This window comes from Rhea pennata, chromosome 3 (assembly GCF_028389875.1).
Source record: "Rhea pennata isolate bPtePen1 chromosome 3, bPtePen1.pri, whole genome shotgun sequence".
NCBI lineage: Eukaryota > Metazoa > Chordata > Aves > Rheiformes > Rheidae > Rhea > Rhea pennata.
Window position 1 is genome coordinate 14540445 of NC_084665.1, and position 72089 is coordinate 14612533.

Below are 72089 nucleotides of genomic sequence, written 5' to 3' on the forward strand. Positions count from 1 at the left end.
GAGGTGTTCTTCGCGCCAGCCCCGAGGAGGAGGAAGGAGCGGAGGAGGAGGAGGAGCGGTTCGGTGCGCGGGCCCGGTGGAGGTGGAGGGGCCTTTTGTTGCACCGTGCGAGAAAGGAGAGGAGACGCTTGTAACTGCTGGCAAGAGAAGGAGGAGAAGGAGAACGGTTTGGCCACGGCGATGCAAGGCACGTGTTTCACGCAGAGTCCTGTCGGAGACGGAAGAGCCGTTTGTGGCCTGGTTGCAGAGGAGGCGGACTTGGATGAACTGTGTTTGTTGCGGAGGTGGAGAAGGAGGATTTGGAGGAGCTATTTGGCACACGGACTTGGCGGTGGAGGAGGATCCAATGAATGTGCTGTTGCGGAGGAGGAGGAGGAGGAGGAGAAGGAGGAGGAGGAGGTGTTCTTCGCGCCAGCACGGAGGAGGAGGAAGGAGCGGAGGAGGAAGAGGAGCGGTTCGGCGCGCGGGCCCGGTGGAGGTGGAGGGGCCTTTTGTTGCACCGTGCGAGAAAGGAGAGGAGACGCTTGTAACTGCTGGCAAGAGAAGGAGGAGAAGGAGAACGGTTTGGCCACGGCGATGCAAGGCACGTGTTTCACGCAGAGTCCTGTCGGAGACGGAAGAGCCGTTTGTGGCCTGGCTGCAGAGGAGGCGGACTTGGATGAACTGTGTTTGTTGCGGAGGTGGAGAAGGAGGATTTGGAGGAGCTATTTGGCACATTGACTTGGCGGTGGAGGAGGATCCAATGAATGTGCTGTTGCGGAGGAGGAGGAGGAGAAGGAGGAGGAGGTGTTCTTCGCGCCAGCCCGGAGGAGATGGAAGGAGCGGAGGAGGAAGAGGAGCGGTTCGGCGCGCAAGCCCGGTGGAGGTGGACGCGCCTTTTGTTGCACCATGCGAGAAAGGGAGAGGAGACGCTTGTAACTGCTGGCAAGAGAAGGAGGAGAAGGAGAACGGTTTGGCCACGGCGATGCAAGGCACGTGTTTCACGCAGAGTCCTGTCGGAGACGGAAGAGCCGTTTGTGGCCTGGTTGCAGAGGAGGCGGACTTGGATGAACTGTGTGTGTTGCGGAGGTGGAGAAGGAGGATTTGGAGGAGCTATTTGGCGCACGGACTTGGCGGTGGAGGAGGATCCAATGAATGTGCTGTTGCGGAGGAGGAGGAGGAGAAGGAGGAGGAGGTGTTCTTCGCGCCAGCCCGGAGGAGGAGGAAGGAGCGGAGGAGGAGGAGGAGGAGCGGTTTGGCGCGCGGGCCCGGTGGAGGTGGAGGGGCCTTTTGTTGCACCGTGCGAGAAAGGGAGAGGAGACGCTTGTAACTGCTGGCAAGAGAAGGAGGAGAAGGAGAACGGTTTGGCCACGGCGATGCAAGGCACGTGTTTCACGCAGAGTCTTCTCGGAGACGGAAGAGCCATTTGTGGCCTGGCTGCAGAGGAGGCGGACTTGGAGGAACTGTGTTTTTTGCGGAGGTGGAGAAGGAGGATTTGGAGGAGCTATTTGGCACACGGACTTGGCGGTGGAGGAGGATCCAATGAATGTGCTGTTGCGGAGGAGGAGGAGGAGGAGGAGAAGGAGGAGGAGGTGTTCTTCGCGCCAGCCCGGAGGAGGAGGAAGGAGCGGAGGAGGAAGAGGAGCGGTTCGGCGCGCGGGCCCGGTGGAGGTGGAGGGGCCTTTTGTTGCACCGTGCGAGAAAGGAGAGGAGACGCTTGTAACTGCTGGCAAGAGAAGGAGGAGAAGGAGAACGGTTTGGCCACGACAATGCGAAGGAGGTGTTTCACGCAGAGTCTTGTCGGAGACGGAAGAGCCGTTTGTGGCCTGGTTGCAGAGGACGAGGACTTTGACGAACTGTGTGTGTTGCGGAGGTGGAGAAGGAGGATTTGGAGGAGGTATTTGGCGCACGGACTTGGCGGTGGAGGAGGATCCAATGAATGTGCTGTTGCGGAGGAGGAGGAGGAGAAGGAGGAGGAGGTGTTCTTTGTGCCAGCCCGGAGGAGGAGGAGGAGCGGTTCGGCGCGCGGGCCCGGTGGAGGTGGAGGGGCCTTTTGTTGCACCGTGCGAGAAAGAGAGGAGACGCTTGTAACTGCTGGCAAGAGAAGGAGGAGAAGGAGAACGGTTTGGCCACGACAATGCAAAGGAGGTGTTTCACGCAGAGTCCTGTCGGAGACGGAAGAGCCGTCTGTGGCCTGGCTGCAGAGGAGGCGGACTTGGATGAACTGTGTGTGTTGCGGAGGTGGAGAAGGAGGATTTGGAGGAGCTATTTGGCGCACGGACTTGGCAGTGGAGGAGGATCCAATGAATGTGCTGTTGCGGAGGAGGAGGAGGAGAAGGAGGAGGAGGTGTTCTTCGAGCCAGCCCGGAGAAGGAGGAAGGAGCGGAGGAGGAGGAGGAGGAGCGGTTCGGTGCGCGGGCCCGGTGGAGGTGGAGGGGCCTTTTGTTGCACCGTGCGAGAAAGGAGAGGAGACGCTTGTAACTGCTGGCAAGAGAAGGAGGAGAAGGAGAACGGTTTGGCCACGGCGATGCAAGGCACGTGTTTCACGCAGAGTCCTGTCGGAGACGGAAGAGCCGTTTGTGGCCTGGCTGCAGAGGACGAGGACTTGGATGAACTGTGTTTGTTGCGGAGGTGGACGAAGGAGGATTTGGAGGAGCTATTTGGCGCATGGACTTGGCGGTGGAGTAGGATCCAATGAATGTGCTGTTGCGGAGGAGGAGGAGGAGAAGGAGAAGGAGGAGGAGGTGTTCTTCGCGCCAGCCCGGAGTAGGAGGAAGGAGCGGAGGAGGAGGAGGAGCGGTTCGGTGCGTAGGCCCGGTGGAGGGGCCTTTTGTTGCACCGTGCGAGAAAGGGAGAGGAGACGTTTGTAACTGCTGGCAAGAGAAGGAGGAGAAGGAGAACGGTTTGGCCACGGCGATGCAAGGCAGGTGTTTCACGCAGAGTCCTGTCGGAGACGGAAGAGCCGTTTGTGGCCTGGCTGCAGAGGAGGCGGACTTGGATGACCTGTGTGTGTTGCGGAGGTGGACAAGGAGGATTTGGAGGAGCTATTTGGCACACGGACTTGGCGGTGGAGGAGGATCCAATGAATGTGCTGTTGCGGAGGAGGAGGAGGAGGAGGAGAAGGAGGAGGAGGTGTTCTTCGCGCCAGCCCGGAGGAGGAGGAAGGAGCGGAGGAGGAGGAGGAGCGGTTCGGTGCATCGGCCCGGTGGAGGTGGAGGGGCCTTTTGTTGCACCGTGCGAGAAAGAGAGGAGACGCTTGTAACTACTGGCAAGAGAAGGAGGAGAAGGAGAACGGTTTGGCCACAGCCATGCAAGGCACGTGTTTCACGCAGAGTCCTGTCGGAGACGGAAGAGCCGTTTGTGGCCTGGCTGCAGAGGAGGAGGACTTGGATGAACTGTGTTTGTTGCGGAGGTGGAGAAGGAGGATTTGGAGGAGCTATTTGGCACACGGACTTGGCGGTGGAGGAGGATCCAATGAATGTGCTGTTGTAGAGGAGGAGGAGGAGGAGGAGAAGGAGGAGGAGGTGTTCTTCGCGCCAGCCCGGAGGAGGAGGAAGGAGCGGAGGAGGAAGGAGCGGTTCGGCACGCAGACCCGGTGGAGGTGGAGGGGCCTTTTGTTGCACCGTGCGAGAAAGAGAAGAGACGCTTGTAACTTCTGGCAAGAGAAGGAGGAGAAGGAGAACGGTTTGGCCGCAGCCATGCAAGGCACGTGTTTCACGCAGAGTCCTGTCGGAGACGGAAGAGCCGTTTGTGGCCTGGCTGCAGAGGAGGAGGACAAGGAGGATTTGGAGGAGCTATTTGGCACATGGACTTGGCGGTGGAGGAGGATCCAATGAATGTGCTGTTGCGGAGGAGGAGGAGGAGGAGGAGAAGGAGGAGGAGGTGTTCTTCGCGCCAGCCCGGAGTAGGAGGAAGGAGCGGAGGAGGAGGAGGAGCGGTTCGGTGCGTCGGCCCGGTGGAGGTGGAGGGGCCTTTTGTTGCACCGTGCGAGAAAGGGAGAGGAGACGTTTGTAACTGATGGCAAGAGAAGGAGGAGAAGGAGAATGGTTTGGCCACGGCGATGCAAGGCACGTGTTTCATGCAGAGTCCTGTTGGAGACGGAAGAGCCGTTTGTGGCCTGGCTGCAGAGGAGGCGGACTTGGATGAACTGTGTTTGTTGCGGAGGTGGAGAAGGAGGATTTGGAGGAGCTATTTGGCACACGGACTTGGCGGTGGAGGAGGATCCAATGAATGTGCTGTTGCGGAGGAGGAGGAGGAGGAGGAGAAGGAGGAGGAGGTGTTCTTCGCGCCAGCCCGGAGGAGGAGGAAGGAGCAGAGGAGGAGGAGGAGCGGTTCAGCGCGCGGGCCCGTGGAGGTGGAGGGGCCTTTTGTTGCACCGTGCGAGAAAGGGAGAGGAGACGCTTGTAATTATTGACATTGGAATAAGGAGAAGGTGAATGCCTTTGCTAGGGTAATTCAGAGGATATATTTTACATGTTTTTTCAGTAGAGGATGAGTACATAGATGTCTTCACTTCTGTGCTTCCGAAGTGAAGAGGAAGAATTGTTATTGTAGATGTGGTTTAGAGAGTAGTTTGCGAAGGATTGGAAAGATGATTCAGTATAGTAATTTTTCTGCAGAGGAATTGGAGTAGAGTGAAGAAGTTTTTTACTAAGATTTTTGAATGATGTCTTGCTTTATCTTAGAAGGAATTTTAATTTTTTTGTTGATGAGATTCCCTTCTTTACTTTTGGGAAATACCCCAAATATTTTTCCTGAAATACATCTTTTTATTTTGCAGTAATCTTCCCAGTGACTTTCTGGGAAGGTTCACTTTTTTATTGCAAAATTCTTCCCATTTTTTTATAGGATTTTCCCGTTTTGCTTTTTATGAGTTCCTTCTTTTGCTCTTTGGGAAATTTATTTTCTATAAAAATGTGTCTTTGATTTCAAGGATGTTTCCCTTTTGCTTTCTAATTAGTGTTCCCTATCCTAGCCTCTCTCAGCTTTCGAGAAAATTCCCTTATGGCTCTCTAGGCAATCAGTGTATTGCTTTCAAGGAGATTTCTATCTTTTTTTTTGTGGGGGGGGGGGGTGAAATTCCCTCACCACTTTTGATGAAATTCTATTTTTTTTTCTTACAAAATTTCTTCTATTCTTCCTTTAAATTTCACCTTTGCCTTCTATAAGGTTTCCTAGGAAGCAAGGAGCATATGTCCTTGAAGGGAGGGGGACTATTTCCCAGAAAGCAAAGTGGAATTTCTTGGAAGGCAAAGGAGAAATTTCCGTGAAAGCTATAAGGTAATATCCTTGGGAACAATGTTGAATTTCATTGAAAGCATTTCCTAGAAAGAAATAGGCAAGTTTTCTAGAAAGCAAGGAAAAAATTCTCACAACTCAGGGAGTGAATTTACTAGAAACTGGTGAAATATTTCTTAGATTTTAATGGAGAAATTTCATAGTGATTAAGGGAGAAATTTCCTAGAAAACCAAGTCTGAATTTCTTAGAAAGCTTGGAGATAGAAATTTCTCAAAAGTAAAAAGGAGCATTTCCTAGACAGAATGGGTGTGGAACATTAGTGGAAATTCTTGGGTGAAAAAAGGAGGAGAATTACCTGAAAAACAGGGGGAAAGTTTTATTGAAAGCAAAGGTGCAACTGCCTAGAATGCAAGGGGAAAGTTCTTATAAAGGAAAGGGGGAATTTACTAGAAAGCAAAAGGGAAATTTCCCAGAAAACAAGGCATAAATTTATTAGAAAATCAAGTAGAGAATTTCCTGAAAAGCAAAGGCAGAATTTTCTCATAAGCAAAAGGGGGAATTTCTTCAAAAGTAAGGGAGGCATTTCCTCTAAAGCAAAAGGAGTATTTTCCTAGGAAGCGTGGAAAAAAAGCCTCAAAAGCAATACTCTGATTTATCAGAAAGCAAGGTGGAAATTTTCTCTAAAGCAAGGGGATGAATTTCATTGTAAGTATGCTAGACAAAGAAGGGTATTTCCTAGAAAGTAAAGTAGAAATTTCTTGAAAGTAAAGGAGAAGGTTTCTAGAAAAGAGTGGTGAAATTTCAGAGAGAGTAAAGGGGAAATTTTCCTCAAAGGAAGGGAGGAATTTGTCAAAAGCAAAATGGAAAATTCCCTAGAAAACAATAGAGGTATTCCATAGAGAGACAGGGAGAAATCTCCATGAGAGCAAGGGTGAAATTTCCTAGAAAGCATGGGACTGGTTCAGTGGAATTTCCATGAAAGCAAACAGGAGGCTTCCTAGCAAGCAAGGGGAGAAATAACGTAGAGAGCGGATGGGAATTTCCTCAAAGGCAATGGGAAAACTTTCTCAAAAGCAAGGTGAGAATTTCCTAGAAAGCAACAGTGAAATTTCCTCAGAAGGAAAAGGGAAATTTCCTAGAAAGCAAGGGCAGAAATTCACTCAAAGTAAGACAAGGAATTTCTTCAAAAGCAATCTTCTGATATCCTAGAAAGCAGTGGATTAAATTCCTGGAAAATAAGAGCAAACCTCTTAGAATGAAAGGGGTAAGTTACCTCAAAAGCACCAGTGATATTTCCTCTGCTGTTGTTGGTGGTTAAGAAATGGACAAAAATCCTGGGAAGAAAGACAGAAATTTCCAAAAAAGCAAGGAGGAAATTCCCTCAAAAGCAATGAGGAATATTCCTTAAAACAAAGGAAGGCCTCTTCAGAAAGCAAAGGCGTAATTTTTTAGGAAGCATGAGAAGAATTTCCTCAAAATCGAAATGGGAGAATTTCCTTGAAAGCAAAAGTGAGAAAATAAAAGGGGAAAATTTTGAAAGCAAAGGGAAAAAGATCTTTGAAAAACGGGAGGGGAATTTCCTAGAAAGCAAAACTGGGAAATTCCTGGAAAGCAAGGCAGATGTTTAATTGAAAGCAAAGGGAGAATTTATTTGGGGGGGAAATGGAAGAATTTCCTATAAAACATGGTGAAATATCTTGGAAAATCATTGGGGAGTTTCCTAAAAGCAAGGGGAGAATTTACTTAAAAGCTAAGGAGGCATGTCAACAAGTGCAAAAAAGGGAAATTTCCTTGAAAGCAATACTTTGATTTTCTAGAACGTTCTGGATAAAATTCATGGAAAAATGTAGGTGGAATTTCTTAGAAAGAAGTGGTGGTGGAGGGTATGCTTCCCTGCAAATCAGGAGGACAGTTTTCCCTGAAAGCAAAAGTGACATTTCCTTGAAAGGAAAAGGAAGGATTTTCTTGAAAGCCGGGGAAAATTTCCTCAAAAGCCATAGTGGTATTTACTTGATAGAAAGAGGTTCTTTTTACAAAGCAATTGGGCAAAATTTCTGTGAAGCCTGGGGAAAATTTCCAAGAAAGTCTGGGGAAATATTCGCAATAATAAGGAAAATTCATTGAAAAAAAGTAGGGGAATTTTCTAGAAAGGAATGCTCAGAAATTTGCTGTGCTGCTTCCTAGAATTTTCCCCCATTTCTTTCTAGGAATTTTCTCCTATTGTTCTCTAGGAATTCCCACATACAGCTTTCCAGAAAATTTCCTAGATTCCTTACTAAGCAATTCATTTCAATTGTTTTCCAGGAATCCTTCTTTCTTTCTAGGAAATGTCGACACACCATTGTTTTCTCTGAAGCATTTTCCATTTTGGAATTTCCTTTTTGAGATCCTTTACTTTGTGGATTTTCTCTCCATCACTGCCTTGTAATTTCTTACACTGTATTTGAGTTTTTTTTTTTTTTTTTTTTTTTTTTTGTCCCCTAAGCACTTTCTAGGAATTAGCACTGATTTTTACAAAATCCTCAGCCCTCCACCTTTCCTGGCATTCTCCTCTACTTGCTACGAATTCTGCAATGGAGAAGCTTCCCCTGAGGTTCTCCCACTTCCTTTTGGGGAGTCCTCTCTGGCTACCTGGGCATTTCATATAGCTTTGTTGGTATTGTCCCTGTGCTGCCTGGGGATGTTGGGATCTGGAGCCTTGCTAGGAAGATGCTGGGACTTTCCAGGAATGCTGACTGAGCTTTCTATCTGCATCTTCCCTACGAGAAGGAAAGCTTTGGTGCTTGGAAGTGTTTTATGTGTCTCCAGCCTGTAAATTACTTGCAGGTATTCCACATGGAGGCAGCAAAGCATCGTGGAGGCGAGGCGAGACCTCTGTGCCTATGTGTAGCATCTCTACCATGGATGTAAATTCTGTCTAGAGATGGCAGGGCTTCTGTGAGGTGAGGCAAGCTTTTTTTCCCTCTGCCTGTAGGCCCCTTCTGTGTAGATACTGCACATCAAAAGAGAAAGGCCTGGGGTGGGGGTGTTGAAGTGAGGAAAGGCTTTTCTGCCTGCTTGTGAAATATTCAATCTCCTGCATATTTCACACAGTCAGGAAATCCTTGGCTAGTGTGGCAACATCTGTAGGGATTTCTTTCTTTGTATGCAGAGTTTTTGTTCTGTATATATATTCTGCATCCAGAGAGAAAAGCTGCAGCCAGGTGAGGTGAGATGCAGTGGATATTCTCCATGCTGTGCAGTGTATAGCATGTTCGTACGTGTTCTGCATAATGCAGTTAATATGTGTTATTCAGACAGAAAAGCTTCCACCAATTTAAGTGATGTGAGTCTTTTTTTTTGTCTATATAAGAAACATATACTGTATATATATATTGTGTATACACACTGAGAAGCTTCAGTGAGATGTGGCAGTTCTTCTGTGTCTGTATGGAGAACACATACTGTTTGCAAATACCATTATATAGACATGGAAAGCTAGGTCAATCGAGAAGAAGATTTTTTTTATATATGTACATGGAATATATATGTAATTGGCATATATTCTATCTATGTTTTCTGCATACAGATGGAGCAGCCACAACCATGTGGCACTAAGTGAGGCTTCTTTGCCTGGAAATAATCTGTCTGCAATCTTCTATGAACATACAGAAAAGCCTAGCCAGAAAAGGCCAGGAGAGGCAAGGCAAGGCTAGGCTTCTCCATATACATAATATACATATGATACATATACCATATGTAGACAGTATACTGATAGCATATATTCTATATACAGATACCTCTGTGAGGTGAGGCAGTCTTTTCTTGTGCCTTGCTAATTACTGTGATTTCCTCTTGTGAGATGACAGAGCACTCAAAATGACTTCCAGGTGATTAGAATTTTAGAGCAACCTTTCCCCTTGATTTTGGTTTGGAATTTTATTGTTTGAGGGAGAGGGTTTTCTAGCTCAGCCTGAGGGGGATGCATAATTCCAGATCATTTGGTTGTATTTCACTAAGAAGAGTCTGGGGAGGACAGGTGCAGGGAGTATCAGGACACTAACAATAGGCAATATTACTAGCTAATCCACAATAACTAATATGAGTTTCAAAAGATAATTATGAGTGTGTAGTGTCAGGAGAAACCCTGAGCTATCAGAATAATTTACAAGGTTAAGCATCTGGATGATGTAATACTGCAACTCCGGCCATTGAGATTTTTTTGACAGATGGAGAAACAAATGGATTTTGCACTTTTCTGTCTTCAAAAATGTAAATTTAAAGAATGATTTCAGTATTTGTTTTGTCTAAGAGAGCAAGGCTTTGTGACCCTCTCCAACACATATTCTTTAAGAGCAGCTGTCAAGGGGATTTGAGCAAATTCATGGATTTGAATAATCTTTAGCAATTTATTTATTTATTTTTTTTTGCTATTTTTATCTCAGGAGTGGGATAATTCATGTTAGTCATTTGGGTAGAAAAGTTATAGCTAGGGGAAAAATATAAAAAATAATTCAGAGTGCTGCTATTGAGTTCCCATGTTTACTGTTTTATTAACTGGGCTTTCTGCTCAGTTTATATTCACAAATAGACAAATTATTTACAAAAAACATTTACTGCAAAAGTAGGTGTACCACATATGTTAAACCAGGAAGTATTTGTCATCACAATAGAAATGCTTTGATTTTAATACACAAATCCATGAAATTTTATATGTAGCTTAAATGAGAATATATTACTGCTACTGTCACCTGTTTTATCATGATTATCCATCAAGAAACACTCACCCTAGAGTTACACAACATGAGAATAATAAAAGTAGCATTCAAGGAGGCGATGCAGAAATCATCTTTGTTGCCTTGTATTTAAACATTTGGTAAGCTAGCCAACTCAACTAGTGACAGACTTGCTGAAACCTAGTATCAGTCTCCATTTCCTGAAGAAGGTCATCATCTTAAGATCTCTAGATTATTTTGGTCCTGCTTGTACTTTATTCCGAATGCATACACAGATAGCATAAGAAGTCCAGGCTTGGTACAAAAGGGTGAATTTTTCCCACTGACTGACCATTACCTTAAATGGTTACCACTAAAAAAACATGGGACAAGTCCTATGATGAAGTGCTCAGTGACACAAGATGGCAGAAGCTGGCCACAGGGTGCCACAATAAAATCAAAGACACCAAAGAAGTTTTTCTTAAGAACAGAATAAACAGAGAGGATTGTTGGCATCACTGCTAGGACTAACAATTGGCTGTTCCATCTTTGTGATATACTTTAATGCATTCACGGACTTTTTTCTCCCTAAAACTTAAATTGCTCTAAACCAAATATCTACATTTCCATTTCACAGATGGACAAACTGAGGCACAGCATCAGTCTGACTTATGGGATTATACAGCAGTCCGGTAGAAGAGATCTGGTGGAAATCCATAATGTGCTGCTTATCTAGGGCTCTAACCGTAGGTAGGAATTTCCATAGAACAGGGAGAAATTTCTGAGGCAGCATTTACTTATTTCCTCTTCCCCACACCCCTCTAAAATATGTGAAATTAGAACTGTATACACCTTATTTCAGTTTTATGCAGTCTACCTCTTCTGTGACCGGCATTGCACTTGTTCTGAGGTCTAGATCTGTGCTAGATTTGTTTCCATTATACGTTGATTTCCACCTGAGAAACATGATCTTCTTGAAATATTTCATTGTGTTATTTTTTACAGTTACAAAACACATTGTGTTTATCATGCTGTTACTCATAGCAATGCATTCAACTATGTAAAAAGCTGTAAGATAATGCTTCTCTTTCACAAAGATTGTGGGGAAAAAGTCACGGACAATTGTGAAACCATAGAAAGGTGCCCAACAGAGAACATAGGCAGTTAGGATGCACATAAGTACCATAACAGTTTTTCTTCTGCATCGAAGCCTCTTTCTGATCTGTTCTGTCTGAAATCCTGGTACAGTTTTAAACCAAAGCTCTCGAGAGATCCTGGCATAACATAATGTCATCGTAATCACAGGTGCAACAAATTCAATGCCAAAGATGAAGAGGAAGTAGGATTTGTAATACATCTGCTGATCAACTGGCCAAATTTGGCCACAGAAAATTTTCTCCTGGTTTTTTACTGTAAATAATACAGTTTCAGTAGCAAAGTATGCAGATGGGATAGCTACAAGTATGGAGACGATCCAGACCAAGGCGATTAAGAAGGTTGCTGTTTGATAATTCATGCGTGGTTTTAGTGGGTGGACAATGGCTAGGTACCTAGAAGAGAGAAATCCATTCAAAATTAAGTATGAAAACAATATGAATCAGAGTACGCTTCAGAATACAATTAGGCAGAATTAGGATTAAGTAGGAGGAAATTGTTGTGATCCTTAAAGGGTGCGCCTAACAAATTGATTTATGAGAGAGAGTTAAGAACAATGTAGTCCAAAGAAGCAGCCTGCAGGTGAGTTCATAAATCTAGACAGAAGCTCCAGAGTGAGTGGTTGAAGTGCCTATTAAGATACTGTGTACTCTGCAATTTGAAAATCTGAATGTATTTTAGGGTGCCTGAAGATGGTTTTAAGAACTCAGTTTTAAACTCCTGCCTGTTAAAAGAACAAACCCCAAATTTAAAAAGTGTAATTTTGTATCACATTTTTTTTTCTTTTTAGCACAGATCAAATATTTGGGAGGGATAGACTGAGTGGAAGAGGAGAAAGAGAATATTTCTAATATTGACAAATATGTTTGCAGTAGCTAGCACAATAGGTGATGGTGTGATACCCAGGACATACTGTGACAGAGCATCTAGAAATAGTGGACATCACATATTCAGTGAGAGTTTAAAATACACTGTAATATGCACCTAGTTAGGTGCAGGTAGAAGAAGACAAACATGTAGGAGGAGGAGAATTTATTTTCCTTAGGCAGAGAAATATTTGAATATGTTGCTTTTACCTAGCAGTTGAATGGACATAACAGTGTTTCCATTATCTTCTTTGTTATTCCATGAGCTGAAAAGAGCTGAAGCAGAGATTAATAATTGCTTACAGCTGAGCGTTTTCAAATCAACCAACACAGGACTACATATTAATTTTTTACTCATGCAAATTTATGTTTGGCCTGCTTGATGTGACAATTGCTGATTTATCTTATATATGCTATATAAAGTAATATGCTACCCCTGTATTTCTTGAGCAGAATGTTCACACATGTTGTTAGTGACTATAAAGCTGCAATATATGCACTGCAGCATTGCAAAGTCAATCAATTGCTCTTGATTCAGTCAAAAGAAGGACCATGGCCAAATGGCATTCAGTCTGGGTGGTTTACTTGTTTCTTTCTGAAGCTGTAGATGTGAGAAGAGTTTATATTTAAGCACAGTCTGCCCCAGAAAGATTAGGGTATTTCTGCTAAGAGTAGATTTTGATCAGAAATACTCCAGAGTTCTCAGTACTACTGTGTTTGACACAAAGGGTTGCTTCAAATAGTGGCCTTTTCATGCATTCAGAGGCTTTCTGTCTGTCCATATTCTATAGGTAACATATATAGAATATACTCACATTCTAATATAAAATGGAAAGTCAGGGGAGCTTTTAATAAGCCAAGTCTTGGAATCACAAAAACTGTTCATCGTTCTTAGAAATGCAGGCTAGATGTCAAAGGACAGTAGAATTTTGCAGCCTCACCGTGGAGCTGATAAATGAATGCTTTTTAGATTGTGTCCTATGAAAACAAGATTCTAAGATCATGTATGTGTATGCATTCGTAAGTATTCCAATCATCTTGTTACAGCATATGATTTTCTGGGGTCAGTCTCTACAGTAGAGTCAGGAGGAAGCTTCTGTGGTGGATTTCCTGACTGTCCTTGCTTACTACACTTTGGTTGTTGTTGGGGAGCAGTTTTGGAGTGTATTAACTGAATTCAGATGGAACCAGCCTGAAAGATGTGCTCCAAGAGGGTATCTGAAACACACCAATTGCTATGAACATTCAGTCAATGGTATTGGGCCCCCCAAATGTTTACAGTGAGGTCTGCAGCATGAACTCTTGCTCTATAGATCTTCTCATCTCACCATAGGTTATTTACTAGTGTAGATGTGGCCTTAAATATTCAAAATTCCTAAATGTTTAATGTAAACAGCCAGGCAGATGAAAGAGAGCCGTACCTGACAAAAATGTAATAATATGGGCTCTACCCACGTAAGAGCCCTTTTACAAGATCTAAACATGGGAAAAGTTTCATTAGGAGCTCATTCCTTTTTAGAGATGAAAGTCAACTACCCAAACAACACAACTCAATTGGAAGTGCAACTGGTTGTCACCAGTGAAGCCAAAGCACTCTCTCATCCATCTTGTCAGCTGTGACTGAAGAGTGCTTGGAAGACAAAGGTGTTGGTGCAGATGTGGCAGTTCCTGCTGCTGCGGCGTGCTTATGTAGCTGCTGAGCACTAGGAGTATCTCCAAGCACATACTAAGCAATTCAGACTGCTCAGATTTGCACTTATGCACCAAGAGGCACAGTCAGGACAAAGAGAGATCATCGAGCCACTCTTTACCTTAGTTATGCTTGTTCATTGTGTGTCTAGGACAACGGGCTGAGGAAAAGACCCGAGGAAATGTGGCAGTCCCACACACTCTACAGATGTTCTTTTGTTGAGTGGATCTGCCTATGGCTGCTTAAGCTAGTTTGAGGGTTGCATTGCCTAAGGGGCGTGATGGAAAACGTGCAACCTCGTGTAGATTATATGTTTGTCTGACCTACTCTGGGAATGGAGTAATGTGCTTCCAGGACTTTTTTGCAAGAATACAGTGCAGCACAGGTATGATGGCCTGCACACTCTGGTGATCAAGGCTTATTGTGCACTAGTAATTTTGTTACACAACCATACCTTAAAAGTACCTGTACCTTGCACACACAACAACATGTTTATACATGTTCTCCAATGAGCAGAGTCCATGTGTGTTGCTGTTGAACTACTGCAAATTGCAGAATCCCTGTGTGTTGCTGTTGAACTATTGCAAATTTTATTTTTCGGTTTATTACAGGAATCTTAATTGTTCCAGGTAAAAAGGGGGGGGGGGGGGAAACCCTCCCTTCACACACCTCCAAAAAATAAACAAAAACCCCACCTCTTAAAGATAAGAAATAAACCTGAAGAGAGCTTAAACAATAACAGTCTTCTATCATTAATCATTTCCAGGGTCATTTTTAGAGATGCATGGTGAGATAAACTAGAAAATCCCTGATTTCCTAGCAAGCATACAGACTCAATGATTAATGTTACTTCAGTAATCTGGGATGCAGTAGAAGAGCTTTCCAAAAACACTTTTGAAGTTGAAAAAATAAGTAATAGAAAGTGATAATACATGCATTATTGTGTTTAGAAGCTAAGGATGACTATTCAGAAGCTGTTCAAAGATTGTTTTTTGGAGATGGGTTAAGGATTTGTTTTACAGGAGCTGATTGCCCTTTCCGCCTTACCAGACAAAACATCTCTGAATTTCCCTAGAATTTTTTCACAAACTTCTGCTGTGCTCAATAAAAGCTGAAACAACCCTGCACACCTGTATCTCTAGAATGATTAGCAGGGCTAAACTGTCTCTGAGCTGTCTTTTGGATCAGTTTCCAAAAAACTAAGCAACAATAGAGTGTAGCATAAAAAGACTTAGGAGAAAAATAGCTGAGTCTGTTAAAAACCCAAGAAACCTGGACAGCCAATTTCAAAAGCTCTGGCCATCTCCAGTCATAGCCCCCTGCTTACCTGTCGACAGCTATAGCCAAGAGAGCATTGGTAGAAACATACAGGGAGACAGTCCGTAGGTAATTGACTGAGGCACAGAGGACATGGCCATGCTCCCAGGACAGCTGTCGCACCACGTAGTAGTCCATCTCAAAGGGGCAGCAGACAATGGCCACAATGAAGTCAGAGATTGCCAGGTTGGCGATTAACAGGTTGGTGAGGTTTCGTAGCTTCTTGTAGCGGGCGAGAGCAGCAATGAAAATAAAGTTGCCAATGCCACAGACCAGCATGATGCCAATGAGAGCTACACCAATCACAATCTTGGCTGCAAAGAAGGTGCGTGTTTTGGTCATGTCATCTTCATTGTCCAGTGGCAGATCATAATCACTGTAGTTGAAATTGAAAGGGATGGTGAAGTTCCTGAAGGAGGTGAAATCCCCCTTGTGGAGATCATAGATTGAAGCAAAGTTGAGGTTGACAGTAGTATTTGGGTTACGTTCATCTTGCCCCATGGTGATGTCTGACTTTTGACACAGGTATCTTGGCCGGCCTTTGCTTTTGTGTTAATATTACCCAAGGACAGCAGAGCAGGCTGGTAGTAGGCAAAAAAGCTCATCAAAAGTTTGTTTTCTGAGCAATGAGTCACCTTGTCTTTGTTCTGATGAGATTGCAGAATATCAGCCTCATTTAACTTCTTCTAAGGAAATGAAAAGAGGAAAAGAATTCCTGAGAGGAAAATACAGCAAAAATATTATGCTCGAAGGAAAGCAATATCTACATTATTCTTTCACCTGTCCCCAACTCTATTGCCACATACCTGACTGTGAACAGTAGGAAGAAGTGTGCTGTAAAACAATGCTTTGATTATCATGAAATCCCTTGAGTTCTACTTGCGTAATACACTGGTAGCTATACCTGGTAGTTTTATTTACCCAAACTGAAGTTTTACTACAGAGTAAAATGACAATGTGGAAGGAGTATAAAATCTAGGTTAAACATCTCCCAGCCTTCAAGCCCACCATGCTGTCATCCTTGTGCAAGATGGAGAAGCTAAAAGGACATGACATCTCACTTTGCTGAGAAATATCTGATGTGCCTTTTGGACAATGTTTTTGCTTTACTCTAGATGTCTCAGACAGAGTGATGTCACAGCCAAAAAAAAGAAAAAAGAAAAAAAGAAAAAACCTAAACAAACAAAAGGAGAACTGAAGCACTGGCTTCTAAATACATTTTGAAATTAAGATTTCCCAAGAACTCCAAAAATAGCAAAGCCAGCACTTTCCTTTTTGGCAACCCTTAATTGAATACGGGGACCAAATTTTCAGCCAACATAATCTATATTGCCTCTCCCAAACCTGTGAAGTCCTGCCAGTTTGCTTGTGCAGGATTTTGTTGCACAGAACTGCTTGTAGAGCTTTTTTTTGTGAGGGCAAATCTGATCTTCACAGTGAAGGTACTTCCACAAGCAGGTTCTTGAGATTTTTAGAAGATGAGGAGGAGCAGGTTCCCCCCTTAGTGCTGCCAGTTGTATCAAACATGTTAAATACAGACGTTTTCCACACTGAGAAGACAAGTTTAATCCATTCACCCAATTTTCTCTCTATTCCATATCAAAACGCTGACAGCACTGTCTTCTTGCATCCCTCTACTCCACACCAGGAATTCACACACCCTCAGGTACTTCGAGCTACAGACTCCCAGTTGTCAGGACAGCCCTGACCCATCTCCGGAGGGAATGTGGGGGAGTTACTGCTTCATTGCATTAAAGCAGTAGGTCTTCATAATGTCAAATGCCATCAAGCAATGACCATCATAGCTACAAAGGACAATCTGCAGAACACAGCAGTCACCTCCTTTCCTTCCCTGGAACCACCCACAGCCCTGGTGTACCAAATCTGAATAAATTTCCAAGAGAAACTCTCCTGTACAACTTCTGTTTCCATATTGCTTTTCAAGCACAGAGTTAACAGGATGACAGAATAACAGAAAGACAAGCCTGAAACTAAATAACAGTTCAAACAATTCACTGCTTTTTAAGGCATTTCCACAACTGCCTGGAAATGTGAATGTTCATGTAAGGAAGAAACCAAACAAATATTTCGATGCAAAATCTGTATGTTGGAACCACACTCTTCCCAAAGCAAGGAACAATCTCTTTTTCAGGCTTCCCTGCAAAATAGCAGATCTCCAAAATAAATAAAGGCAGTACGCCCATCCACAGACTGACATAACACCATCAGATAGCTGTACCTGCAGTTGCTCTCGTCTTCTTTTAGGTCTCTGGCACTCTGGGGTTAGCCTCCAGGTTTCCTTCCTGCAAATGTGCTGCTGTCATTGGAGCACAGAAAGGATCACTAAAAAAGCAGTAGCCAAAGGACTTAGCTTAGCTCTTTTCTCTCCCTGCGGGTCAGAGGGGATAACAGTTCTGCTGCCTGTGTGCATGCATCTAAAGCCTTTTCAAAGTGGGAGGCACCTTGAAGCTTGCCCATGCATTTCTAATTTTAAAGAGGCAGTGCAATACAGAGACAAAACAGCACAGCCCCCCTTTTTCCTGCTTTAACCCCCCACAAATGCACTGAATCCATGGAGCGGCTTTGTTGCTCTGAGGTGCAGAAGGTGTAAAACCCTGGTCTGTGCTTGCTCTTTGAATTTTATCACTACTGGGCAGTAGTTATTTATACCCGATGTGAAATAAAAGCCTCACGGTGGAGAGGAGGGGGAGGAAGGAGGAACTACTTCAATCTCTCCCCAGCTATTGTCCTTAAGACTACTTCTGTGGCAGACAATACAGATGTTAGCTGGGAGCTCTGGGGACACAGAACAGCTCCTGTGCAAGGAGGGTTGAACTGCCCTCCATTGCCATGGAGTTATGGATAGCCATAGCTAAGAAAACCTCCGATGGCTTCCCTTGCACTCTAAGAGAATAACTCAGAGCAGAGACGTATCGGAGACTCTTTAACGACTCTCTGTTTATGTAGTGCTGCCTTCTTGTTGCTCTTGAAGGGCCCACATCCCAGTGAACAGGTCTCTCGTGAAAGGGAGATGTGTCAGCAAACATGCTTCCCAGTTCTCAAGGAGAGGAAACACACAGCAGATATCATTTCATCTTCCATAGTTTTAGTAATATGTACATTAGTCAACCTTTTTCATGTTGTTGGGCATGTGACTGGGACATGTGAGCCCCAGTGAACTAGACTGTAGGAAGCCATAGAAAGTCATGGAGAATATAGTAGGTTTGTGCAGCGTCTAAAATACACAATCTATGATACACACCCTGAAGACTCAGTTTTTGTGAGCTAGCGCGTTATTAGTGGGAAGGAGACAAAGAAAGAAATGAGTTACTGCAGTGTTAGGCACCCAAACTAGAAATACATCTGGGATAAAAGAGCCTCTAGTGTGATGGTTCTTCCAGAAAACCTGTGCAAATCTAGAGAGCCCCAGCTACCTTGAACCAGCAGACAGAGTTAAGAATTTCAGGTCAAATACTTCATTTGGCTTTATTTTTAACATTCAGTGTAGCAGGTGAAAAGCCACTAAGAGATTTTGATAACCTGAAGAGATGCAACCAAACGAACCATGAAGAAATTAAATATAGTCCACTTGTTGAATTTGGCCACAAAAAGTATCAGCATCTGAGAAAATATAGGGAGAGACAAAGTGTGCAAATTACAGTGTGCATCAAAACCAAATCTAAATAATCCCTAAAATAGGCCACATAAACCTTAAATGTCCCTTAAGAAAAGCAAGTAAAATAAAAGGAGCTTTTGCAAGCTTTTAATTAGAAAGGTGCATGATTTCTTTAAGACTTCATTTAGCTGTGCCACATTAAGTTATTTAATGAGTTAATCAAGTAACATGATATCCAATATTTAGATCCCTTTAGGCAATGCTTTTGTAAAGCTTCTGTAAAATGGTATATCCCTATTGACTCAAAGCAAGGACTCGTTGGAGCCTTGATAATTACAGTCTCTCAGGTTCTGCACTTTCTGCTGAGTGTGTAGCCCTTATACTGTAATGGAAGGCCCCTGAAGCTGTGGGAGAGGATTTCCTAGCTGCAGATGTTGCAAAAGAGACCTGAAAGGCTGTGGTCCAAAAGCTATAGTCTCTGGTGAGTTCTGGTGTGAGCGTGCAGGGAGAGTGGCTCCCTGCCGTGGCCAGGCTGCAGTATGGCCCAGGGAGCTGTCTGTGTGGGGCTGGCACTGTCCTTGTCCCAGAACTGCCCAGCCCAGATGTTTTACAGCTTACAAGTCACCTCATTCCCCTGGAAGCAAGACACCCTCTCTCAGAGGTTAGAGTGCTGGAGAGAGTTCCTTCCCCATAGTCATTAATGACTTTATGAGTTACAACATTAATTTATTACATAATTAATATTGTTTTTCAAAATCACAATTATTTTGTGGAGGGTGCATGATTCTGGTACTGAATTTCTGTGTAAGATTGAGTTTCTCCTTTATAACTTTGATTGACAGTTCCAGCGACTTTCCCAATGGTGTCACAACATTTAATGGTGCATTTCTTGAGACCAATATTACCCATTTGATAAATCCAGGATGAGAAGAAAAGTTAAATTTGAAAACTTTCAAATAAGTGATTTACATTCCTGTTTCTTTTCTTCATTAAAATGTTCATAGTTTGAATTAAGAAAATATTTGGAGGATAAATGACGCAAAAAAGATTGAAATGTAAAGTACTTCTTTAGAGACTTTCAAATAATGAATTTCTAAAACTAACACTTACTCCAGGAACAGAGCTAGGAATTATAGCCTTTCATTTCAAAAGAGCAAACTCTCTCAAAACTCATCAGCTATTGTCAAATTTTTGTTTGTTGCTTAATAAATTGGACTCTGAGCTAAGTAATTAATCATAGGGGACTAGCATAAACTTTGTATAAAGTATACCTGGATTTGACATTTCATCTTAGAAGTTTTACAGAGGTAACTAATATAAATCTGATGGCAATATGCTATAGAAATTGATAAAACAATGGCAGCAGAAATACTGGTGATTTTCTAGAAAAACAATAACAAAGTAGTAGCATATATAGGTTATAATCATTAGCATATCTCTAGTCTATAGTTCAGATACATAATCTCCAAAGAGCTTATATCATAAATCCTTGATTTAGCAAGTACTTAAGTTAAATGCATCGATGACATCCACTATGATAAAACATAAATGGGATTGAAAAAAATTTCCTTTAAGATCGTCTTTAAACCCTGACCCCAGCCAAGTCCATGACAGACCTCCTAATGGGAATCAGTATTTTAACCAAACATTTGGCTCGAGTGCTTTACTAAACCTAGGAATGTTACTAGTATTAATGTTTAGGATGACTTTAGATTTACTTACATGAAGTGTTAGCTATGCTTTTATTATATGTGAAAACACACCTAGCACTACTGGAGGAAAGTCACTTTTGGATGGAGTTTGCCAATATTTGCACCCAGAAGTAATCCTACCATATTCTGCTGTTCCAGTGGTGACTTTACCCTGGAAAAATCCTCAGAAGAAGAGAACAGAGAGGTGTTTATCTGGATTGATGGGCTATGCAATAATGTTACTTTCCTCTTACCATGTTTTTTCCACTTGCTTATCAAGTGCATCCCATCTAAAAGGGTTATAACATAATTTTTCGTCCTCTGAGTAGGGGCAAAGCATCAGAAGGAGCAGTAGAGCCAGCTGTCAACAGCCATCATGACACCCCACAAAGGCAGCCATCATCATGGTTTGGAATTGCAGCCATAGTGCTGTTAACCAAACGGTCTTGTTCTTTCAGAGTTGCACAGGTATCTATGGACAGTGGTGTTCAGGGGGATCTCACAGCTAAATGGCAAGAGGTTTAGTGAGCTTCACTACAGAACGATGTGCAAGACGACCGGAGGCAGTCAGTGACTTTCTTCACAGTAAAAGCTTCTTTGTTTTTACTTGTCTTTTATTTCACTTTTTACTCTCTACCAGTATGTATTTCCTGCTTTCTTCATCTCCATTCCTCGTTTTGTGAGCACGTAAGAAAATGATGTTTATTTACTTAGTTCAGCATGGCAGTCTTCTGTGAGAAGTGCATGCCCTGCCCTCAACAATGGTCTATGAAATATGTAGAAATAGATATATGAAGTTTACATTCCTAGCTACCATTAGCATCCATTTCTAGAGATACTCATCTTAGTTAAAGCGGAAATGAGAGAATCTGAGTCAGTGCAGGTGACAGGGACCAGCTCAGAGACTGTGCACCAGTTTTCATGCTGCTGTAGTGTGGCATGAATGACCACAAAAACACATTTCAGTCTTTAAACATTCAACATTGCATTCAATTATTAAACATCACAGTTTCTTACTTTCTTTTGGATGTGTTAGGGTCTGGTTTGTGTTTTTTTTCCTCTGGCCTCCCTAGAGAAAATGCCTGTTACCACAAACCATTCTCTTGGGCCCCTCTGGAGAAAGTCAGCTGAAGGCTCTTGCATTATTTAAGCTCTATTTTTAAAGGAGAAGTGGAGCACATATTGTGAATAGACCTCATTAATTTTCTCAAAGTTAGAGGAACTCACCATTGCATCATCATGTTGTTCAGGCGTAGTCTGTCGGGGTGTGAAGAGCCGAGGGCCTCTGAAAAGCAAATGTTAAGGGCCTTTGTCCCCAAACCCTGCTTGGGCACGCTCATAGCCCTTTGGTATTAACGTGGCAGCTGCTGGCAGCAGTGGTGTACAGCAGTGTGTTTCTTTTCTATGGGTGCAAGGTAGAACTAGTTGAAACTACCTCCATTGCCCACCTCACTTACTAGCTTTATTCTCTGCTAAGACTGTTCTCAATCACAACCAGCTGTTAAAGACTGCCTAATTTTAGACTAAGATTGTCAAATCCATGTCCAGAGATTCCTAGAAAGCCGCATCACTTTAAGTCCTGTCGGTTCTATGCCAGATATATGGAATAATAAAGATCAGTGCTTAGAAACCTTCTGTAAATTAGAGAAAAAGGTCAATTTAGCCAGTTGAAATGCTTTACTTTGATACTGACTTCTTAGTAATGTTATTAAAATTACTTGAAATTTCTAAGAGGGCCTTTTGAAATTCAAGAGCTGGAGATTTTATCTTTGAAAATGAGGGAAACTTTCTTCTGCTTCTGCTTTGGGCCTCTTCTATAAAAGAATATTTATTAAGAAGAATTCACAATTTCAGAATACAGTCAATCTTCCTTTGCTCTATTTCTAAACATTGTTCTATCAAATTTAAGATGAAATAATATATATCTTACAGAGTAACATTTAGAAAAGGTATCAGAATTATCATGTGATCTATACTGATTTTCATGGTCTGCCTTGCATGTACTCATGCAATTTCTGACAAATGCCTGCCTAGCCTGTCAGTAGAAAACTTCTGTAATGTGGAGATTGTGTCTTCTCATATGAAACCACTAAATATTTCTTAGCTGCATCTGGCAGAATTTTCATAGTCCTATTTTCAATTTCTAATTTTAATATCTCTGATCCATATCTGAGGTCTGCATTTGGCCTCTTCTCCAAGAACTGGTTTACTTATAACTCATATTCAAAAACATTTGGATTTTGAAGCATTTAAAAGGATCTTAATATGTCCTATATTTCAGTGAAGCTCATCTCTCCGTCAGATTTCCAGAGGCAGCATTGTTTATTCTGGAACCTGCTCAAAGATACACTTAGTGCACCTTTGCTTTCAATGAGTGCTCAGAGCTGCAGAATGCTTTTGGAAATGAAGCAGCTCTTTAATCAAAGTATTTCAGTAGGAGACACATCCTTCTGTAAACCTGCCCACTTCTTTGGAGGTCTAAGTGGAAGATGCTGAATGCTGAGTTTCTTTAAAACAGTAATCCTTGCAGCTACAGTGTCAAATTTAAGCTAAATTGTCAGCACATTATTTGCCATCAGTACTCTCTGTTGACAAAGTTTTCAATCTCTATTATCATCTCTTCAACTTATTTTTCTGCTCCTTTTATTCAGTGAATATTACTTTCTTTTGCCATAGACAGAATCCTGCTCTTTCATTTCTCCTTTTTTGAATATTATGGTAATGTTGCCATTGACAAAATATTTCACTCTAATAAGTTAATGTCAGGGAGAATGATTCCAAGAATCTCCTCTTTGCAATCCCTATACTCCCACTTTTATCTAAAAGATACCCTCCTTTTCCTTGTTTCTACTGTCTGAAGTTACGGACCACAGCATGTTCCTACAAAGCACCTGTACCTTCAGAAATATGACTTGCAGAGGTCTGAGTTGCTTAGCCATGTGTAGAGGGTATTATGCTATTCCGTGTTCCCTGACTTCTCCTCACAGCAAGACATGAAGTATGTAAGGCTCATGCCTCATTCTGCTGCCACCTTTTTGTGTCTTTAAAAGTTAGTAATTTTTCTCATAAATTATTTGAGATTGAAAGGGCTGCCAGAGTTCACCATCAATCTGAGAAAGGTATTAATGTACTGTGAAAGCCTCATTGCAGGTAAGGGTTGTGGTTATCATTTCTGTACACACTCAAACTACCTAATGGTAGTTTGATTTGAAACTACTCAGAGCATGAAACCCTGATCTTGCTGTCAGGATAATTCATGAAAACCTGTTATCACACCTTCTTCTCTGACTTGAAAAGATTTTGTGATTTTTTGGATGTGGTATTTAAACTGCAGGGCCAAATCAACCTTCTTTTGATAATATATTTAAAGTCTGAGAACAGCACTGTTGATGTGACTGCTCTGACAGAAGAAAAGTTTGTCTGTGCTCCCTCAAGTATTTGGAGCTGTGGAAAATCCACCCCAGAAGCCATGAAGGCGTGTTATGGGGTCATGGCTGTGACTCCTCAGCTGCACCAGGCCTGATTGCAGAGTGAGTAGCTGGGAGTGCGGTGGAGCACACATCCTATTGCCCTGTCTGTAGCTCTTCATGAATACGTATGATGATGGTTAGGGGCAAAAGGGGATGAGTATGTCAGAGGGAGACAGCTTTAGTGAGTGGATGTCAGAGCTCAGGGCTCAGTGTATCATTTCCCAGTGCAATGCATAGATGGAGTTAAATACCATGGGACAGGAGCCACAAGCCCACCACACTGAGAAAAGGATTTTTTAGCTGTTTGGTACTGCTTAGCTTTGGCTTGATCATCTAGAATGAAATCTCTTAGGAGAAATCTTTTAGGAAGAAATTTAGGGCTTTAGAGGTGCTTTGAGTACTGGCCTTTTGACTGGTCATACTGAGGTAAGCTGGAAGGAGTATACTGTGAAAAGTAACATCCTGTGAGATGTAATTTAGAAAGATCAGCATTAGCCTAGTGGTTTTAGGTTCTAATGCTCCCTGTTAATCAAAGAGAATAACTTATCTGCTGCAAGCTATCTTTTGAAGGTGTTTCTGTTTTTTTAAATGAGGCTATAAAGGAAGGCAAGGGAGATAAACTTTTCTAGATGTGTATATTAGGTTGTGGCCCAGAAGGTCTAACTGGATGGCCGAGTGAATTACCATGGTGTACTTCTGAGCAAACTTTTATTTAAAAGAACTTCACATTTTATGTACAAAGTATTTCCAGAAGAAATATTTAATATAAGCCCAGCTAGCCTTTTCAAATGAAATTATTTAATAACCAATTTCTTGTCATTAGCCACCAGGAGGCACACCTGTAGAGTCACTTTGTATATAAAATTCACAGTCTCCCAGCCCTCTAATTTATCTAATTCTGCCACAGGGAGTTCACTTCAAAGGGAGAAAAATGACAGACTGAATATATGAGCACCGTTCAGAAGGTTTCTTTAGGCTCATTTCGCTTTCAAGCTTTCTAACTTTCTCTCAAATCATCATCAGATTCTCTTCTCTCTAGTACCTGAAGCAGTCCCATTACACTAAAGACCTTTACAGACTTTCAGAGATTCTACCTTTTTTTCCTGCTTTTAGAGCTAGCTGCGCCAGGCCTCCATAATCCAAGTCTCTCTCTCATTGTGGAATCTGACTCAATCTTCAGCCAAAGGAAAATACAGTGAAAGAAAGTTGATGAAAAGTTGCCCACTGCGTACCACACAGGGACACCAAGCAATGTACCTTCTGCCAGGATGAATACATTTTCTGAGCTTTCTGCACTAGTTTTCTTGGCAGAGGAACATCTTTTAGCTTGTGTTTTTGTTCTGTTTGGCAGATTCAGTTAAGAGATTAAAGTCCACAAAAGACTAGATTGTGAATTTTTTTCAGGCTACATAATATGAGTAAGGAAGAAATAAGAGATGAGACTGAAACACTGTGCGGAAGAGACCTCTGTGAGGTGAGGGGCTTAGTTCTGTCGCCAGCTAAGGAAGATCAATTACACTGAAAGCCAAAGGACCAGTGTTTCCCAGAATACCTCAGCTGTCCAAATGTGTGCAGGGCGCAGATTTGTTGCAGTGAGACTTGGCATCCTCCAGTCCTGTCTCATGTGTAGATCTCGCTAAAGAGATTAAGTAAAGAAGTCTAATATCAGCTGAATGGGAATGTGCCAATCTGCTTGTATGAATGAGAGCTCCTTCTCAGCTGCAGCTGTACCAAGCTGTATGAGAGCCGGTGGATATGCCTGACAGTAACGCAGGAGATAAAGAAGAAAAGGTTGAAAATCCTTACTTATGCTGATAACATGTCCAAGGCTGCTTGTGCCTTGGGGCCATTCAGAACAAAATAGACTGTGAGATAATTTTAATTGTTTAAAGGGTTATTGCATCAGTACTATGGAGTTCCTTCCTGTAGTTGCAGGTTGCCCAAAGCTCTCTACATTCCAGATGTATTTTTTTTTGATGGAATTAAACCTCTATGAAAAGAAAAAACTGATTCCTGCTGAGCTCTAGTTTACAGGTTCCCCTGCTTAAGATGGTCCTTCTGCTGGATCTTTAAAGAAATTCTCCTGATGCTGCTGGGATGGCCTAGGCTTAACCTTGACACTGCCAGGCAAGAATGCAAAACAAATTCTGCAATTAAAATTGCAGGCAACACAAGTTACTAGTCATTGAAAACAGTGCTTTCCTCCTTCATAAAATTGAACTATTGAGAAAGATTTAATCTGAAAAAGATGAAAAGATTAATCAAAGTAATTGGATTATCTGGATTGCTGAAAAGTGACATACTTCTCCAGAAGTCACACAGGCTACTGCTGAGCTGAGTGAGGACTGAGGGAGGTGAAAGGGGCTCTTCCAGTATGAATGCTGCATGAATGCTCTGATCCTGTGATGTGTGCTGCAGTTAACCTCATATTAAAGAATGATATATTTGAAACCACACTGAGTCCCTCACTGTCTGTCAGTTCCTGCTTCACTCCTCTGCCAAGGGAAGTTACAAGACATATCATTAACAATTACTTGTGATTTGAAACAAATAAGAAAAATTGTTTCAATGCTTGTCCAGCAGATATGACGTAGTGGGTTACAAGAATGATTCAGATGTTCTCCATGAGACTGTGGCCTAAAGTCCTATGCATTAAGGGAAAAAACTGCATACTCTTGAATTTCCTGTATATTTGTAAATTATCAGTACTGGAATAAACAATTCTGTTTGTCTGCTGAAAGGTTAAACTTTATTCTTAATTTGATGATACCTATCTGTTCCTGACAGTCATGTAAGTGGACAAGAAAAAAAAGATAAAATTGGGTTGAATATATCAGGCTGTAATACAAACAGCTAAAAAATTTCATCCCCTCCACGCTACATTTAATATGAATTTTCTGTGGCACTGAATTCAGCACTCAAGTATTCAGAACTTTTAAAAGTTATCATATTTTTCTTATTCTTTTTATTGGTATGAATGATGAATGATGTGACAAAGCTTACATTTCTCCTTCAGCTCTTATTTATGGCAAACTGCCAGACCAAGATTGCTAAGCGCTGCTGGGGATTTTGACCACCTTGAGCATCGAGACAGGCAAAGACGATGTGTTTTGTAGGTCCCCCACTGCTCTAAGAGTAATTCTGCTTTCTCTGAAAAAAAATCACATAGCTTTAAATTGTGCACCTAAGGGAAGAGACAATGAAAAGCCCTAATTCTTGAAAATGTTGGTTCCATTAACTCAGTATCAGAGCCCTCAGAGTGCTAATAGGCCTTAATCTCCCTGAGCATCCTCATACAGGGCTTTCACCCACAGTGTTGCCCATAGGCCCAGAAGACCCATTTCCGCTCAGCCCTGGGCACCCTTGCAGGTATGCCAGTCTCCAGGCTTGTCACTGGCCCTGCCTCCTGGATGGACCTTGGGCCTATTTTGTAGCCTTGCTTTCAGCCTTGTCCCCAAAGCCCTCTCTTGCTGCTCCTGAGTGGGCTCATTGGATGGACCCTGGGCCTAGTTCATCCTCTCACTGTGTCTAGGGTTGTCAACGGACCCTATTACCTGTGCCCAGCTCTGCCTGCCACACTGAGACCATATCTCCTGCTGAGGGCATAGCCTATGGTGGCATTGCCTTTGGCTGCAGGCTCATCCCTCCTCACAGGGTAGCTGGCCATTGCTGCTCCCTGGCATTCAGATAGAAGAAGGTCTTTGCGAAGGTCTAATGGGAAGAGTAGTATCTGTTCCACGACTGGACATTACCATGCTTTCTTTCTTTCATCTTTCTGTAATTGAACATGATGACTGAGCTGAAGATTGACAAATGGGAAAGCTGCCTCCATATAGAAATGTTGTCTGGAAAATCACCTTTGTGTGGATAATCACCCTTGCCAAAACTTTTGATTTGAGAGCTTTCATCTGGAAACATGTAGATTTATTTTAACTCTGTTATCTGTAGGTTCAGGAAGGATTCAAGTACTCCATACTTTCAAAGCAGTTTCTTATGGCCTATGATAAATACAGTATGTAAGCAAAGGTGAAGTCACATATATATGCTGGGTTTAGGAACAATTTTAGAATGTACAGGTAACAACACATTTCAGCCAAGAATTGCTATACTTAAAAAATGTCCAGAGCTATATTCCAGAGAGAATTGAGACAAAACATTATTAAATCTTACAGAAAGTTCAGTAAATCACATTTACTTTGTGCTGTTGTATTCTGACCTGAAATTGTGCCAAGAATCAAAAGTTCTTCCCAAACAAATTCAAAATTCTGCACAACAAAGAAGGAACATTTCCAAAAATATGGCACTGGATGTCTTGATGTAGGTACCAAATAGCTGGCAAGGGGCATAAACACAGGTCAGATGATCATGTCTAACATCGTCCTTACACAATTTAAAGTTTACAGATTTCCAAACCTTTTCGGATTACCAGGTAACCAATGATTACCAAAACCATTTTTCCAATAATCTCTGAGCTATTTTAGGTAGAGTTTAGGACTAGAATGTAAGATAAAGGTTTTATTCTTGACTTGATTCTTGGCTTACTGGGCAGCTGTCATTAATTTGTACCCTTTTTTGCTTTCCCACTCTTCCTTACTTTCTCGCCTATAAATTGGGAAGGATAGTACCAATGTGCAGGCTTTTCAAGATCTGAAGATAACAAGCACCATACAAAATTCCTGTAAATAACAGATCCATCATAGTTGGGTTAGATTTCTAGTACATTAATGATTTACTGTTATTAAGTCTCTTGTATGTAATACCTTTATATTTCTCTTTGGGGAAGGAGCAGTTGTTCTACACTGTTTGCAAGTTCAGGGCTTAGACTGTAATTGAGCCTGACCGGTTTGTATTTAGTAATAGTAGTAGCATCAATAATGCATTTCCGTATGTAATTGTATTACTGTGAGGGATTTGTCCATGGCTGGAGGAGGAAAATAAGGGAAATCTGGACATTCTTGATCTGTGGATAAGAGCAAATGGTAAGCTGCCAACTTCTGCTACTCACAGAAAATAATGACCGTCCTTAAAAACAGTGACATGTGAAATGAGGTCAGTCTTGGCAACACGTAGAAGTGAGCTGGGATGTCAAAAATGAAGGAAACGATGCCTGAATGATATGCTGAATCAGACCAATGCTGACTAAAATATAAATCTGTAAACTGTTAGCTCAGCAAATGCTGGGCTGTACTGTTTAAATCAATTTAAGCTTTATTTTCTAATAGTTTGTTACCATAACAGCCAGAAAGGTTTCAGCACTTGTTTTTCTACAATTATTTTGCCTGATATAATAACACACGCTGTTATGTTTTTGAGATCAAATTCAGTTCCCACACTATGCAGAAGCAGACTACTTTTTCTTTTAAAACACGTATGTGGAAGGAACTTTACAGAAGCTGCTTTCTTTGAGCTTTTCATGGTCCCCTCAGCTTTCTTTTTTTTTTTCTGTTGAAACATAATTCTAAAGAGATTTCTTTATGAATGTGGTGATTGGCCTTAGGAAGCACTGCAGATGCTTTATGAAGCAATGTGAAATACTTGAAGAGATGTGACATTGTTCAAACTCTGGTAGTGTGGTGAGTTCCTGAAATGCTATCATATAACTGCCAAGGATTTGACCATCTATTCTTACATGAAGCCATTGAAGAAGACAATCGAGATGTGAATCAAAAGCCAGGGCTGAAGATGTGACAGAATGACCTACTGATCTAGCAGAATGTTGTTCTGGTGTGCTTGAAATAGAAAGCAATATTTTTTTCCTGCAACTGTTTTTAGGAAAACAGCATCTACTTAGTTTTCAGAACATTAGAAGAATGAAATTACATGATTGTCTGTAGAAGACCTCTGAGATGTAGGAAGATGGCTGCCAGAACAGGATAACTAAAATCAGCCTTTGGAGTACATTAAGGCACACAGCTTTATTGTATCAACAAGTATTTTCCAATGTAAATTTTCAAAAACAAATTTTCCAGCCAGTCATTAAAAAAAAGGCTGAATGAGGACAACTCTCAAGGTGTGACTCCAGGGCTACTGCAAGACAAACAAAATTGCAGGTGATTGTAAAAGGCAAGCTTAACTAAATCCACGTAACCAAAAAGACAGAACATGTATGAGAAAAGACAATATCTGCTTTTGTCGGAACTCAGATGAACATTCTCATCTCTGAAGAATTTTAACAGAGATTATGTTTTTACAATAGTCACTAGATTAACCCAACAATTAATAAGGTGAAAAGCAGAATTCCATGAAATCTCTTTAACTTTTGGCTATAAATCATTGCCTGTTTGGTGCAGGTGCTTGTAAGTAGATTAAGCTGCGAGTCACTGTCAGAGTGATCTTGTGGCTGGTCTCTTTCTAATGAGAGGTGCTTTTGCATCTCTCTGTGCGTATTAGGATTGACAGGCTTTGCTAGCCATTGCTTTGGACCCAGTTTGTCACCAGTGTTGATACCTGCTTTGTGGGTAGCAACATCGCTGGCTGTGCAAGCTAGTGTTCAGATGTTGTCTTCAGACAGTGTCAGGAAAGTTTTAGAAAGCTCCTAGAAATAAAATGTGTGGTTAAGGCAACTTCAGAATTCTGCTGTACAAAAGTAACAATGGAGGAATAGTATAAAATATTGGAAAAGGGAACTTTTGAGGGAATGGGGATAAGTTCAGCTTTATATAAGGCCACAACTATTAATTAAAAAAGAATAATATTTTAATTAAAATTAATTAAAGAATCAGTGTTGCAATGAAGCAAGTGGAAAAAAGATGCAAAAATCAAGGATTAGAAAGAGAAAAAAATGTTCAAGTATCATTAACCTCAAAGGGTGAGTTCTCAGCAAGTGAACTGCATAGGAGATAAATGTGAAAAACAGAAGCTTCAGTGTAGCATGGAAATGGGGGCAAAATACAGATTACACTGAAGACTCAGAGGCAGATTACCTCCAACAGAGATTTTCCTCAGTTAAAACTTCTGGTGCACTACAAAGGTGACCTTCAACATGGCAGTCAGAAAAGCAGTTTTGTTTCTAACATGCTGGTAGCTCTCTTATAGGGATAGTATCTGATGGAGGCAAATGTAACATAAATCATGGTTATGACTGATGGCATAATGCCAAGCTATGCCTGTAGTTTTCATTCTAGTTGTGTGGATTTCCTAAGCTCCAGCATGTTAGACAAGCCATTTGGAGGCACCTGACAGCACTTTTCTTTTCTCTGATAACTATTCCAGGATTTCAAAACACTCAGAGACCAGAGTATAAGAACTTAGCGTCCTGCTTTTCTGCCTGCAGGGACCTCCCAGTGGATATGTAGGGGTATTACTACAGCAGTGGTCAGATCCATAATGGCCAGGTATCTGCTGGTCATTTACTGCAGTTTCTGATGATGGTGAGTAATACCCTGGCAGAGTGGTAGCCTTCTCTTCTCAGCTGATGCTGCTTTTCCTTGAACATAATTAAACAGAGTACAGACCGAGGGAGAATCAAGCCTCTAGAGCCATATTCATATCTCTGAATTAATTTACAAGATAAGTCAGAATCATTCTAACACTCTCAGGAAAGATTAAATAAATCCACGATGCCATAATGTTAAAGCAGGTTGCACTCCTTCCCAAGGTCAAAGAGATTTTTATAATGCTTATATGTGCACCTTGTAAAATTAAGACAGTGTTTGTAGACATGGTATTTAGTATCTTAGTCTTCTGAATTACTATTTTGTCTCCAAATAATACTACCTTCAGTACTTCAAACACTGGGATTAATAAATTGTTATCCTGAACATGCAGCAGGGCTCAGAAATGTTGCTGGTACTGTAGGTTGGTATAGAGCTATGGGAATAAGGGGAGCATCACTATGCTGAATATTTTATTTTCTTTTCCCTGTTTTAGAAGGAAGGTTAAAATTCTCCCAGATTCTAAAACAGGTTGGAACATACATAAATGCCAATTTAGGAGGCTTCGTCCAGGTTACAGGAAATGTGGATAAACACAAAACAGTATCTGGGTTCTTGAGATGACATGTTTCTTTTCATGAAGTATTTTCTGTGCTGTTTATACAACCGGTTGGCATGGGTATGACCATGTCACAGTCAGAACTGTATTATTCTCACTGACATCGAGCTAGCCAGCTGTGTGCTTTCTTGGGTGAAGAGTTTGCTGTAGTCTTTGCTGCCTCAGCTTCATCAGGATAGTACACCTATACTGCAGTTTACTTCTAGCTACACTTGATCCATTTAAAGTTAAACTTTGGCAGAGAATATGGTCATTCATACTGCTTTGTCAGTAAGGCTTCTCCTTATGTCTGTTGACTTGACACTGAATAGTCCCAACTTGTTGCCTCTTGTTTCAGATGGTGATGAAAGAGTTCTGGTTTAGGCTGTAATTGTGTTTTGATACTGCTCCGTTCCTGGCTTTGGAGCCGGGTTGGAGTAGATGCTCCTTTAGTTTACAAGAGAAGTGACACTGGAAGGGATCTATAGAAAAGCTCCAAGAAACTGTTTTTGGCTTCCTTTTAGTCCAATAGTCCAGCAGCCCATTTAGCCCAACTGGCAAGGCCACTTGTGAAAGGACCTTTTTAAACATTCAGTCAGCACAAGAGCACATCAGACATTTGAACAGTACTTAGTAGACAGATCTGCTGGTCATAGTCTCAGCTACAAGAGATCAGTTGCATTAAATGATAGATACTTTTTGCTGCATTTGTCCATCCAGACAAGTATGAACAAGTTTGGACTGTGCCAGGAGCACGCAGCTGGCAGAGTGGGGAAAGCACCTCAGGGATTTTGTGCATCGAGGAATTCCACATGTGGAAAAAACACCTGGGGTGGGGAGGGAGGTCTCTGGGGGAAAAAAAAAAAAAAAAAAAAAAAAAGTTAATCCTTTCTGCACTGAAACCAGCATGATGTCTTAACCAGGAGATGTTTTTAATACGAATCAGCAACAGTGCCACAAAAGGAAAGCAGATAGCCAGGCCTTGCGAGTTTCCTGTTCCTGTATGGTTTCACTTCTTTCAGTCGGACTGTGCCTAATGGGTAGGAGTGTAGGAGTGTGTCTAGGAGTCTAGGCCATGTAGTGCCACCTGTGAAGAGGGAACAGCAGTAGGGGCAGGTCCTCCTTGGGAGCAGAAGCCTTCCTAGAGCTTTCTGCAAGGCTGAGGACATGCGCTCCTGCAGGCTTTTGCAAGTGCAATGATCCAGGTGCGGCATGGCTGCTCTCAGCTCTCCTTGGGGACCCTCGTTTCACCAGAGCCCTATGAGGAAACTCGTTTGGCACTGCAAGATGCAGCAGTTTATGGTATCTTCAAATGTGGTACTTGTTTTTCTATCTGAAGTTAAAGAGTTTAACCATCATCCCATCTGAAGTACAAGGTCCCCAGGAAAAGCCTCTGTCACTTTCCTTAGCAAAAATGTATGACATACTGCCAGGTGGTTTTACCTTTTGTAATGTACCGAGATGCTTCTTTAATCCCTAAATGTGATGATTTGAAAAGCATTTATCAATTGATTAATTAATTGAACTTTCAATTCACTGAAATCTCTCTTATAGTCTGTTTTAAAAGTCTGTTTTAAATATGATTTACTGGATTGTTAGACCATGGGGCATTTCAATCTCTCGGAGCCTGCTGCTGTGAATTCATTCCTTGTCTGTTCATCCTATAGTTACAGGAGTGCTCCCGGAGAGTATTCATATAATCAGTACAGCCATTTCATGCAGGAAGCATCTTGGACGATCTTGTGAATTTTGTTTAGTAACCTAGAAATGTAAGATAAATCATGCAACCTCCAACTTTGGCTTCTCATTCAATAATGCACTGCACGCGCTAAGTATGCCGGTGTTGTGAGTTTAATTTTGAATCCTAAAAATATCTCCAGTAATGCTATAGCAGTAAAATTTATCTAAAATTTGCACTGTTTATTCCATCTGCAAAAAGAATAATGTGAGTGCCTTGTATCTCTGTTAATTTATGATCTGTGTATTTTATGCTACTCCAATTAAATTTTTCAGCAGTTAATGAAAGGAAACATTTTATTTTCTTTTTCATTTTAAAGGTCTATTTTTTAATGTATCTTAGAGCTGTCCTTATAGATTACTGGATAGTTAATCAAATCTGAGGTTTAACATTTCAGATCCAGATGTTTTCAGCAGCAAATGCTAGAGAGTCACTAAATGTACTTAAGCTAGATTAATATGCCTGAAAGCAATTCTCCTCGAGGAAATAGTTTTTGAGTTAGCATTTATCTTTTGTTTATCATTGCCTTTCCTTAGACTTTTAAACTAGCACAGATTTACAGTGCTCCCACAAACTGCCCTGCAGGTGGTCTGCAGCACGTTAGACACAGCAGAGTTCATTCTTACATGTTTTCATAGAGGAAGGGGGTAAATCCTCAGGTGATATAAAGCTGCTCTATTGATTTGCTGTGTTTGCAAAACTAAATAGTAGCTTCTTATCCAACTCTTATCCAAAAACATGGGCTTTTACTTCTGCTAGGTTTTTACAGTGATTCCCAGAAATACGAACAGCAGGAAAGGATTCTGATTTTTCTCTGTGGCTCAGAGTTGTTCACTGGAACACTACCTTTCTTTACTTACTGCAGGAAAGTTTGGTCTGTAAATAAAATTTCAACTTGTTAGTAAGTGGATCTAGGCAGGACTTGAGCCTTCACTCCTTTCTAATATTTGGAAATGCTAAGGCTCAGCATGGACATTTTTTATTTCCTCCTTTTGAGGAGGTAGGTCAAGACTTCTATTACTGTACAAAAAGATTCTCTCGTCATTTGGTGAAAAAGAACAATGTAATCTTCCTACATTTTTCATTTTTTAATAGTTTTGCCCTGCTATGTCCTGCTGACTAATTCCTTTTGATTCCATTCTTGTACTGATAAAAACAACAAAGTAACATAGCATGAAACCCACAGATAGTGGTAGAAATTCTTTCTTGCTTTTTCACATCTTTCATGTGAAATGCCACACTACTCCCCATTCAACTGGCAACACTCAAAAGTATTGGAGGGAGAAACTGTAAAATAGATCATTGGCAATGCATGTATATAATATCAATGGTTATGAACAGATTAAACTGGATCCAAGACAAGTGACAACCTTGTCTTGATTTATAACAAGTAGTTACATTACCGAACAAATTTAATTCTCTTTGAACATTTTTCTTGATTATGTGTGTATTGTATTGGATTAGCTGCTCTGCTGTTGATGGAACAATTGTCAGCATTTCTATGAGTAAACATTAAAATGACCTTGAAAATAGGTAGTTGACTTTATTTAAATATCAGTATTTATCTCACAATGGAACCTTCAATATAGATTTTCGGTAGCCGTTGGTTATTTATTTTCTTTGTGAAGATTGTCGTATATATGCAGAGCAGTTAGGCTTAATGTTTTGTTATCACTATCCTCAATTTTCTCTGATTAAATCTCGCTTTTTCAGAAGTTCTAGCATTTTGATCACCCGAAATACTGTAGTTAGAAAGAACATTGTTGTGTTGGAGGGCTTGTATTCCTCAATGGTGAGCAGATCTTAATGAAAGAACCCATTTAATCAAAAGACATTAGCACTATGACAGAGGTATGTTTTAATATTGAATTTTGCAAGCATTGGAAGATACCTGACAGTACTACTGTTGCATGGCAGCTTGAATGCCCAGTGGCCTCTAGTTTTATGTGGATATATAATTTAAAAAGCCAAAATAATTTCACTGGGCTGAATTCACTAGGCCGTGCTTTGAAGCAAAATGCTATTGCCTGTCATGCCTGTCTCCACAATTTAAAACTGTTTATGGCTTCCCTGTTTTCACGCTTTTTTCTTTAATTATGGATGAAGAACAGATTGAGAGAAATAGCAATAACTTACGAATATCTTAGGCTCTTGGGAAAAGAAGTGAGAATTAGTGAGATGCTCTTATTAAGTTCTCCTAATGACTGTATTTTCATATATCTCATTTGTTGAACTTCAGAGAATGGCAAATTGCTTTAAAAAGGTAGAAAACGGAAATACAATCTATATTAAAATAAATACCCATCGTTAAATGATTTTATCACTTTCTTCTTACATTTTAAAGTTGTCATCTAGATTTTATAGCCTTATTAAAATTGAAATGAAATAAGCCATGCAAGGGCAAACTAACACATGTTTAGAGTATAAATTACATAGTGTTCTGTGTTATCAGCAAACAAAATCAATGATCAAGTCCAAAATTATTATATTTCATTTCGTATGCAACAATGCAAGAGTTGCTGGTTACACTTCAGAGGAGCTTGCACTACTATTTCCATCCCTTCTGAATAACAGTTTACTTGGCAAGAGGAACTTGAAGTAGCTTTTCATAGTTAGGTTTTTAGCTATTTTTTTTTAAATTAGGTTTTAAACTTATCTTTCCACTTCCGGATAGATTTAGTACAGCTGAGAATCTGGGCCCACTGCCTGCTTTGAGATGCAGGGAGCAGAAGGGAAGGAATAGGCAGGCAATATGGGAGGGCTGTGGTTTTGTGGGAAGGCCTAGGGTGCCCCCAAACTTTTACATTCTTGTAGGAGTTAGCATGTCAGAGACTGATTTCTGATTCTGTTGGTGGAAGGTGTGCAAACACAAGTGCATCCCCTTGGATTCTTGCATAACCACAGAACAGCCCCGGTAATACTTGCTTCTTACTCAGAAATTCTCCAAGCCAGAGTACATCTGGTAGAAAGGCAGAGTGTTTTCTGGTACATCAAAATCATTTCAAGCTCTGCAGCAGTGTACTGAAAAGATATCTGACCTACTTTTAAGCCAACTAACTCCAAAGAAAACAGATGTGTTGGTACGTAAGTTTTTCTTATGCATTCTCCAACATAGTTCCCTAAGGATGACTGACAGGTATTTTTATTTGATGAATTTAATGTTGACCACTTAAGTTTTCTTTGTATTACTTGTTCATTCACTTTCCCTGTTAAGTATTGACGTTTACTTTCCCTTCTCTTTACTTGCAATGAATTTATATATCTATTCCTTCCTGATCTTACCAGTTCGTTATTAGTTGTAAGGTCCTGTCTCATATTTTTGTTCACGTATCTTCAACTTTTTGACTCCCCTCTTTTACCTGTCTAGCAGTTTATACCATCTGTATCATGATGCATACAAGCAGTTTGTCTCATATGGAGAAATATGCTGAAGAGATGCAGTATAGACAGCCAAGGCAGCTTCCATACAGATCACTTTCCAGCCTTGTGCCAAGGCAACATACCTGGCAGGAGTTATTTTCAGCACAGAGACATCAAGTCACAGGATTGGATATTGCAATTGCTGCGCACCAGCGAGATGGCATTTTTGAGTGCATCCATTTGGCTCCTCTGGAAAACTGAGACACATTTGTGATATAAAAGAGAATGTTGGAGCTTAGCTAGATTTTCAGAGATGAAAGAGCACAAATATGCTGTATTCTGCAGTTATATAAGAAGGCTTGGGATTTATTGGGAATGAGAGTGAGTTACAGAACATCATTTTTCAATAGTGTTTCTGTTGCCAACAGTTCTATCATATATCAGATCTGCAGAAAAAAAGTTCTGTGATTATGGTAATGCTTCAGTGCTACAAGCTACAGGTGGAATAGACTGTAGGCAATGTGTCTATAGAAGGGTTATTTATTTATATTAACAACCTCAACAGTACTTTAAAATCTGCTTTTTTTCTGATGTGGACAATTTTAACAGCTTATTCACAGATGGGACCATTTCACAGCTGGAAATAAGAATGGCGCAACATGCTAGACAGTTTCTGGCCTCTGTGCAGCCTGCTGCAAAGCCCCTGTGTCTAAAGGGCAGGACACAGCTGCAGTTGCTGCGTCTCCTGCAGGCTGGGTTTGTGCCCAGCTAATGTGTCCTGCAGTGGAAAGGAAACAGGTCAAACCTCCTGGCCAAGGAAAGAAATGAGCACTTGCGAGGCGATGCAGCTGTTCAGCCTCCTAGATTAGTGTCTGTGAGCCTGTCCTAGGCATTTTCCACTTGTCTGAGCAGATCATGCAAACATATAGTTGTCCTTTCTTCCATTTGCTTACTTTTAAGCATTTGTTAGGGTTCCTTCCCCAAGCTTTCTCTGCCAGCAGTTTGTCGCAGGTAGTAGTCGTGTCCCAGCACTGTCATGGTGGTGGTGGTTTCGGATGTCTTGGCAGATCCAGCAGTCTTTCCCCAGTGAATCTCTCTTCTCTCCCTTTACCCTCCCTCTGAAAGTCCCCAGGCATTGGCCTCTATTTTGATATTTTTAATGTGATAGGATTTACAATCATTTCCTTTGTTTTGCAAAACTTTGAAAAACTAAAAATGAACTGCTGTTGTTAGATTCCTCTTAAAATAAATGATTCTCTGGTTATGTAAATATGAGAATTTTTAATCAGTGAGAAAAATATGCGTTACAGTGAAAATCATGATAGTTTAGTACTCCTAACTTCCAAAAATCACCTTGATCCAATCAGATAGTGGAAATACATCTATTCAGTCATAAACTTAAAAAAAAAAAAAGAAAGAAAGAAAAGAAAAGAAAGTCACTTGCTGGCTGCAGTATCCACATTGATAGCTCTACATACTTTGACCTCTCAGATAATTATTCTAAAAATTGTTTAAATTGTCTAAAACATTGTCTAAAAATGAAGTATTCTGAATGGAATATACTTAATTATATGAAGATGCTTTATTTAGTTGATATTCAGTTCATTTATCTTCATCCTTCTTATCTCTGAAGACTTGTTCAAAGAGACAAGCTAGTATCCAACACTCCTCTTCAATCTGTGTATATGCTACATATTGATGTAGATAATTTTTCTTTATACATGAAATGCCCGAAATAAATGAACCATCCCCACTAATTCAAGTAAATAATAGAGCAGTGATTGAGACACATTTCTCCATGGTCATCACCTAACTGTACTCTTACTTATCCATGCTTGCAGCTGTAAAATTATCTTCTAAGCATTGCATTTGGACTAATCTACAGTGCACATGGGTAAAAAGGTGATACACAGCGCTTTTACTGCCTTCCAGTCATGAACAGATAGTGTTTTGGCATACTCATGCTTCATCAGGGCTGACAAGCCCCCTCCAAACATAATCAAAGGGACGAGCTCTGATAGTGAATTAATCCTAAATGTTGACTTACCTTCCTCTTTACATGCTCAGCTCTTGGCAGTCTTTCGCTTAGCTTGCTGGTCACCACTATGGACTCTGTCACTGCTTGGAAGAGGCACCAAACCAGGATTTTATTCCTAAAAGGGAGCGGCAGAGGCTCAGAGGGGTTGAAGGAGTTGGGATACACCTTTTCTGTTAATACTAATGAAGGACTTTGGGAGGGAATTGGAAAGCTCAGGCTACACACTGAACTTCCGACTTCCCTTTCACAAAACACTGGGTTTCAGTTGTGTTGATTTGAAGGCTGTGCTTTTCCCACTAGCTGAGAATGACTCCATGCGGCTTGTGGTTCGTATTAGTTTGCAGGGTATACACAGGTCTCCATCTTCATAGCAGTTTTGTTGTACTCTGCAACTTCGTCTAAAAAACAACACTGGTGAGTGGTGGTGGTGCCACTGTGCACGTACCTGTTATTGTAACAGAAGAAAATAGTCCAGCCTGCAGCTGCCATATACATCCTACGTTCCTAAGGAAATGGGGCAATTTCTTCGTCTTTGAGACTTGACGTAGGAAGGACTTTGATCAGTGTTTACCACTGCAGCAATGAAGACCCAGCAGAGCCAATCTTCTCCGGGGTCTGGCAAAAGTGAGAGCAACCCTACAGCCTTTGCAACACTTGTGGCACTGGCAAGAGTCAATTTATGATATACTCTACTTTGCTGAAAAGGTCATGGGAAACAAGATGGGAGTTTGCTATTGATTTTCTTTTCTTGGAAAAAAACATCCTTTCAAATATATCTTTTCTCCTCCACCTAATTTTAATATAAACAAGTGTAGTTTTGAGCCTCCATACTTCTATTTAGGATTCTTCTTGGAGGGAGCTGAGGGCGAAGGGATGCTTTTGAGTAGCTTTCATTGAATAAACCCTACTAGCTTCTGAAACACACTTGCTGAAGTGCTGCCAAGTTACTGAGATGTCACCACGCACCACAGATCTTTACCAGCCACATGCTATAGACCGGTCAGCTTCTCCAGCAAAGCACAGAACATCCTCCTTCGACCTGTAAGTTGTTTTTCAGAAGAGACAGTTCAGCTTTTGTCCATTCAAAAGTTTAGACACAAGGATTTTCTAAATGGCACAGGCTGCTAGGCCATGCACTTCTTCTTAGAAACGTTTATTTTTTTTCTTAGAAGATAAGATGACAGCATTTAAAGGAAGAATTCTCATCCCAGAAGAATCTCTGCTTGGTGTAAGTGCTCTTCCTACCCTGGGAAAATTCAGCATGGCACAATGTACCTGCTGGTTACTTTTTAACCATTAATAAGACACTGATTAAACAAAAAAAGAGTATTTTTGGTGCTAAAGGCAGTATCTTTTTTATTTCCATGTCTTTTTTCCTTTAGTCAGTGCCTTGTTTCCTCACTAATTAAGATAGATTCAAAAGAACATATTGCAAGTTTTCATGTAGATTTGCAGTGTGCTTGTATGCAATGCACTAAAACAGGCAGGTCTGAAATGCTTATTATATAGAATAATTAAGATTAAGATTATAATGCTGTACATACATTGTTGTAGCACTCAGGCTGTTTCCATGATTCACAAACTTGATGTCCTCTTATTAAGATATAAAGAGGTTCCTTCAACAGTGCAATGAGGTATTTTATCATTATGGCAGAATTACGCTTGAATGATTCTGAGTTTTAAGTGTTTCATTTTTACTGAAGTCTCTGTCTTCTCTGCACTGCAGGACCAGTTGCCTCCTGTATTTAGTCAAAGTCAGCTTATGCCATCTATTCAGCCATTATTTTTTAGATATAAGCTGAATGAAAGGGGCAAGGGGAGGGGTGGCAGAGAGAAAGTTGGAACCCAGGATATAAAATACAGGTTAAAAGGAGTTTCACTTCTCAACAGGCAGTTTTTATCATCAGTGCTGCAGGGCTTTTTTTTACAGCCTTAAGTTCTATGCACAAGTGTTAAAACAGGCAAACTTGTAACCAGAAGGGAGAAAAAAAGTCTTACTCTTTTGGCAAAATCTTTTTGTGCCATCCATATGTGGTAAAAAGCAAACTGAATGAAGCCCAGATAGAAGAGACACAGGCATGATCTGCCCTTGAACTCCTCCATCACCATCACAACTGTGTTGTGAGAGATCAATCTTGACCATTTGGAGTAGAGTGTTGTGCTGAAGAAGCACAAACTTTACTTTCTGTCCTTGTATAAACAGACCATGTGATCCCCCCCCACCTTTAAATAGCTGTTGCAATGTGAAAAAAGCACCTCAGCTTGGGAGCTGTTTTAACGCAGAGGCAGGAAGGCTGTTTCTGCCGGCGCTGTGAGGAGGCTGGGGCTTCCTGAGGTTCAGCCTTGGGATGTGGCAGTAATTGGTGCAGAGAGGCCCCCAGCCTGCTGTAAGCCCATGCGTGACGGACAGCTAGTATGGGCCATTCTGATACCTACTTGCTTTCATTTACATGTGTTACATTAGCTGGGAGTAAAACTATTGATTTTAGGTTCCTAGGCTTTAGTTCGTGAAGGATTTCACTGAACAGTGGTTTTATCTCACAGACTTTAAGATCATAGCTAGTTTAATACCCAGACTCCCTCTTAAGTTGTTCCTATAAATATGAATTTGAGAACCACTTCCAGAAGAGAGGCATCTTACTTTTTTCTCTCTATCATCTGTACAGGGAACTCACACAGCTAGCTTGGACTCAGTACTGATGTGCGTTCCCACCTTAAATGGTTAAAAACTAGTGGTTGGATCCATAGACAGATGGTCATAGGAAAATCATTATATAAGGGTCTGTATCATATTGGCCAGGTTTTCTGCTTGTTACCTAGGGACTGCCATGCTGTAACAGCATGCTGATTATTATGTAGGAAGAATCTACTTTTGGTTAACACAGCATATTCCTGTTTCATTCTTAGGTTGCTCAAAGACAACAGCCAGCATCCAACTGATATTCTAACCCGTTCTTTCCCTCTGAATAGGAGAAACTTTATCTATTTGATACCTATATACAGTTTCTTATGCTGGCCATGTGCTTTCTGATAGCCTTGAACACATGCAGAGTCTGACTGTGATGCATACTGGGCCACACTGCCCCTGGAGTCGCTTCCCTTGAGGTCAGTGCAAACATACTTCTGCAGGCTTATGATTAACAGTACTGATGAATGTAAGTGAAGCAAGGATTGTAGTGAGAGAGGCAACATCTTTTATTTGACAAACTGATGGAGCTGAAAAAAGAAAAACTCAATCTTTTCCCCAAACAGACCGGTTGCTCTGGTAAAGAATGTTTCTTCTTTTACCAACCTCACCTGTAAAGTATAGGAGCCAACTTTAGAAAAACATTGCACATTTCAGACACTGCTTTTTAAAGATAATAGGCTACTTGTGAATGAGAAAAATAGCAAACTGAAACGCAGGCCACGTGCATACTGCGCAGTCCCAATTACCTGGCCTAGCACTGTTTTTGTCTCCTATACCTTACCTATTTTTGCATTCTCATTAAAACACATTGTGTGATCCTATAATTATATTTTGTGAGGTGCCAATTAGTAGCAATGATACAGCAGACCTTTAAAAGTCAATTTCTAATATGCATTTCTCTACATGTTAATTATTGGCATAATGTTTCTGAGTAATACCTCCACTGTCTAACAGTGACAGCAGTACAGCTCACCAGTTCAATGGTTCTGTTTTATCTGTACAGAAAAAAACTGCTGGAAGAGACAACCTATCATTTTAAAATCAGCATAATGAAACTCCTACTGTGTGTGCATACAAAGTTATAGAGGAAACACTGAAACGAGCAATGCAGCGGAAGGCAGCTTTATAATGAATAAAAGTAACAAGCAGTCACTCAACACAGTTGTGAGGAGCAACAAAACAATGTACTTTGCAGTTAAAAATGTCTATTGGCATGTTCTTCAAAAATAAGGTAAGACTGTAGTTTTTTCAATTAATTATTCACTGACCACTTATTGCAGCCTTAAGGATCTGTATATATACCCAGTGAATAATATAGATCTATTATGAGTAATGAAAGAATTCAATTATGTGTTCACTCAGTTCTGTGAAAATGAAATCTCAACAAAAAATGTTATTTTTTCCAAGTTCTTTAGTCCAAATCACTTACTACTTCTCATCTACAGGAAGTTTCTGAAAGTGTGAGTATTCCTTATGCAGGATGCTGAAATGTGGTAAAACAGAAGTGTTTTCCTTCCCATTACTTTGTAATTACATTTGCTCAAGTAGTAGTAGACATCAATTTGTTTGACTTTATTTGTTCCCTTTTAAGGCTGAGAATTTTCAAGGACAGAAATCTCTGAGGTGTTTGTCAAAACAATGCTATCCAAATTTTTGATCCAGCCATATTTCAGCCAGCAAGGATTATTGCAAGTAATGCATATACTTATATAAAATTGAATGTAAGAGAGTACGTGCTCAAAGGGCTTATTTGAGCACCAAAAAATAAATAAATAGTTATGTGTGCTGGCTGCAGGTTGGATTGGTTTTATGCAAGGGCTTCTAAATTTGTGCTTCTAACATAAGCTGTACCTTTATTCTATTTGAGGCTTACTTTTGATATTTTGTTTTACGAATCATCAGATAGCTTGACTGAATTTACTGCTTTTGAGTGAAAGATGAGAGATTTTGTAAAAGGTTTGAGAATGTCATTGTTAGGAGAGTACGCACATTGAAATACTAATTACACTTCTTTTTTAATGAACATCTGTGCGAACAAAGCCATTCCTTCCGTGTTTGCAGTAACAACAGCACACAGATTGATCCAAAGCAAATGGATGGTTCTAGATGTTACTTATGCATTTTAAATATTTCTGTATTTTCTCTGAAGTGAGAAAACATACAGAACTGCTTCTAGTGGACTTCCTGTAGCTCTTCATATCTTCATTTGATACATCATGTCAAAGAATAACCCTTGTAAACCTAAATAAAAGCAGCCTACTTTAAGCAGAGGATTGGTCTGAAGTTCCTTCCAGCCTAAATTATTCCATGATTCTTTTATTTGTATGAAATCAGAGGCATCCCAACATTCATCTGGGTATTTCTGGCTGTCCCCTTCTCCATGCTGCAATGCTATTATAACATAGTCTCTTAAATATATGGATAGGATACATGAGAGTATTAGTACAATCAGAAGATTTCTATCAGTTCTCTGAGTAGGTTGAGAAAAGAGGAGTTCACACTCTAGTGCACAAGTATTGTAACCTAGCACATTCCTATATTTTCCATGTATCAGATCTGCCACAAAATGATGGTGCTTGTGTAATGTGGGAAGGTTTTTATCAAATTACACAGTAATTTTTTTAGATTCAGCCATAGCACTTTGCTTCATGAAATGGTACATTTGTGGGTTTGAATTCATGTCTCTGCACTGTAGCTCCTCATTTAGTAAAGAGAAAATGGAGAGCCTGGGGACAGACAAGTTAATGTAATAACTGTGCTGGTGAAGTGTGGTTAAAAAAAAAAACATTTGATCTTGGGATTAACATCTTTCTCCTAACACATTTTGTAATCCAGCCAAACATAGCATCTCCACGGGCAAAAATATGCGGATGAATACAATCTTCAAACCTGAATGCAATATGCTCACTAATGGAGGAAATGCTAAATTTACTAATCTGTGCTAGAGAGCACAGTAACATCTTTGTTCCTGGATCCATACATGACTTCTGGGATAATGAGTATGTAATTTCACTTCTCTTTCTCTGTTTTGGTTGGGATGTGCATGAGCTTTATGCTGTGAACTTACTTGGGACAGTCTATACAGGATACTGTAGGATTCATTATATGTTATCAGGATAAGCTCATGTGGAGCGGACCAATTTATTCTGTTTCTTACAAGCTGCACAGTGCTATGACTCTGGCATCTGCTCTAGCTCCCATATCTCGCACTGTACAGACGTCTGCAGAGAAAACACACTTCTTTTGCTTTTGCTCACTTACCACAGAAGAGTCCTGGTCTCAGATGGACCTTTGCATGCTGCTATAAGACAAATTAGAGTTGCTGAACAAAAGCAAAAGTGTAGCTCTGCTTAAACAATGAAATAAATTACCACTCAAAGGTCAGCCAAATGCAGATTGCCTGTGCTTCATCACTTGCTTCTCGAGAGTGGAAAGCAGCCTTCCCTGCTCTAGTCACCTCTACTTAACAACATCTACCATCAATATTAGGATATACAAATGACAGCTCTGTAGTGATACCAGATCTCTATTCCTCATGAGGTTTTATGGCAGGCTATATCACAGTTCATGAATAAACTTCCTGTAACTTTAATAAGAAGTCACCAAATTGTTTATTTGCTGCTCCAGTCCTGTCATTACTGTGATTAGGATATGTGATTTCATAGAAATGTATGCTTTATGGTCCCTTTTGATTTTATGCATTCCTGTTAAAAAGAAAAAAAAGCACAAACCATCAAGTGTTACAGTTCCGATTTACATGTGAGAAAAGGAAAAAAATATATAGTACAGCACTGAATAGGCACCAGAGAAAAAAGAGATAACAAAAATTAGAAAAATATTGTTCATTTAATGAAACAGATGAGGGACTGTGCAGATAGAGCTGAATAACTGACTAGATAGCAGCCAATGGAATGAAAATGTGAGCAGACTATTAGGACTTGAGTCCCTCTCAGTTAAACCTTTCACTGCAGCAAACAGAGTTGAACTGCTATAAATTAGTGCGAGGCAGAAGATGTCACCAGTATGAAAGGCTTTCCAGTCTAATTATGTGTGCTGCTCTGCTTAGATCACTTGGGAATAAACTAAACTATAAAATACGTGGTATTTTGTAATTGCTTTCTCTGCCAGAGGAGCAGCTCTGATCCCTACAGGCTTAGCACACTGAGTGATGTAATGGCTGGGTTATTTGCCCCAGCACTTTTCCTCTGGAATCAGGCATGGCCATTAGAGGTCTCTGAACCTACTGACAGTCTTTTGCCTACTGTTGACTGTATACTTGTAACTTAAATAATACGGCTTTGCTAAAATTCTCACTAGATATGGGAAATTTTTCTGAAAAACAGCTACACCGCTGGAAAGTATTGTTCCATTTAATTCTTCATCTAAGTAAGAAGATAAATAAGTGGTTTTTACAATTAATTCTTTAATATATTTTTGCTATTCTCCTCCAAAGAAATTCTATAGAAACCCCACTTTAGTTAAGACATTTAGTTCTCATAAAGCACAACTTTTATGTACATAAATTACTTTCTGAAGATAAGCCTGTAACCCTGAAGTCTACACATATTTGATTTTTCACTGTTGAATGTCTGCTACTCTTGCTAACAACCTTGCCAAAACTCAAGTTTTCTGCAGTTCTGCTCACAGTTCTTACACAAAGTTGCAGATCATACTACAGTTCTTAAAATATCTGAGCACCTCAGCTAGCGTTCCTGATCAAAAGATGCAAACAGGATAGACAATGAAATTGCTGCAACTGTATGTTGACCACAACTACATTTTTATTCAGCCCTGCAGCAGTTATCTCTTTGTATACAAACATGATAAAAATAGATGTAGACATTTGAGTGGTTCTTTGCCTTTGTGCATATGACATCTGATTCTCATGCCCTAAGGACTCTTTATGCTACTCCAGTATTATAAGGGGCTTTTAAATATTACTACCTTATTTTGATAGATTACTGCAAAAAGGCTTGAGTGTAAAGGACAATCTATTTGGGCATAATTTTAATGAGAGTTAAATCACTAGAAATTCATAATAGTCCTCCTCTTCTCTTCAAATTTGTGTAGTCATTAAAAAAGGATTTTTTATTTCCTGGAGTGGATTCTTGCAGCCTCCAGATCCTGGATCACTGCACACATTCAGTACCAGCACTGCATCTCTGTAATTCTCATGGGAGATGAATTTTCTATGAAAAAGTGCTGGAGAACCAGCAGGATCATATTTTTGGAGCTCCTTGTGGTGAGTGAATTATTATTCCTCTTACGAACCTTGAACAGAAGTCTGTTGTCTCTGGATCTTTGTCTCCTTGAAAAATCAACACAATTCTTTATTTCTACCTGAAGCCTCCTGATACAGTGCTGGAAATTCTGGGTTTTTGCACATGAGTAACTAATAAACTGATTTTTCATCCAAGCTGCCATCGGAGCCCTTTCTTGGCCTTTTCTCACTCTACTTGCCCTCGAGCGTGGGAATTCTCATTCTGCTAATGGAGATCCCATGAAATCCTGAGCTGCCAAGGGCTCATGCCTTTTTCTAATCTGACTGTGTCCTGTTAACTGAGTTGTTCTGTCAATGCACTTTTGTTCTTCTTACTTCCTTACTTGAGTAGGGTTGACATCAAACTGTAAGACATTCTTATTGGAAATGAATTTTGGCTTGCTTTAAGTTGCTTTTGCTAAAGGGACAGGAGCATGCTCAGGGCACTGACCACCCAGAACTTGAGAAATAACCCATGTAAATACATTCACCGGGGATATCACAAGTCTTACCCTTTCATCTTTCCTCAATAACAATGAAAGAGAAATGTACTGAAAAGCTTCTCCTTTATTCTCACATCACACTGGCAATCTGGCTTATTCATTGATACTTATGCTCCTGATTGCTTTTTAGAGCAGCATTCATATCAAGGTTCATCGCATAAACCTATTCTAAGAACAACCCCATTAACCCTGATGTTATTGCTGCTGCTTGAAAGTTGGTTGGTACAGAGAGCTGAAGTGATTAATTTGTACTCGAGTGTTCTTGCCTGATACTAATTCTTGTGCAAAAATGGCACTTAAAAAATGGCAGGAGAAGGTCAATATTAGGCTATTTGAGTCATGATTTCTGGCTCAGATTAGCTGCTGCTGTGAATGAGTATAACTATATGAAAGGTATTTATGAAACTATGAAATGGCAGCAAGCACTTCTGTCTAGAAGCTGGAGACCATGTTTTTGTTTGGCATTTAATTTTATCATTTTGGTGATAAAGCAGCAGTTCATTACTACTCAACATATCAAGGACACTGGAAGTCTGTTTCTCAGTCCTGATGCATCAGGTGTTTCTGTTAGCAATGTCAGAAAACAAGAGTTGTCCTTTTTATATTCAGCAAAAAAATGATGTTCTCAGAAATCCCAAAAAGCAATAAGAATCAGGAAGTGGATTGAGAAATCTCATACACTAAATCCTTCTACTTCTAGCGCAATGGAAATAAAAATTTCAAGGAAAGCACAAGAAGATCATTGTTCTCTTCTTCAGCAAAGTATTCTCTGCAGTATGAACTTCCATAGAGAAACTCATTTTCTCCTACTTGGCTGTGAAACTACATTGGATTTAATTAACTGTATAGAAAATCAAAAAGCAAGCTTAGAGCTAGCACCACACTTGTCCCAAGGATGGCTCAAAATGGGTTTTCAAACTTCAGAAAATACAGTCTGCCAGGTCTAGTCAGAACAGTTCTCCTACTCCAGTATCCTGCCTCCAAAATGCCTGGCTTCAAGCCAGGAATAAGAAACCTACTCCTATATCCATCTTCTTTGTTTTCATCTTCCTGGAGACTGCCATAAGCAGTAGGTTATATCTCCCTTTCAGGGATCCTTTTTTTATTTTTTATACTCACAGAATTCACTTCAATATTATTTTCCTTCTGAAGAGTAGAGTTATCCAGAATGAAATTTGGCCCTTCTTTAAATCCCTCATTAGATTCCTACCTTTAGTGACATCCTGAGGCACTGAGTCCTACAGTGTAATTATTCACTATGAGGACAGGCACTAGTGTTTTGCTTTCTTCTGGGTTGTCTGATGCCTGAAGGCTTCATCTGTGCCATTTTTTTAATGCTTGCCCATATTCAGATACAACTGCTAAAATGGTGAGCATAAGACCATTGGCAATGAGCAAGTATATGTTTGTGTATCCACTCGCTGTTAATCACGAAATGACTGCCCTCCACTTTTCCAGTAATTTTGTGCGTTTAATCTCTTTATTTTCTGGGACATTTTTTCTCATCGAAAGTAAACACATTTTCACCTTTCTGATGGTACCATCAAAAATGGTACCATCCCTCCATTAACATTTTCTATGAATAAAAGTCTTTCAATCCAAGAATCAAGAATTTACAAAAATGGGTGCAACATTTTGCATGGATACCACACCGATCTATTTGCAAATGTACTTTTAAAATTTGTTCATATATAACACCATTTTTTAAGTAATAGAGAAACACTTATTCCTTCCTTTGCTTTGCATGCTTTAGAAGGGAGAGTATTTAACATTGTATTAACATCAGGAAACTCATTGTTATTTTGCTCATAACGCTGATATCCGTTTCATGCATAAGAAGAACAGTTGGCCACAATGTCTCACAAATACACATTTTTTGAGGGGAAAAAACAAAGGAAAGTACAAAACAAAGATTTCTACAGACTCCCTTTTCATTTTTATCATCTTTTAGAGGGTATTTTAGCTCACTTATTTTGCATATGTCAACTGATTCTTTTGAAGAGAAGAAATCAGTGACATTCTCTCAGTGATGACGGATTTACTGAGCTGACTCCAGGCAGAAAACCAGCGCATCAGAGCCACTCCTGGGAAGCTATGCAAATCTTTCTTAGTACCATCACTCTTCAACAAACACCCAAACAATCCTTCTGATTTTAGATACATCCTTTCTATACTCCCTAATTTCACACACAGAAACATGATGCAGTGCTTTAACTGCTGACTCTTTTCTCGGCTTCACAGTTTCCTCGACAATCAGGGAAAATGCTGATTCTGTAATTAATCCACTTCTTGATGATGCTTAGCCACTTTAGGAAGAAAACATTATTTTTTGGTTTGAGTGCATATTTACTTAAACAAACTGAAAACTAGGTTTTCAAACAGAATCCTGTTTAATTTCCTCAGAATCCACAGCATGCTAAGCCAGGCAGGAGATTTGCTCCTACATTTGCTGTTTTAATCTTGCTCACAGTCTGATGTGTTTCTTTGGCTTTAGGTGCTGTTTTACAACTTTCACGTTGCAGTATCAGTACCTTAAAATCTTAACACTCACTTTTCTTCTTATTCTTTACGCAAAATATTTACTCTCTCCAGAATACTGTTTCTTTCAACAAGACTCTGCAAGAGCCGAATGTCATTCAGTTCTCTGAGGTTCCCAGTCATGTTCTGTTTGCGTTGAATGCTATGTTGTGCTCCGTCAGTACCATGCTGGAAATCACCCCCTCCCCCCAAAAAAGGTTGTTTTTGACCTAGAAATGAAATCTTCCAGTTATTTAGCGCACTCACCACTTTAGTGCCTTGCAAGGTAGTCTCAGAATATCTTTGGGTTTATTGGATATAACACTATTCCTTCATTTTTTTGAAAGCCTACAGGTGTCTCAGATTGACTCTCTGCAGAACCTAGTGAAAGGACAGTGACTAATACCAGATTTTATCAGTCTTACCACCCACTAACTGCTGATCTAACCTTTTCATGGTAGTGTCTTTCATGTTAGATGTACTAAAGAGAGAGTAGGGGAAAAAGATATAAAGAGCAGCTGAAGAGTGATGAAAGAAAAGGAAATTTAAAAAAAAAGCATCTATGTTGACATTTATACATTTTATAGGACCAAAAAGAGTTTTAAAAACATTTCCTAGGAGAAATGGGCAGGCAACACAATACCACATGCCATTTGAAGTTAAGGGTCAATAAACTGTAGGGAATATAATTTGGCAGAATTGCTTTCAAATACTTAGGTACCTTACTGGGTGTTGCATTAATGGCAGTATGATATTTGCAGTATTGGTGAGCCCCTAACTGGAAAGATTTTGCCAGATAAACAGCAGCCATTGAAAAACAACAAAATAAGAGGATGCTTGAAGAATGGGAGGAAGATACTGGAGATCTGATGAACTGAAAGTAAAACATTTGAAATATAATTACACAAGAAGCATTTGTTTTTCCCCTCATGGTTATGCTTGGATAATGAGGACTGCAGTATCTGCAGAGAAATTGAGAAGTACATAATAGCTAAGGATTTGTTTTCTTTAGTTGCAAGATGAGTTTGATTTAAATGATCTTTCTGAATTTGAGGAATCAGGGAAGTAAACTGAAATTGGTTTAAGTTAGAGGGACCAAATCTCTTGTTAGTGTGTACACTGGTATAGTTCCGACTAATTTCAAGGAAGTTATTCTGATTTATTCCTGCCGAACTCTGGAAGAGCCACTGAAGCACAGGGCTAGCTTGCTTGCACGCAGTTGCCATTTGTGCCTGGGTTTTAATGGTCACACATCAAAGAATGAGGTTTGCCCCACAGCCTTTCTGGCTACCACTGGGGAAGTGTCCCTGGTGCCAGGTTCAAGGCTGTGCTGGGCATGGGGCTGTGTACTCAGGAGGGGATAGGGGCCAGGCAGTGCTCACCTTCTCAAAAAGATGCAGTTCGTTTCTTTCCCTCTCTGAGCTGAATCAGAATGCTCCCCACCACCATCACCAAGTGCAGTCTAACCAAACAGCAGATATCAAGTAAGGTGTGGACAGCCCAGGGACTGCTGTACTATGCAGTCAGTCTGCAGATGGTTATGAGATTGGTTTAATTATATAAAGTATGCTGCTCTGATATGCTAGGGTTGTTAAAACCCAGTATTCCCAGAAAAGAGACTAGCCCTTAAATAACTGAAAACAGCAATTCAATGAAAGTCTGGAGAAGTGGGATTCCTGCTACACTTTTACTGTCCTGTCTGCCAAGAAGTGTGTTCCTGTCTGTCCCTCTCCTCTCCAGTACTAGTCCTTACTCCATCAACCATAGCAATGCTGGGCTGTATTGGAAGTCCACCTGGCCAGCACTTGCTTCTCAGCCTCCAGCACATCCCCTGTGAACACTTCTCTCACAGCAACTTATTTCTTTGTCAGTGTTTTTAGTGCTACATTGAATGGGTGTTCTTCCATTGCACTGAACAGCTGTTTTCTTTCCAAAAGAAGAAGTAAAAGGTGCTTGTGAGGAAGTGAACAAAACACATCCTGTCTTTTTTTAAAAAAAAAAAAAAAAAAAAAAAAAAAAAAAAAAAACTACGGTCAGTAATTCCCAATATTTCAGATTTACTCATGAAAATAGGTGAACACTGAAGGAATCTACTTAACTTGTGGATAAGGCAATGAGTTTTAGGTGAGTCATTCAATGTAAGTAAGAATCAGTGAAACAAGAACAGCTCCTAGAGAAACATATGTGTTTGAGTCTTTCTGTAGGTGATTCATGGTCCAGCATTGGGACTTGTATGTGAGCTCCCACAGTCACAGACCTTTTGCAATTTTAAGCTCCCGCCCTCCCTATTTTTGGTCTGTAATTACTTTTTGAATTTGAGAAAAATTCTGTATTTCTATGAGAGGTTTTGGTTTCAGTGAATTTAGCTAGTAACTTAATGGCTTCAAAGGAGTAGTTTCTGCCTCTAAAAAATTTCTGCTACTATCCTTCCAATTGTTGCAGAGATCAAGATGGAAAACAAATGCTTGCTTTCTGCATTCAGCCTCTTCTTCATCACGGGTTTGCTCCCACCTCTGGTCCTTCGGAAACAGTGGCAGGACCTGGAGTTAAGATTAGCCATCACTGGTCAGCCATCAGTAGACCCAGAGACTCCAGAGGATGCACATTTGATTTTTAATTTCTGCCTCTTTATTAGACCTTCTTACTTAAGAACAACAGATAGAAGACTAAGCACATGTTCCCAGCTTATCCTGTCTTTAAATGTTATGTTCAATTATCTAGTGCAAATTAATGAGAAGTCTTGGGCCATTTATCTTAAAATATGATCCAAACTTTACTCCTAAATTTAAGTAAGGAGGTAAGAGGTATTTTGGGACTAATGAAACATGTCTCATTACATGTCAGTCCTCCCTATTCATATACTCTCAGCATTTGGAGAATGAGGATGAAATTAGACCCCAGCTCTCTACTAGAAAAATGGTGGTCTGAGTGTGTATCTTCAGATTCACTCATTTTAATCCCATCTCTCCTTAGTTTGAAAGCCCGCCTGATGTGAGGATGCCTCTGTCTGTGGATGAGATGGAGAGATGTATATGAACAAAATATGGAAGGCAGTCATTTGTTTGCTGTTGCAGGACACTCGCAGGTAAGCCATTCACTTTTGTGAACCATCTTGTGAACCATAAAAAAAATATCCTGAGTGAATTCAGGGCTAATGTAGGAGTGTAGTTAGTTGTATTGATTTGGGTTTGAGACCTGGCAAGTGAAAGTCTCTTCTGTTTGGTTCTGCCAGCTGTGCCCCATCTTAGTCTAACAACTCTTCCATCGCTGCGTCTTTTGAGCAATACCTGCCATATGTAGTAGAGTGGCCCTTTTGTAAAATAGCTGGAGTGAGAGCCATCAAACTTGCTTTGACTTGTAGCTTAGGGTAGGATTTAGCGCTGACCTCCATAGAGTGAGGGAACATGTGCCTTCTAGAAATACCTTCTGGGCTAAACTCTATGAAGAGGATCTCATGGCCATCCAGAAATGCAGTGATGACGTTGTAAGAATCTGTCATTAATGCAAACTCTTAAGACAGATAGTATTCTGTGAGCTTTTGAAATTGTAAATCAATTTATTTTTTTCAGAATGGCAGGCACACTGAATCAGAATAATTATCCCCTTTAAAATGATTTAAAAATGCAATTAGGAATGATCTGATGGAAAAGGAGAGAACATAGTGCAAAGATAAAAAAGTTCATCTGTGCTGGACAAGTATCAGCCTTTTACCCATTAAAATGATGAGCAGCTTTGACTTCTGCTCACAGGCAGAACAGCACCTTTGAAAGTAAGGTTACTTTTATAAGTAAGAAAAGATTACTTATTGACAATAAGGCTGCAAAGAACTGGATGGGGAGAATGAACAAGGTAATCAAGCAAAGTGAAACCTTAAAATTTTGCTTTCAGTCAGGTTAAACTGGAGTGAGAGTATTTTCCGTGTGAATGGATCATGAACTAAAGCAGTTGAAAAGGCTTCAGTGGAAGCAAAACTGACTTTATAGGCAGCCATTCCCATATTTGCTTCTTTTGGTCTCTCTCTGTCAACTGTTTTGTACTGTTATAATTTTGTGCGAATGAAAACAAGGAAACTTTAGATCTAACCAATTTGATCAAAATTGATTTCACTGCAGAAATGTTTGTAGCCAGAAGTTGTCTAGTATCAGATTCTTAGTATCAGATTCTAATGACTAAAAGGGATAAAAAGATGGGATTTTTGTGAAGCTGGCATATGTGGATAGTCTGCTGAAATTTCTTACATGAGTAATGAACTGCAAGATTAATCGCAATAGTAAAACTACAGTAATATGACTAATAATATATGAAAATAATCTCTACTGAAACTATAATACTGATAATGAATGTTTAAGTCAGTTTGACAAAAGTGATTAGTGCTGCCAATAAAAACTGAGAACTAGACTTATTAACAAGGGTTTCCTAAAACAACAAAATGAACATGCGAAACACACAAAATCAAACTGAAAGGGTACGCTTAAGATACTTTACTGCTTCCCTCGGTTCCTCAGGGTGGTGTTCCTGGACTCTGCAACCTTCCTTCAAGTGAGGCGAACAAACAAAACTGTTTCTTTGCTTTGGCAGGAAAGACAGTTAAAGATCTCTGTACTTCTGTGAAAGGTATGTAGCAGGGCTAGCAAGTGCTAGTTTAGTCCAATTTAACTTCAATTCAGGCTTGCAGCCCACATAAGCCTGAGTGTATGTTAGCATAGAGTACTCGGCATAATGTTTCATACTCTCCTGCATAATGTCCTCTTCTCTCATCGTCAAACAAATCAAAGAAATGCCATTCCCACACTCTTTCCACAATCCTATTTAGGTTCCTCATGCAAGTCCTCTGCAAGAGGACTCTGCAGAGTTGCTGGGTGAACAGGCCATTTGACTATGTGGAAATAAAATTAATATATCGCAATCTATTGTTTTCTATTTCATTCCCTTTTAGAAAATCACTAACTTTACTTCTTCTGAATACATCTAAAATCTTTCGTCTTTTAAATATTTTTGTTTGATCTATAAGCACACTAGGAACATTTTTTTGATTAGATTTGTAATACTCTTTCATGGTTCTCTGTTATAGTACCTTCCAAAATATCAGGAGTGTTCAGAGTTGATATTTGTAAGAAGAAGATATGCCAGTCCTGTTTTATATCCAGTTGCAGAGGATCAGGAAAAGAATAACATAAGTATTTATCCACTGCGTAGATACAGCATTCACTGTTCAGAAAAAGCTGACCTTCAATTCTGAAGTTACGTTTTAAAGAAATATATTTATCAGGTGTTGGTGTTGGTGTTTTGAGTAGTTCTTCATTATGACAGAACTGGGGAGAAGGCACTTTTGGCACTTTCACCACTCTTACTTGAAGTGGTAAATGGACTCTAAAGAAGCCTCTTATGGCCTTTAATTCTCCAATTACTCATTACACTCTGCATGGATGGAGCAAGCTTTAATGTCCTAGAAGACAAGAGCAACATGATATTAGTCAGACAGAACAGCTTATGTGAAATATAACAAATAGGTGCTCAAAATGGAAAGCTCAGTAAATGTCCTGTGCTTAGGACTACTGGCCACTAGATAACCTTTTAAATTTCAGCCTCTGCCTAGGTGAAAAATATATTTTTCCATCAACAGAATTAAAAAATATTGCTAGAATGGGAAGTTCAAGGGCTATGCCAAAATTTAAAAACTTTAAAATTCTAGTGTCATCCTTCTCTCAGAGGAGGCATTGGAGGCTCTGTGTCCTGCAGGGATCAAGACACTGGATTCAGGTACCAAAGCTCTGCAGAAGGAGGGAATTTCTAAACCATTTTTATGATCTGAACAACAAGCTGAACATGGGCTAGCAATGCATTCTTGTGGCAAAGAAGGTCAAAAGTGTCCCTTCCTGCATTAGGAATAATGTTGCCAGCAGGTCAAGGAGGTGACCCTTCTCCTTTATTCAGCACTGGTGAGGACATGTCTGGAGCCCATCCAATGCTGGGCTCCCCAGTACAATAGAGATATTGAGCTACTGGAATGAGTCCAGTAAAAGGCCACAAAGGTGATTAAGGGACTGGAGTGTCTCTCTGTGAGGAGAAGCTGGGAGAGCTGGGACTGTTCAGCTTAGAGAAGAGAAGGCTCAGGGGGATATTACCAATGTGCATAAATTGTTGGTGAGTGGTTGTAAAGATGATGAGGCCAAACTCTTCTCAGTGGTGTCCAGGATGAGAGTCAATGGGCACAAACTGAAACACAAGAAATTCCACTTGAACAAAATAAAACATTTCTTTTCTATTAGGGTAGTTGAACACTGGAGCAGGCTGCCCAGAGAGGTTGTGGAGTCTCCATCCTTGGAGATATTCAAGACCTGACTGGACATGGTCTTGAGCAATCCACTCTAGCTGACCCTGTCTGAGCAGGGAGGTTAGACCAAATGGTATCCAGAAGTCCCTGCCAATCCCAGCTGCAATTCTGTGGTTAGCACTTCTTAAGGACCAGTACTAGGTCTATAGCTCCTAACACTTTCAAAATACTGCATAGAGACTTCAAGTGACTGGAGCTACATCAAAACTATAGGACCTGTGTGTAACAGCCAAGAAGCTCATATATAGCCATGCAGAGCTGTAGCAAAAGTGGGTGGCTAAAGCCACAACCTCTGAGGAGGGGGAGGGTGTAAAAAGGGTTTCCATAATAACAGCTGGAAGAATCTGGGAAAGGAGAAGGGAGAGTACCTGGGATGGAGGATGAGGTCAGGAAGTTGCCTAGAGGGCCCAAGCATCTGCTTATAGCTCTGTGCCTTAAGATCTTGTAGATCTTGTAGGTAGTTTTGTGCCTCTTTATCCTAGGGTACCTAAACTAGGTCTTGTAATTCCTCCTGGTCAGCCATGCAGCTAAACAGTAACTAAATTAGGCATCACAATACTTAACTCCTCTCAGGAGCTTCCCCTAAAGATTCATTTGGAGAGAGGAAGCTAGAGAGAGTTCTGGCATTTGGGGCATTGCTTTCCACATATATTACCAAGTATTAAGTCCATGTTGTGAATCAAACCTTCCCTTTGTGTGGAAGATTTTTCACAGACACAGTGAAAGAAAATGAGTCTCCCTCCCAGTAAACTTTCAGTCCCACTGTAAGAATAAGAAATGGACCTGACTGACACACAGATGAGGAATTGTAAGGAAATATCCATAGCTGAGCCCTTACTTGCCCCTTCCCTTCTCAGCCGGTGTCTAACCTATCACTGAGTCACGTACTTTAGGTATATTCCTCTGGTCAGTCTTGCACTTCACTTTTGCCAGAGCTGCATGGAGAATGGAGGAAAGGGCAGAATCGCTTCCTCCAGAATGATACTGTGACCTGGGGGTGCAGGCTGTCCTGTGGTTTGTGGATGTTGTGCATTTAGACAGTGTTTCAAGAGATCAAAACTTCACACACACACACACAAAGAGGCAAGCTCCTGGTTGTATTCACAGAACAAATATGAGTATCCACTACACTAAGCTATTCTTCATTCCTGACCACGCACTCAGCAGGTAATGAGCAGGCTGTGCCACAGCAGGAACATGCAGGCGGTCACATATTTGCTCAGCCCAGGCTTTGATCTTGCATTGATATGAACTATCTCCAGCGCAGAAGTTACATAATTGTGTTGATGTGGTGCAATGCCCAAGCTAATGTGTTTTTCATCCCAGCAGAGAATCAATAATGCAGTCACATAGCTCCCAAGCCAGAGCTGCTCATGTCCACTTGGCTGAGAAGAGTGAGCAGAGTGAATGCACATCTATCTGCACTCCTCGGACTGACATATCCTGTGTACTAACATGGATGCTTGGTCACAGACAAGTGCAAAAACAGTATTTAACTGCCCTTACTCATCCATCCATGAAGCTATTAACATGACTAGGTCTGCAACTAAGCCCTTCAGAACCACCTGGCTTCATTTCATGTAATCTGTGAAATGCCTTTGCCAATGCCTAGGCATCTGTGTATGGCTGTAGAGTAAATCCTTCATATTTATTTATTTTTTTCTGAAGCATGTAGCTTCCTCAGGCACTTACTGCCATTGTTAAAAACAATAAAGTTTTTTAACAGCTGCAGAACACACTAACAGTCAATGTGAATCAACGCTTCTGTTTTTTACAAGATCTGGATTCCTAATCAGCAAGGAGACATGTCTACAAAGATATATCCAAACCAGCTCCCACTGAAAGGTGTCTTGAATATCCTGGAGGAGCTGGTTGGGGACACTCTGAATGGAGGACACACTGCTTCATATAAATTATGCCTAGGTTTTACATGAAAAAATAAAGAACATAAATAAACACAACACTGAAACGGCCACAAAAATCAAAGAGTGTTGTATCTCATCCACCATGCCCTAGCAGTCCATTGCCTGCTGGGTAAAGCTCTGTTATTATACATCCATCATTAGCCCACTAAGAGAAGCAGTTGTCTGCAAAGACTCTGTCCAAACTGACTGAAACTTTAGGACTTTCTGTACCCGAAGTCCTGGTTCCAACCCTTATAGTTGGACTTGGTCATCAGCAGACATCGTCTTTTTGAGGTGAGAAGGAATGTTAATGCTACAATGCCATTTTTTTGCATACTAATATGATGTATGGGTAGCTAGTTGGTGTGGATGCACCAGCCTGAGAGAGCCCTGGGGTCTGCAGAGGCATGATTTAGTCAAGAGGAGCTATCCAGAGTCAGGCTATTTGTATTCTAAGCAATTTTTTAAAACTTTTTTTCAGGTGATCTGCTTTGTTTCACAGCACTGGGCTAGTGCTGCGTTCAGAAGTATCAGTGTACAAGTAACAGGGAGTCTCACCAGGCAACAGGAAATGTTGAGTCGCATTACAGAGTCATTGGACAAAGTTCCTAAAGAGTGAAAGTTCCTCTTTTACTGTATATGCAGTACTAATTCTTGACTTGTGGCCCCAGGAAATCTGACAGAGTAGCGTCAAGAACCAAGGTTGTCCGTGACCAGGAACATCTTAGACAAATCTTGCAACAAGCAACAGGAATAAAACCAAGGCCTGAGCTTCGGCTTCCTCTTGCTCAGGGGAAGTTCTCTGTATTAGGGAATTTTGCTGCATGCAAAAAGTTCATGTGTGAAGGGGAAAATGACTGCTCACCCAGAGGATACTGCCCATCCAACCTGGGCATGGAGGAAAAGAGAAATATGAGTAGCCATTACATCCAGAGTAGCTAGAAAAACCTGTGTTACACTTGCAGACTATGTTTGCTTGAGGATCAGTGAAAAATAAACTCACTGCTATTTGTACAGACTTGTTTATTAGAGCAGTCTCCCATTGCATTCAATTTCTATGGATATAGCTGAGCTAATCTTTGTAAAACAAGCTTTTTGAAAAGTTGGAATTACCACTAGCTAACGTAATACGTAGTTTCAGAACTGTCACTTCATAGAAGGTACCTGATTTTTAAAAACATCTGTTTAAATAAATCTTTTCTCCTCTTCCATTTCAAAAGGATGTATATCATTAAGTACTTTAACTACAGCTTTTTTACAAATCAACAGACAGATACCAGTTTCTTTGGAAACCAGTTATAAGACAGACCACATATTATCAGATTCATACTGAAAAAAGTATTTTGCGGATTCCTGATAGAGTAGATAGATAAATATTTTTCTTGTTTCACGGTTTTTTAAACTGAAGCAAAAAGTCAGAATCCTGAATATTTTCAGAAAATGTAAATAAGAAAAAATATGACTAGATTTGCAACATTTTGTTTTTAATCCGCTGTCTCGCATTACTAACATTGCTTTAGCTTCCACTTAAACAAAATTTCAAAGCAGAAAATAAGTAGAATTTTTCAGAAATATGCAAAGAATCTATTTCTACAGCTTCATAACTTACAGAATGTTCAAATGAGAAATTCCTCAAAACTGACTTTCACTGTAATTAATTTTGTTAATAAAAACCCAACACTTTCCAATAAAAAACTATCTATCAAAAAGATCCTGGCCAGAAAAAGTGCTGAAATTTAAGCCTTGCATAGTCCTCTTGTTTCCAAGGGGACTTATCCATGCATGTTTCAAATGGAGTTTTCCAAAGGTAAGGATAACTAGGTCAAGCCCCCAGTGACTAAACATGGGGCTGCCATCTGAATGAAAAGGCTCTTTAGCCACTATGGGGATTTCCCATGAGTCATGATGTCTAGCCATGATACAGCACGTGCCCCGTGCTGGAAGAGCCCTACACAGCCTTAGCTGGGGCTCGGCAGGATCGTTCACAAGCTGGGGCTGGGGAAGTGCCATGGAAATACAGTATCTTGTGACATGGAGTGAGGGTAATGCCCCATCCTTGGCAGCTGCCAAGGTGAAGAAGCATGTAGCAGCATTAAATCAACTGAAGGGAGATGAGCGCTTATTTTTACCTTGAAGTTGTTTGAAATTTCTGAGGCAAGAGTTAATCTTGCCTTTATGAAGGCAGCACTGGGCAAGAGCCACCGTACAGTTATTACTTCTGCTATCCCTCTTCTAAATACAGTCTTATTCCTACTGAGCTACAGCTGTCCCTATTAACACGAAACTTCATCTGGCATCTGAAAAATAGGACTTTTCAAAAACATTCAGCATCCATCTAAACTCCTTGCACTGAAATTCTGCCAATGTCATGTGTCAGAAAATTAATTTATGCATTTTACACTTAATGTTTGGGCATCCTGGCTGGGTGTGAATGGGAAAAGACAAGACAAGAAGCAGCAAGCTGTATTGCCAACCCAAACGACCTCAGCAGAAACTTTCAGTATATTTGTTAGAGCTCTATCTCTTAGAAACCTGTGACTGAGGCTCATTTTTTCACTTAAATAGGACAGAAGAAAATTTAAGTTCCCAGTCCTCATGACTCCGGGGGGGGGGGGGATAATTGATTATTATTTTTAGAATGTAGTCTCTTATATAATTTTTATTCAGTCAGTCTTATGGCTTCTGGGAGAAGCTGACCTCCTGATTTCTCAGGGCTGATAATTACCTTGTCTGGAGAGAGAGATGAGGTAGAAAGAGGAGTGCTGCAGAGATGAAACAGAGAGAGAAAGTTAGTAACAATGCTGCCAAAAATGGATGAAGTTCATTCAAGATGAGATTTACACATGCTGAAAATACACCTATATTCAGAAAAAAATATAATAAATGTGATAACTTTATCATGGTTCTTGACTAGAGTTGGCTTTTTAAGGGTAGTATAGACTCTGAAAGGTTTTGTTTTTACTTCAGACAAAGGAAAACAGAAGCTTCCCAATACAGGTCTGATTGAATGAAGGGGGTTGCAAGAGTCTCTTTTACTGCAGCTGTATGAAACTATGGGTTGGAAATATCTTCTCACGACTATTTGTCTATTAAATTAAAAATGATCACTTTAGAAGATGTGTAAATCCATCTCCTAGAATGTATAGAAAGTAAACCATGATTCAGGCAAACTCCAAGGATATCTAAATAGAATGCTGAATATTTTGAAAGATTTTAGTTTCATGCACACGTAAATCTAGTAAGAGAATTTTCTTCTTTTTTTTCTTTTTCTTTTTTTTTTTTTTTTTTTTTTTTTTTTGAGGCTGGTCAGATACAGCTGGTGATGGTTACTGTCAAGCATCAAGTTAGAAAAGTGCAAAACATTTATCTAAACATGAGGTTGATATGCAACCTGAATATAAACTACATTTCTAGTCTGTCTCTACTAAAAGTTCTTTTCATGCGTCGTTAGTACTGAATCTTCTCTCCTCGCTGCCTGGAAGTTAGCAAGTATAAAAAGCCCATCTGCAGTCTGGTTGTAATCTACTGGCATGTGCACGGGCATAGACTTTTTAAGTATCACAGAATCACAGAATTGTTAAGGTTGGAAGAGACCTCTGGAGATCATCTCGTCCAACCTGCCGGCTCAAGCAGAGTCACCTAGAGCACATTGCACAAGATCATGTCCAGGTGGGCTTTGAATATTTCCAGAGAAGGAGACTCCACAACCTTTCTGGTCAACCTGCTCCAGTGCTCTGTCACCCTCACAGGAAAGAAGTTTTTCCTCACATTCGGGCAGAACTGCCTGTGTTTCAGTTTGTGCCTGTTGCCTTTTGTCCTGTCACTTGGCACCACTGAAATGAGTCCAGCCCCATCCTCTTGACACCCTCCCCCTTAAGGTATTTGTAGACATTGATAAGATCCTCCCTCAGTTTTCTCTTCTCCAGGCTGAACAGGTCAAGTTTTGTGATTCTGTGATTTTTAGCACCAGAGCTGGTTTTGTTTGTGTAACAAGAGGATGAATTCCCTTGTTCTCCCATTTCACTGCACATCCTAATTAATCTGACATAGGTAATAAATCCATAAATAAGTAGTAGGTGACTTACAGACCTCCAACAAAATAGATCTGAATTTCATCTAGAGACATCTCTGCTAACATTTGTATTCAACATCTTAGACTAAATCATATAGCTGAAGTTATGGAGGAAAAAATATAGCCTCATCTTTTAAAGCTATTTCATCAAGTAATTTTTTGTTTCCTTCTCCTTCAGAACTTTGTCACTTTGATTTTGTACTTGCTTTAGGATGTCAACATCTTAAAGCAATCCATTTTCCCCCTCTATTTCTCTCTCTTTCTGGTGGTCTCAGACAACAAATATGCAGAGTATCATTCTGCACCATGTTGGCACAGTTCTACTGCTGAGAGTTCATTTTTGTTTGATTTCTGGTTTCTGTGGTTACCATCTAGTGGAGAAAAACACAGCAGGAGCATGAAGAATAACATATAGTGATGCTAGAAATAGGGATTATAGAGTCTGTACCTTTTGTGCTTTTTAAGTGCCTAAAGCATTAATTTCCTCAAATACACAAACCAAATTTACACTTTTTTGTAATTTTTTTTTTGTTGCTTGATGTTTGTGCTTTCAAAGTGCCTAAAGCATTAATTTCCTCAAATACACAAACCAAATTTACACTTTTTTGTAATTTTTTTTTTTTGTTGCTTGATGTTTGTCATCTACTCTATGTCTTCATTGGCTTGTTGGATGCTTGCAACACATAGTAGTGAGATAAAGTAGATGTCATCCCTCCCATAGATCGCCAGGTAGCGCCTCTGCATGGCCTTTGGACAGCACAGACACAACTACAATCTGGCATCATGAGCATGAGGACACGTTCCCCATGGGCAGCAAACATCATCTTTGTAGGCAGCAAGGAAGTACCAGAGAGACAAAAAAGGATCCTGAAGGGCTGGGAAAAGCTGCACTAGAGGTCTCAGAAGGATCTGCAAACATTTCAGTGAGCGAAGAGTGGGGAAAGTGAGCTGCGAGCAGGCAGTGCAGGTGCTAAGGGGCTGTGAATGGGAACAAGAGTCTCTTTTTCCACTTTCTCTCTTAGGGCTCTGCTTGTCCACCTGGGACTGGGTCCCAAGGATTGCTTATACCTTCCCTTCTCTTCACATCTGTATCCAACATCCCACTGCAGTTTCCCCACCTAGAAAGCAGGGTAATGACACCATCAGGTATATTTAAATTCTTGGAAGAACACAACCTGTGTGAGCTGAGCTGAGAGCTGTGTTAAGACAATGATGAATGATGCTCAGAAATGAAGAAGAGGCAATAGTGAAAGAAAGGGAAATTGATGGAGAGCTTTAAAAGCTCTCCTTCATGGTAGGAGAGCTTTTAAAGTGCAATGAAATAGGCAGAGGACTTCTATGTGTTCTGACTTTATTAATCCTGAGAGCTGGGCAGTTCTGGGGAAAAATCGTTGCTCAGTAGACATTTGTCCTGACACCAAGTGTGGTAGGATTTTGTTCTGATATGCTGGGTGTCTGTATACCCACATTCAGGACTATAGCTAGAGAATTCCTCTGGCTTTAGGGGGAAGTAGTTTAGATCTAATTACGAATGTCACAGTGATCAAAGATCCTAGGCTTAAAGGTGCCAGTGGCAATGTGCTGTCAGATGAGTCAATGCTTTCACCAGGGAACTTGGAATCACATCTAAAGGATGAGAGGTAAATGCACATATATTTCTGTAATTCCCTGTTATTTCATTATCAACAGTTTGATAGCTTAGTCTCATATGCCTAAAAGAAAATCACTGCCCAAAAATGAAGGATGTTTCTCTGGTCATTTATTGCAAATCAGTCAAAATTAAGAATATATATTTAACGCATAACTGCCTCTAGTTTTTTTAATCAGAAGTAAGAGGGTATTGATATGATATCTAGAAAGCAATTAAGCTGTTTTTAAAAACACAAGTATAAGAAATAAATGAATAAAAATTACTAGAAGTAAAGACCCCTTTTTATCCAAATAAGTCAAGCCATTCTAAAGAGGCGAACAGAGAGAAATGTAAATTAATAAGCTCAGACTATCTACAGATTGTAGTTTCACCTTCTGACCTCAGTGTATCTGAACTACTTTTGACATCAGGTAGGAATAAAAAATGAAATTACATTTATCATCCTTTTAGTTGAACTTGGTGTAGTCTACTGAAAGTGATTTTTTCAATGTCTCTGAATTTCATTTGATACTGGAACCTTTCAGCTTTGCCTGCCTGGCTGTTTATTTACTAGCTTAATAACAGCCTGACTGACTATTATTTATTCTTCCATCCAAATGAATCTGCACTGAATTTTTGTTTGGTTTATCAAAGAATCATAGAATCAGTAAGGTTGGAAAGGACCTCTGGAGATCATCTAGTCCAACCTCCCTGCTCAGCAGGGTCACCTAGAGCGTGTTAAACAGGATTGCATCCAGGCAGGCCTTGAAGATCTCCAGAGAAGGAGACTCCACAATCTCTCCGGGCAACCTGGTCCAGTGCTCCATCACTCTCACAGGGAAGAAATTCCCCCTCACATTCAGGCGGAACTTCCTGTGCTTCAATTTCTGCCCATTGCCTCTTGTCCTGTCACATGGGGCAACCAAAAAGAGTTTGTCCCTGTCCCCTTGACACCCTCCCTTCAGGTGCTTGTACACATTGATAAGATCCCCCCTCAGTCTTCTCTTCCCCAGGCTGAAGAGGCCCAGCTCTCGCAGCCGTTCCTCATAGGGCAGATGCTGCAGCCCTCTGATCATCTTTGTAGCCCCACACTGGGCTCTCTCCAGTAGCTCCTTGTCTCTCTTGTCCTGGGGAACCCAGGACTGGACACAGGACTCGAGATGAGGCCTCCCTAGGGCTGAGCAGAGGGGCAGGATCACCTCCCTCCACCTGCTGGCAACACTCTTCCTAATGCACCCCAGGAGACCAGAGGCCTTCTTGGCCACAAGGGCACATTGCTGGCTCATGGTCAGCTTGTCATCCACCAGCACTCCCAGGTCCTTCCCTGCAGAGCTGCTCTCCAGAAGGTCAGCCCCCAGCTTGTACTGGTGCCTGGGGTTATTCCTCCCTAGGTGCAGGACTCTGCACTTGCCCTTGTTGAACCTCAGGAGGTTCCTCCCTGTCCAGCTCTCCAGCCTGGCCAGGTCTCTCTGTATGGCAGCACAGCCCTCAGGTGTGTCAGCCACTCCTCCCAGCTTGGCATCATCAGCAAACTTGCTGAGGAGGCACTCTGTCCCCTCATCCAGGTCATTGTGGAAGAAGTCGAACAGGATGGGACCCAGTCCTGAGTCACACCACTAGCCACAGGCCTCCAACTAGACTCCACGCCACTGACAACGACCCTCTGAGCTTTGCCTTTCAGCCAGTTCTCAATCCACCTCACTGTCCGCTCGTCTAGCCCACACTTCCTGAGCTTCTCTAGGAGGATGTTACAGGAGACAGCGTCCAAAGCCTTGCTGAAGTCAAGGTAGACAACGCCCACTGCTCTCCCCTCATCAACCCAGCCAGTCATGCCATCACAGAAGACTGTGAGGTTGGTTAAGCAGGATTTCCCCTTGGTGAATCCACACTGGCTGCTTCCGATCACCTTCTTTTCCTCCATATGCCTGGAGATGACATCCAGAAGGAGCTGTTCCATCACCTTTCCAGGGATGGAGGTGAGGCTGACCGGCCTAGAGTTGCCTGGGTCCTCCTTCTTGCCCTTCTTGAAGGCTGGAGTGACACTGGCAGTCCAGTCCTCAGGCACCTCTCCAGGACCTCTCAAAGGTGATAGAGAGCGGCTTGGCAACAACATCCGCCAGCTCCCTCAGTACATACGTGTGCATCCCATCTGGGCCCATGGATTTGTGGATGTCTAGCCTACCCAGAAGCTCTCCAATCCTACCCTCCTCAACCAAAGCAAAGTCTTCCCTTCTCCAGACTTTCTCCCTCACGTCCAGGCTGCAGGATTCACGAGGGCTGCCCTTAGCGGTGAAGACTGAAGCAAAGAAGGCATTCAGTAATTCAGCCTCCTCTGTATCCCTTGTCACCAGGGCCCCTGCCCCATTCAGTAGCGGGCCCACATTCCCCCAGTCCTCCTCTCGCTGCTGATGTATTTGAAGAAGCCCTTCCCATTGTCCTTGACATCCCTTGCCAGACTCAAGTCCAGCTGGGCCTTAGCCTTCCTCACAGCATCTCTGCATACTCTGACTGCGTTCCTGTAATCCTCCCAAGTAGCCTGTCCCCTCTTCCGCATTCTGTGGACTTTCTTCTTCTGTCTGAATCTGGCCAGGAGCTCCTTGCTCACCCATGCAGGTCTCCTGCCCCTTTTGCTGCACTTCTTACTCAGAGGGATGCACTGCTCTTGAGCTTGGAGGAAGTGATGTTTGAATAGTAGCCAGCTCTCCTGGACCCCCCTTCCTTCTAGGGCCTTACCCCATGGGATTCCTCCAAGTAGGTCTCTGAAGAGCCCAAAGTCCGCTCTCCTGAGGTCCAGGGTTGCAATCCTGCTTATTGCCTTACTTTTATCTTGTTCCAATAAATACTTGGGGTTTATGCTTAACTACAGCCCAAGAGTAAACAACAGATTTTACAACAGTTAAAGATATTGGTGTTCCCTCGTGATCACAAGGCCTTTTAAACAGTAAGCAATCTGATTTCTCATGCTGGCACTGTGTATACCCCTTTCCTCCACCTCATATTCACCCTGCAGGGATGTGTTCACTGCAGCGCTTAGACCACTGAAAGACTGATCGATCTTCTTGGGCTTCATCCAAATTCTAGTGCAAACAGTGTAAATGTTCATTTACTATAAAGGTCTTAGGGTCAAGTCCCTAACTAGATATGTACTGTGTTTACTATAGCAATTCCTATTCGTCTATGTACTCCTGTATTATGAATGACTAAATTCAATGGCGTATCTCCTTCTCCCGATCTGTGCGTACTTTGTCCTGGCATCGTGATGAGGCTGTTAAGTTTGGGCCTGTCAGAATCACGAGGCAGTACAATATAGGAGATCTTTGAGTGAGATCCCTGTGAGAGGGTCTACATAGCTATTGCAGGGCAATGCTATAAAGGCATTGGACGCAGAATTTGCAGCTAAGTGAGTACCAGGCCTTTGCCTCTCAGCAGGATATATTCCCACATCTGATCAGAGCCAATATCATTCAAGTATTCAAGTGTGAACATGATAGATTAATTTTAATCTGTGAATCAGGACATGTCTTTATCTGTATGAGACCCTAAGCTCATGGCTTTAACCACCTGAAGAATGAAGTGCAGAATCTGGTCATCTACTTATTTTGTAATGCTTGTACTTCCTCCAGCTTCTAGACATAACGTAGCCTACGGGGTGATTACCATCTAAATGCCTATTGTTAATTCAAGGGCTCACACATAGTTGCATTGCCCTGAAAGAGCTAGGTCCTGGCAGCCAGTGGCACCCATGACCTTCAATAGCAGTCACTCAGTTTCCAATGGTCAGAGGCTGGAAGAACTCTTGGGAGAAGCTAATTCATATCTGCTTGCCTTGACCTTCTCCTTCCCCGCTAGGTATCTTATTTTGGCCACAGTCAGAGACAGGAAAGTGGGCCAGAAACCATCCTTTGATTTTTCAAGGCAGCAAACTGAGCAGCTGCGTGTAGTCTTCAGCTTCTCATTCTTAGTGGACATGATTCAGATGATATTTGCTGAAATTGGAGAGCATACTCATGGACAGATACTACGGCTCTGGGGATGTGTGGGAATGTATTAGGCTGCAGTAACTCCATCATGTGTCTGTCCCTTGAGGTACTGGCAACAAGGTTTAGATTTTCCAAATGACTTCAGTTTACACAACTCTGAGCAGCCAGGGTTAGATCTTTAGCTGGTATAATCCAGTGTAAGTAGACTGGCAGATGCTTCTGGGAGTCAGATTCTTGTCAGTATAAATTCAGAGCCACCAGTGTTACAAACAGCTGTTCTCTTTCATATGAGGCAAGTATGTTACCCCACAGTAGAAGAAGTCTGCAGTGTCTTGTGTCAACTGTTGCCTATTTACATCACTGTTTCCTGGTGTCCTGTTGCACTCTGGCTGTCAGCTGGCATCTGAAACAGTGAGAGGCAGCTAGGAGATGTGTGTAATCCTGACGCAGCTAGCTGTCAGCAGATGATGTATGCTTCAGCGGTAAGCACATTCATAGCTTTCATTGCAGCTTGCCCAGACTGCATATTCCCTCCTGAAACTTAGCACTGGCCATTTAACCATAGAAGACCAACTGGCCCATATTGTCTCAGCTAGAGGAAGGTTAGCTAGGAGGAAGCCATTATGAAAGTAAAAGAGTAGAAAAGCAGTTGGGGAAGGGTCACAACTCATTTAAGAATCTAAACATTTATTTAGGAATATAAAAATTCATCTGAAAACCTAAAACCTTGTCAGCTAAGAAGGCACAGTTAGGCTTTTGGTTTTTTGTTTGTTTGTTTTTTGTTTTGTTTTGTTTTTCAGAAACAGTCCATTGTTTAGCACTGGTCTGCAGTACTTTGCAGACAGGCATTCTTGGTGTAGTCTGGCTTTCTGGACATCAGAAGAAATACAAAACTCCTCTGAAAGAAACAACATAGAATGCTTGACCTCTGCATGCAAGTAAATTTGTTGTATTTATTTCACCACAATCTAAGTCAACATTTTATAACTTCTAATTGTATCATTTTTAAAAGTCCCTAATTTCGAAAAAGAAAATTAGAAGTAAAGAAAAGCACAAAATCCCTAAAGCTAAATTCTCCATTCTTTCCCTGATAGGCTTTTCATTATTAGAAATGGAAATTTTAGGTCAGTCCCATGTTATATCTTAGATTTATTTATGCTTTTCCGAGTTTGGCCATTAAATTGGAGAATGAAATAGTCATAGCACTTTGTGCTAAGCCAGACGTTAGTAGTATAACCTGTTTTACTGAAGTCCTGATGAATCATTCTCATTCAGGATGCTGCTGGCTTCTTAGTCTTTGACCTTGAAGTAGAGTGCGTGCTACTTGTTTATGCACTGCCTCATGTAGCCCTCTTGTTTTGCAGAGTAAACTCGTGTTCATGACACAGATCATGGTGGCTCAGATGCACTCAGCTCCCCTTTTGAGTTGCATCTATAGTGAAATGCATTTGTTCTTTCTTCCAGGGAAGGAGTAAAACACAATATAAGATGCAATGCTAAGGGGAGGTAAAAAAATGACACATAATTTCACTTTTATTTGCAAAATGCAGATTTAATCTCTTCTGTGCTCTTTCATTTAAAATTTAAAAGCACTGGTAGTTGCAGTTTAGAAGAAAGAACACATACTATTTGTGAGCTCATTCTTGCTGTTGAATGCATGTGTGTTGTGGCATATAATGTACATGCAGCATAATCAGCCTTTTAGCCTTAATATTGTTCTTTAGCACTTGGGAAGAGCTGGGTTTGACTGTACTCATGAAAGAAGTCATATCAAGGAAAGCAGAAGTTGGGAAGACAACAGCCAAGGCAAGCGCTTCTCAGCATTTTGTTAATACAGCTCAATCTCACACTGGAGACCTAGAATGTATGTACAAAAATTTAATTTTGCCCTATCTGCTCTGTCTGCTGCAACTCAGGGTAAAGATATGTTTGTAGTGGTGGTTTTGCAGAGTGGTCCTCTGCCCAGTAGAAACTGATGTTAGGGAGCTGCAGGAGCCACAGGGAAGGCGAAGTAGGAGCTGAAGGTGACAGCAAGGCAGATAGGGATAGGAGCCTCCCTGGCAAGAGCACAGTCTCATGGCACCCACCAAGCCAGTCTGGTGACAACAACTTCAGGCTGTCTTAGCAGGCTGATCCCAGGTCCCAGCTACCCCAGGTCCAAGCCAGCTGGGAGCACAGGCAGCCAGACTCCAAGGAGGTGAGGATCACAGCACGTCTGGGCACACTTGAGGCCCAGATCACTGGGACAGTGATGTCAGCTTACCCTGGCCATGGCATTTATGAGCTCAAAGCAGGAACTGTTCATGACCAGATATGTTCATATACAGCTGTCTGCCAAAGAGGAAAACTCTATAGCTTCTTAATGCAGCCTAAGCTACCGAATGCTCTGTATTTACCTTCAGGAAAGAACGAAAAGATGTTCAAGGAGTGTTATGGTTATTATTAGCTGAATGCTTTCAATTCCTCTCAATGATGTGATCAAGATGATGCAAACACTATATTCACTATTCAGTGTGGGTTCTTTTAAGGCAGGGGTATAGGAAGAGCTTTGCCTTTTATTGTCATAAGCTAAGAATTTAGGTGGATGAATTCTTCGTATTGCTGAAGATGAATCTTGGAGGATAAGTGTGTGAAGGAAAGGCAAAAAAATGAGCTGGTCCCTTCTTCTCTTAACGTAATGTCTTATAGCATGGCCTTCTGCTTGACAGGTTGGGCATCTGCTGTCTTTTCTGAATCTCCTGCAGTACAAAGAAATGCACTATTTTCAACATCCTTACCCAGCTCTGGATGGATTCTGTGTGTATCAATTACTACATTGTTTACTTAAGTGCCAGATATGTTTTCAATCTCCTACATGAGATCCAGGGAAACAGGAATAATAGTGCTAATCATCAAGCTCCCAGTTCTGCTGTAATAACTTTACTGCTGCTGTTTGCATACTGTTAGCATTTATCCTGCCATTTTAAAAGATTGTATTAATCATCCAGGAAATTATATGGTATTTTTCTGTGTCTTTGCTATTACCATTTGCAAGTAATTATCTTTACTTTGATATTTCATGTAGATTATTTGGTGAGTTATTATTTTTGACATTTGGTATTGATATTTGGTGTAGATTATTTCCAGCAAATGGATAAGATAAAAGGCAACACTTCAGTGATAAATAACACTTCTCCCTGTCTCTGCTTCTTCACTGGATAAGAAACCTACAGAACTGCTTTGCCAGATTTTTGTATTTGCTGTGATTTCTTTTCTTCCTTTTACCTCCTAATCCTATCAGAAATTTGAGCCGAAAGAACAGTGGTCACTTGATACACAATATTACAGTCAGGTTCCTAACCTAGACAGATATCTGCTGCTACTCTTACACAATAAAATTTCTTGTTCTAATTATGTTATCTCTACTTGTGCTTGAATTCACAGGGAATTGTTTCCTTTTGTACACACCAGTTTCTAAGTTCAGGAAATTACCATCTATCCACATATTTTAAATCTTTGTTGTGTAATTCACTGTTTCACTTTTTCCAGTTGCTCTCTTCTCGGTCTTCATTATTGCTGACATTCAGTGGCCCTTATTTTCTCTGTAATTTACAAAACCTTCATAATTTTCTATATCATATGGCAACATAACACATGCTGAGGTCAATAACTTCACTGCTATCTCCCACCCCAAGCTGCACAGCATCCTTTCAGCATGCTTAGCAAAGTTTGTCCAGGCTCATCTTCTATGTAATTTTTTCATACCCTAATAATCTAACAATGATAAATCTCACTCATAAATATTCCATATCTCAAATTTTTTCTCCATTTACCATACAATGTGCAAAAATCTCCAATTATTACTGTACAGTATGAAAATATATACTATACAATAGTTCCTTTCAGCCATCGCTTTCTTGTTCATATTTCTTCATTCATGTAATACTGAACGTCTACACTGCACTATGTAAACTGGAATGACTGGAGATGGCTTAATAGTTCAGATAAGGCAGTAAGAATTTTTGGTAACAGAAGCTGTGTTGGAAGGATTCCTGAAAGAACTGAAATTTAGGTAGATGTAAAAGACGTGAAGGGGAGCTTCTGGCCCACCAGAATACCCCATATGGAACAACTTTTTCTTTTCTGTTGGGTCATTAAATCTTTTTCCACTTAAATCATAATTTTATCTGAATGAGCTCTCCTACAATGTTGTTGAATTGTGGACTGCTCACTCTGTTGAAACTATCTAGCCTAGTGATGCAGTTGTGAGGTGAAGAAATGCTAGAATCCTGTTTTGCAAACTGGGAAATAAAGCACTCACTCACAAAAAGACAAATGGCAACAAATGCAATCCAAGTAGTGCTCAGTAGTAATAAAACAGAAGTTATTTAATGTCT

At 40.8% G+C, this 72089-nt stretch overlaps 1 protein-coding gene across 1 annotated transcript; it reads right to left on the reverse strand.

Moving 5' to 3' along the window:
* Positions 1-10765: 10765 nt before the first annotated feature.
* On the reverse strand, positions 10766-39319 carry LOC134138077 (prokineticin receptor 2-like). The gene is made up of 4 exons (XM_062571289.1): positions 39270-39319; positions 38834-38939; positions 14951-15453; positions 10766-11462 (listed from the first exon to the last, which is right to left on the reverse strand). The coding sequence occupies exons 1-4, from the start codon at positions 39317-39319 to the stop codon at positions 10766-10768; spliced, it is 1356 nt and encodes a 451-aa protein (XP_062427273.1).
* Positions 39320-72089: the final 32770 nt, after the last annotated feature.

Coding starts and splice junctions, on each gene's coding strand:
- LOC134138077 (XM_062571289.1), bottom strand. CDS start 39,319: ATGTATATGGCAGCTGCAGGCTGGACTATTTTCTTCTGTTACAATAAC. Junction 15,454..38,833: donor CTGAGCATGTAAAGAGGAAG/GTAAGTCAACAT, acceptor CTGTGTCAAAAG/TCAGACATCACCATGGGGCA. Junction 11,463..14,950: donor TTGGCTATAGCTGTCGACAG/GTAAGCAGGGGG, acceptor TCTCTCTTCTAG/GTACCTAGCCATTGTCCACC.